The sequence below is a fragment of the Pteropus alecto genome, unplaced genomic scaffold (assembly GCF_000325575.1).
Source record: "Pteropus alecto unplaced genomic scaffold, ASM32557v1 scaffold65, whole genome shotgun sequence".
In the NCBI taxonomy this organism is placed as follows: domain Eukaryota; kingdom Metazoa; phylum Chordata; class Mammalia; order Chiroptera; family Pteropodidae; genus Pteropus; species Pteropus alecto.
The window spans coordinates 2,572,706-2,644,220 of NW_006439191.1; the positions used below are offsets into that span (position 1 = coordinate 2,572,706).

The window sequence follows — 71,515 nt, forward strand, 5'->3', positions numbered from 1 at the left end:
TGGGTGACAGGTTACTCCAGATAAGTCTAGTGAGCAGGAGAGACTTGATGGTTTCTGATTTATCTTTCTGTTATCTGAATGGATTCAGTTCAGAATATGCAGATTATTCAGTTTCGTTTATCTGAACAGTTTTCCTGCCTTTGGAAAGATGGGGAATTGCCAAGAACAGTAATCACTTTAAAAATTGGGATTTTAAAAATTGGGATATGTGTGTTATTCTCTTAACATATCAATAACTGTTACATATTGCATAGAAAGAATTTTCTAACTTATGTATCTTCAGGATGTCATTTGAATGATGATGCTAGCTTTTTTGAGATTTATCAAGAAAATCAATTATTACTCAGACACACAAAAGTCTCCTCAGTGTAAGAAGCTAATCTGCAAGCATGTGGCTGGACGTAGTTTCAATTTTGGCCATCAGTAAGCAAAATCGCATTTGATTTATGGGAAGAACATGGATTTCAGAGTCAGAAAGTTCTTTGTTTTAGTCCTGGCTTGATTTCTTTGTTCCTTGAATGAGCTTAGACACCTTTTTAATTTCTCTGAACCTGTTCTCTCAAGATTAAAATGTAGTTAATAATTTATTTGCCCATTTATTGTGAGACTTAAATGAGGTAAGACATGCAAAATGACCATTACAGCGTCTGTCACCTAGTAGCTTCCAAGATTTTTCTTTTTCTTTTCTTTCCCCCTGAAAACAGAACTTCAGAATCTTTTTTTCTCTCTTCTCAAAGAATAAGCATTAACGACACTTTTGCCAAAACCGTAAGCTAATAATAACATTCATTTGTAGGAATTCTAGAAACAAACTGCCACACCGAGACATAAAAGTTCAGCTAGCACATACACTCCAATTTTAGATTTAGTTGCTTGGGATGTAACTTGCGTATGAATCACCGAGGGGCTGGGGTGCTATCGAACAGTATTATAGCAGAAGAGCAGACTGTATTTACCTTAACCATCCTTTATTATCCTTCTCACTAGCAGAGCCCTGTGGTAAAGAAATCAGTTACAAGTGCTGCCAGAGACACACATCCAAGTGTCTAATAATATAGCTAAATGCACTATTAATTAGAAGCCACAAGATGGGCTGTCAAGAAGTCAGATTATCCAGTAGATTTTCCCACCTCTTTCTGTAAACCATTCCTTTTAAAGTATAAGTTTCAAGCTAAGTGTGTTTATAGGTCTGGCATATTCCTTGCTTGTATTGAAAACTTTCCTCGTGAAGAGTGGAATCTCTCTAATGAAGGGTGTTTTTCATTGTAAGTGTGGCTTGTTTACAACCATAACACTTTCTGCGTGGGAGCTTCTTTCTTCCCTTCTCTTTCCTTCCTTCTAGCATTTGACATCTGAGGATGCTGCTCGCTTTAGTTTGCACCATTATTTCTTCTGTTTCCCCTTACGTGTTTCATTTTGTTATTCTCTTATATCTTGAGTATTGCTTTCACTTGGTTGGATTCTCATTATTCTCTAAAGTCACATGCTCGGGCATCTGAATTCATCAACTCACTTAATTCATGCAGCACCCTGCAGGGCAGTTGCTATTACCATCCTGCCACTGCATTTTGGTCCGAGTGCTTGAATCTCTCCACTCAACCAAAGGCCCATGTAGCATGATCAGACCCAGCTCATTGGGTCTGACCACTCTCTTCCTCTATACGTCAGGGCTAAACATGCATCCTATTAGGATTGTTTTGATGCTCAAATAAAATACATAGTAATATTGTTCACGAACCGTGCAGACTTTATTCATTTCTGAAAATATATTTTTCTTTCTAAGGCATTTTGCCTACAATCGTTAAAATTCGAAAATGCTACTGGTCAAATTCTTTTTGTAAACATGCTTTTTAATACTTAGGTAAGTGGTCTAAGCACTAAGTGACCAGTTTCTCATTCTTGGTGAAACCACAGAGCAAGGTGACAGTTGGTAGGGTGTTGGGTGGTGTCCTCAGAAAGTGACAAATGCTGTTTCATATGTGGCTGACAGATAAAAATAATAATAATAAAACAAAATAAAACAAAACAAAACACCGCAGAGGAGAACGATGCTGCTTGTTAAAATAAAATAAAAGTATTCTCATGATTTCCTACTTTATCTTCTCTAAATTCGTCGGCAATACATTCTAGGTTCTTTCAGCACTTTCTTTGGCTTTTGGTGCTTCTAATGTCATTTTTCACTATTTGTCCACACCCATTCCTCCAGGATCTCAAACTGCAGGTGCAGCCGGTTAGTACTGAGCTTTCATGGCCGTGGCCCTGAGCCTGGATCTCCTGCTCATTTTTCATCCAGGACAGTGGTGACAGCCACGGGCTGCTGCATGGTGAGGACCGCGGCCTCTAGCCTCCTGACAGGCTGGTAACTTGGGACTCGCCTCCCCTCACTTCCACAGATCTCTGTGTTTAAATGCCTGGCTGAATCCACACATTTGCTAATTAAAGAGAAGGTGCTTTATCCTCTCAGTGGCACTTGGATGTCATTGCATCCGTCACCTGGCGATTCTTTTTTCTCAGAGACCTAAGCGTCAACGGCGTTTTAAACCAATTATGAGTTTATTAGCAGTGCTAATTAGAAATAGCTATAATGGTGACCTTCCAATTTACGACAGTCTGCATAGGCAATGGCATTTTAAATTCAAATACATATTGTTATATATTACATCATTTTATATTTCTTTTCCATTTGGCTTGTTTGTGGGAGGTTGTACTTATAACGGCTAAGGTATTAGGACCAGGAACATCTTGGTTTCAGGTGAGAGACACTGAAAAAGTTATTTAACTTCTCACAGCTTTGGATTCCTCACGCTTGAATTGGGTTGTCAGGTAGGGGGAGCATTTGACCTCTGTAGAGAGGACCCCTGACTACTTTCTCCAGTGCACCCCACTCTGCCCCCACCTCTCTCTATCATATGGTCTCGCTCTCCTGTCCTCATGGTACCCATCATCATCTGATGTGATGTTTATTTGATCACTACGTTGTTACACAAAGGCAATGCCAGCTCTGTGGGGGAGGCCGTGGTTTCTTCTTGAATTATTGGTGATTATCTCTGAGAACCATGTTGGCATACAGTAGGTGCTCTGTAACTGTTTGGTGAATGCATGAATAATGTATCCAGACACTAAGCACAATATCCGTCCTATAGCAAAACTAAATACACGGTGATTTAGCATTACTCTAAAAGTCCTCGGAGCTTACGGTGAGAATTTAAGAGTCAGTAATAGGTTTTTCTTTTCCCCCTAAGGTTTAATGGGGTCTTTTGGGTTTCTACTCTCTGTTCTGCAGTTCCCCTGTAATATCTCCTCTGGTCAGTGACTCGGCCGTGCTGCAGTCCCAGCACCGACACTTCTGCTCTCTGCCTCTCCCTGGGGTCTCGCTCAGGCGTGCAGGTGCCTCACACTCAGCGTGTCTCTCAACCTGCCCATCCCCCCACCCACTCTTTTCAGTTAGTGCTACCTGGCTTTACCCGACGCTCAAATTAGGAACTGTGAATCCGCCTGGATCCGCCATCATTTACCATATCTGATCAGCTCGCACTTTCTCAGAAATGTCTCTCTTTCCTCATTTGCCTGGCTCAGGCTATCACTGTCTCTCGTTTGGACTTTCATGGTAGCTCGTAACACAGTCAAGTTTTACTGAACGCAGTATCAGGACTTTGTATGCACGTAAGTATCCAAGAGGCCATGAGGTAGATGTTATTAATGATACTGTTATTCTACAGATGAAGAAAAAACAGTGTTCTGAGAGGTTAGCAGTTTCCTAAATTCTCAAAGCTGCTAACTGTTGCAGCCAGGACGGGAACTTCCTAAATTAGTTTCCTAAATTCTCAAAGCTACTAACTGTTGCAGCCAGGACGGGAACTTCAATCTGTCTGATTCCAGAGCCTCTGCCATCTTTTAGACCTTCCTCATCGCCACAGGATTTCTCTTCTTCAGCGCTTGTTCCAATCCAACTGCCTTCTCCTTTCCTCTGAATAATCTATTCATTATTCATCAGGGATAATATTAAACATCACCTCTTCTGCTCTTTCCAAATTTTGCTGGGTAGAAGTCAATGCTTCTGCTGATTCCACAGCACTCTGTACGTCTGTCACCTTAGCCCTTATTATTTTGTATTTTAATGATCAGCTCACACATCCTCGAGCACAGAAACCTTACCTCATTAATGTTTGTATGTATAATATCTGCACTTCGATTTTTATTAAAGGAATACTTCTATAAATACTGTTTGCTGAGGAATTTAACACTCTTTTATAGGAAGGCTATTCATTTTTCTACTGAACTATATTATATAATAAGCAATTTTGAATACTTGCTTTTTAAAGAAAGCACCCTCTTCCACTTTGGTTTTCTGTTAAGAGCATACAGAGATTTTAATAAGCAATTTGTTTTCATTTTCCCTCAAATGTCCACATCCTTTTTGGGATCTGGTGACCTCTAGTTACTCTAATATCTTTCTTCTTTCAGCCTCTTTTCTTATGCCATTCTACCTGTGTGAATTCTATTTTCCCAAGTCTTGCTTTCTGCTCAGCAGCAGGTGAAGTTCAGCACTAGGTTTCACTCCTCACTTAAAACATGAATTCAGATGCCATTTTTCATTTTCTTTGCCCAGTGATGGGAATTTCATGTCCTAGAGATAGGGAAGATATTTTGAGCAGTGGGATCTTATGATTTCTTTCAAATCACACCTCATTATGTCTTTGAAGAAAGCCTCATGTATCTCTTTTATTCCAAAATTGGTAAAAAGCCCTTTGTAGTTGATGAAATGATAGTGTGACTGATGAATTATAAATAGGAAAGTATTCATCTCTGCCAAGATGCTTGAATCTGAATTGTGCAAACCTCTGTCACTATCTCCTTTTGAAGATAAGACTTTATTTTTATGCAGAGACAATGAAGGCTTATCTTGTACATCATCAGAGTTAGAAAATATTTGTCTAAAAATAGAAGAAAATCATAAATACATCTGGATTATGATATCAGAAATCTAACAATATGTTTTTAATGAATTAATCTCAAAGTACTATGGATAAAACAAATATGTAAGAATGTGTTATTGTGGGCACATCTCTGTAGCCATTTGATAAATATTATCAATTTTTAAATTGTTATAATAAAATATTAATATAAAAATAGTCTAAGAACAATAAATAAGATTTAGGATATTATTAAGTTAAAATGATCTGAAAACCAATTTAATTGTCAGTAGCATGAAACATATTTCCATGTAGAATTCTTGAACAGATAGCACTTTAAGTTTAAATTCTGTTTTTCAGTTAAAAAATTCAGAACTGCCTTAACCAGTGTTAAACACAAGATATGTAGTTCATTACCTACTTCTTCACGATAACGTCAGTTTTTGGAGGAACGAGATATAACAAGACATGCACTGCGTGCGGCTCACTGAGTTAGCTGTCCCACCTTATTATTTTATAGGAGAGGAAACTGAGGCTGACTGGTACTAAGGGTACGAGGACATCAGATGAGCGAACATGCACTAACCCAATGGCTTTGTACCTCAGCCCAAAGCCTTTTGTTTCATGTCACCATGTGGCACCTTGTTTACCCAACATGAAATGAAGGTTAGAAAGCTGAGCAGAGGGACTGTATGTGGGAGGTAGAATCAGTGCATAAGCACAACTGAATGTTCCAGAGGTACCCTATGTTGAGTACAAGGGGAGCAATAAGTAGTAAGGAATGCTGGCTTTTCTAATTTCATTTATTAGTTCTATCAGTGTTTGGCCAGTTTAGTACCATTTGAATGAGAAAGGTCCAAAGAATTCTGAAGCTGCTAGACCATGTGTATTATGTCCACGTGCGTGTAAACTTTCCTACCTGCCCATAAATATGCTCATTGACTGATGGACTGAGATGAGGAGACTCTTTGAAACATGTGCAAAAAAATGGTTTTTTTCTGGTTTATTGTGGCTGGAGATCATCATCTAGTTCAGGTATATAAGACTTCAACCTGTATTCATATACTAGCATTTTTAAGAAAAAGTAAATAAAATTCAATGATTTAGGTAAAATTGGAATATTGTGGCAACACCTTTTACTTAACTGAGTGTATTAATCAACCATGTACTTTTTAACAAAAATATTCTTTTGCACAGCTAATTTTCTTTTTCAGAAATGAATGAACCCCCAAATATTTATTCTGTTATAATAATCCTTTGTTTAATGAGAAGAATTCCAGTTAATATTCATTTTCATGTGATACAGCATAGTTTCCTAGGCATTTAAAAATAGTAATGATATTTCGGTTAAATTCAAGACTTAAAAAACACTTTTCATATAAAACTAAAGATCTTGAACAAAATTTTTCTAAAGTTAATTCTTTGGAAAAATGATATTAAATATTTTAGGTATTTTGTTCTTTATCAAAAGTGTAGATATTTATCCCTTTGTATGGAGCATTTATCCTATCTTTGTGCTAAACAAGCTGAAGTAGACATGAGTTCTTTCTTCTGGAATATTCTGGCCAATTCTAAGAAGTTGCTATGATAGGACAGATAAAAACAATCTTTAACTGGAAAAATAACTTTGTTGTATCTTTGAAAAAACACATATTTGTAAGTTTTTAATTTATATCTATTCGGTTTATTGATTATCGGGATCATGTTTAATTCACAGTGTGAGGAAAATGATCTCAAAGTATAGGAACCAAATTTTCTACCCTTATAGCAATAAAAGTATAGAAATAAGTGAAGAAATTCATACATTTTTAATAGCTTAGAATCTTCGGGAATTTTTCACCTGTAGGAGATATATGAAATATAGAAGTTCAGTTATGAACATAATGAAAAAATTTCACATGAAATATCTCTCAAGAACACATCATTTTGATACAGTTCGTGATATAACATAGTTGACTACACCGTAGGTACCAAGTTTGTCTATTAACTAACATTATTTAGAGCAGGAGAGAATACAGTCACGCTAGAGACACAACTCACATAGCTACAACTTTTATAGGCGAGTCAGTACACCATGACAACAAAATTTCATTAATGAGAAAACATGCATTAGTTGATGTGTACAGTCAGAACCTTGTAATATTGGTGTCGTGGAGCAAGACCTTCCTTTTCCTTATGTGTTCGCTGAGCCACAGAGCATACTAAAACTCTGTTGTTCATGTGGTAAGAGGCGTCAAGTCCATCCCTTTTGGGATCTGTTTCTCTTTGTGAACTAGAAATCAATTTATATTTTGATTTCTCCTATGCCATTTCTACTCTGTTTCTCATTTCATGTGTGATTTTTTTTTTTTTTAAATTAAAAGAACAAAGCCAGTCTTTCAATATACCATCTTCAGTTTTAACTTCTGAGTGGCTGTCAAGAATTGCTGCTGGACTGAATAGTCTTCAGAAGTTTCTGGTACATTTCCGACTTTAGGAATCGGGGGTAGGAGTCTCTCTCCATGTGCATATACACAATTCTTTGAGCCTCTTCAAAACATGTTTGAGTGGGTTCTTGAATATTCCTGCAGATGTTTTCTCTTGTTGAGCTGTCAATGTTGATCTGAAAGGCGAAATCACATGTAGAGCATCAGTAATTAAAGATGAACATATAACAGGAAGGTTTCATTTGTCCCCACCCCCCCACCTTCCAGTGGAATAGGGTTATTTTGTTTGCAGTTTCATAGATATCTCAAAGATATAGGAGATAAACTCTTTGCTTTTTAAAAAGTAAACATCCACCTCCACATCCGGATAAAAATACCATGAGGCCCAAGACCAGGGAAATCTCTGCAACCACTGCTTACTTAGTAGATTGTAAGTGGCTTGTCAGCCAAGTCTACAAACCAGGAAGTTTATGCGGTGGCATTCTTTTGTAAGGAAAAAAAGAGAAGTAGGTGCTATTTTAAACTATATCTTTCTTAATAGTCACGAGTGTTGATTTAACTGAATATGCCCTGAAATGGGAAGAAGGTGAAGGGAAGTGGAGAAATGGAGGCGAGAAGTGGCGATTTCCATAAACCAAGTATGTTTCGAACACGAGTTTTGAGGAACCAACCACTTCGGCAGGACTGTCGTGGGTGAATAGGAATCTCGTACACCGGTCCCCACCCCTTTTCCCTGGAGGGAATTGTCATTCTTCATTCTCTCTCCACCAGGCGGAGTCTCGGTGTTCTGTTTCACTCCCGACTCCTTCCTCGAGACGGTCGTAGATGACTGGCAGTGACAGCAGTGTGAATGCTTGCTGAACTTGCTGGTTTTAACTCAGGTGGGCAGTGAGCTCTGGTGCGGTGGCAGACGTTGCCCAGTACCAGCAGGGAGGTCAACATGCCTGTCGAAGGTATCTTATTCCTTCTAAAAACGCCAGTTATTCTTGGAGGGACTTTGTTAATAACTTTCCTGAGAACTAAAATAATTTGATAAGGATAGGCTTCAGAGCCAGGTAGACTTCACTTTGAATCCTAACTTTCCGTATGAAACTGTACAAGTTAGTTAACTTCTCAAATTCTCAGGTTTCTCACTTGTAAAACCAGGTTAACGATACAGACCTTATAGCATTATGGGAGATACTGGGTGTAAAAGTCTGGTGCATATGTGTGCTCGACAGGTATTAACACCTTGGTTTCCATTTGCTGTCACTGTCAGGTGGTTACCTCTCTAGGAGACTGTGGCTGGATGTAAATCTTATAAAGCTTCTTTGCCTTAGAAATTCTGCTCCTTCGTGAAGCAATTTTCTTATAGCTTTCACATGCCATCCAGAATTTGATATTCTCATCGCTGTGCTCCATTTTTAAGTATGCTGAATAGACTACTGGACCATCTAAAAGAAAGAGAGAAATCCGTTTATTTTGATTGGTCAAAATCACTTAAAAATCTGAAAAAATATTTAATGCAATTTAAAAATAAAGTCTGAATCAAAGCTGTGAATATTATACAGTGACACACACACGCACACCACTTCACACTTAGATGTGTACACCTGAAGAGTGTTTTTTAAAATTGTATTTATTGGGGCGACATTGGTTAATAGCATTAGATAAGCTTCAAGTGTGCAGTTCGATAATACATCATCTGTATACTGCATTGTGTGCTCACCACCCGAAGTCCCGTCTCATTCTGTCACAATATGTTTCACCCCCTTGACCCTCTTCATCCTCCGGCCACCTCCATCCCCTCTGGTAACCAGCATACTGTTGTCTGTGTCTATGAATTTGTTTATTTTGTTACTTTCTGTTTCCTATCCCATATTTAAGTGAAATCATATAGTTCTTGTCCTTTTTTGTCTGACTTATTTCCCTCAGTACGATACTATCAAGATCCAGCCATGTTGTCACAAATAGCAGTATTTCATTCTTATGGCTGAATGGTATTCTGTTGTATAGATGTACCGCATTGAGGCATGTTTTGGTAATGCCCAACAGTGGTGTGGTCATCCCTTCATTGTTTTATTCTGAGTCACAGAGAAAATGCTCACTGGAGTGGCTGGTTCCAGGATGGGAAAGGTCACAGGGATCCAGAAATAGGACTTAACTTTGGGTCAGTAGATAGAGCTTTGAGCCTAAAACTGACATGAAAAATCTAAGACTGTAGGCCAACCTGGAGGGCTGACCAGGAGGGTAAGAGTTAGGTTTAGATTCTAACTAGACAGGTTAAGGTTGGAAGGAAAAAGCCAAGCCACGTAGACGTGATAAACTGATTAGGTTGTACAGCCTGGGGTGTTTCTCAATATCCAATGAGAGCAGGAGAACATGGGTAGATAAAAAATTCATGGTTTACGGTTCAAATAAGAACCGAGCAAAGAATAGAATTCAGATGAGGTGTTGGAAACTATCTCAAAATCTAGAAAATTACAGTGGGTACGTGCAGCACAACTATCAAATGCCACTTGATGCCAGAGATGCCAGCTCTGATCTTAAACTGCCTTTCTGGAGTGGGAAGATGAGGACAAACATGTGAGAGGAGCTTTTCCAACTGAGGCGCTATTTTGTAGGTGCTAGAGTTTGAAGAAGAGGGATAGGCAAGTTCTTACAAACCTAATGCATTAATATAAATCTTTGGGAGGACCAAGCATTCCCCGGATTCAAGACGAACACTCTTGAGATGAATATTAAATTTCTTTTGTTGACGAAGAAGTCTTTTGGCAGCTCTGAGAAAGTGAATTCCCAAATGATAAAACATAACTTTCAATTGATGGTAATAGAAATATGTGTGTAGGCCCATTGAATATATGACTAAGCCATGGATTATGATGATTAATATCTTGGTCAGTATTATTAACTGTTACAAGAAATAATGATAATCAGATGGAATGGCAATGGTGACTAAAATCAATCTTCTTAGACCTTCATGTAAGAGATTAGATCAAGTTTTCTAGCACTAGAAAGCCAGGTTCCTTGACTCCTTAACTTCTACTGGATCTTTCAGCAGTGTTAAAGATAATAATTAAGATGTTTTATATCCAAGAGAAAAGCTCAAATAGAGACAGATCTCTTCTAAAGAGGCAGTAGAATTGGAGATATCTGGCAGTCTGTAAGAAATGTGCCATTCTAGGAATATACACAATTAGAGTATGGCTCATTGTTATCACACGAGCAAGTGTATGTAGCCTTTATGACATTGGGCAGGAGATGGTTCATAGGAAGATCACTTGAGATGAGAGGGAAGACAAGATGTGGGTGGATCATATATAAAAACATAAGGTAGGAAACAACACAGATTAGATATCCCTACCCAATGGAGGAATATATTTTAACTTAGATTGCAATCAAGAAATTCATTTTCCTACCAAAGTAACTTTAAGATGTGCCTTGCCTCATCACAGGCACAGAAAGCTGAGGTCAGAGAATACAGATGTAGGAATTGGCGCTCCCTTTAGAGAAATAGCTGGATGAACAGGCAAATCATTTCTGGCCTAACAAGTAAAGCTGGAAGCCAATTATTTGCAGTGTGTATTGAAAGAAACAGAGTTCTATTTAAGAAAAAAAAAAAAGCAGTTTGACATACTTTGTATTCAGAGGGATTTTGACTGAGTACTTCATCAGGAACAGAAAATAAGGACCCTTAAATAAATAAATGAGCCATGTAGCAAGAACAAATGAGATATTGGATAAAACCTACAGATCCTGGAATGAGAGTTAGCCACCAGGCTACTTGGATGAATTGAGTGGATGGGTGAGTGGGGGAAGGGAGATGATCTGGAAACAAATTGATAGAGTATTCTGGATTTGTGTTTAAGTTTATGTTTAGCTTAATTGTATAGTAAAATGTTTAGAGATTCTCATTCTAGAACCAGCCTGCGTCTGTGTCTGCCTTCTCTAACTTCCCTCCTGATCGTGCCAAATTGCTCAACATTTTTCAGTGTACCTGAATCCTTTGCTAATGAAGCCATCCATGCATTGCAAGCTATGTTTTTATATAGATACTGGGTGTGGGGGGTTGTAGGGTTGTTCTCAGTCATTGCTTGCCTTTCTCATAGGAGGATTAGACTTTCATGTCCCATTTATATCAGTTTTGTCCATTATTGGACTTGTGTTTGCCAATGAAATATATACAAAGTGCCACGCATGTTGCGCGGGGGGTTTAAGGGCCCTCCAGGTGGTCTTGTCATTGCTCCCACCCCTGCCAGGAGAGGCACTAGTTCTGGAAAGAGCTGCGTCTTTAGCCTGAAGTCAGAATGAAGACCTGGAATGGAGCCAGAGCTGACCCCAGTCTTTGTGTCACAAAACTATGAAAGGAACCTCCCTGGTTGCAAATTACTGGGATGCTAATGTCACGTGTCACTACATGTAACACAGTGAATGCTGGCCTGGACCACGAACCTCTCTGACATATCAGATACGATCCTGGTGCGTAGAGTAAGTGCTCGCGTGGTTGGCATGTTGTACAGAATTTTGCCTTCTTTAGACTAACGTGTAAATTAGACAAGTTAGCAGCTGAGATCATGTATGTTTAAAAGTGTTCCAGGAATCTCAGTAATTATTAAACCCGGAACTGAATTGCTCAGTCCAGAATTTCTAGTTGACTCACACAACAAGTAAGTTATGAGGTTGGAAAAAAACTCTTTTTCCAAATCAGGCAATGCAGCCCATTCTGAATTTTTAAATGGTGCTCCTTCCCGACCCTTACACTCAGGAGACCATGATTCTGCTTAAGCTGAGTGAATAGGGGTGAACAACAGAATTTGTCATTAAATTGAGGAAATGGAAAAAGTTTATGCTGTACATAGCGTAGGCTTTTTCCTTGAAGAATGAGAGTCGTGCCTTTGGGACTCTCTAGCCTGTGCTTTATAAACTAGTCACTGAAATTAGTGTTCCTATGACACATGAGGTGATAATACGCCAGTATCTCGATGCAGAAAGGAAAGATGACATTCCTCTGGTCTGAGTCAGAATAGCGGCCCATCTCTTCCAGGGTGGTTTTCTGCAGGGCGGCAAGGCTCACCACACGCATTAGAATCCTAAAGCTGAGCTATGCCACAGTCTTCCAGCAGAAATGTGTCAAAAACAATTTTAAATTTATTGTGCTTTCCATCTGCATCACTGAGGATAATGAAATCCATAAATCTCCCAGCCTGCTTGAAAATTTAAAGTAAATCTTCTGCTTTATTGAAATTCTCTGGTTTGGCTTCTGTGATATTAATTATTTCTGGTTTTTCTCCAAACTTTTTTTTGCTTTATGATTATAAAAGTAGCTTAAAGAACTATGTTTTTTCTTTTTTAATACAGAAAACTTCTAATAAAGATAATAACCATTGTTAATGATTTTGTATATTTCCTTTAATTCTATTAATCTTTTGTTCATGTTTAGTGGCCTACCTAACTAGTATTAATTCATCTATACAAATGCAGGTTGCACATACAAATTACCTTATCGGCTTTGTACTGTGAAAGCCGTACAGTACAAATACTTAATATCGTGTAGCAAACCCTTTCTCTTTTTTTGCATTTAATAGCCCATTGCAGGGCTATGTAGCTGCCCTACTATTATTTCATATTTAGATTGTTCTCCTTGTTCTATTACAGATTATCCTACATTGAACATTTTGGCTTATAAATATTTGCATCTCTAATTATTATGTTAGAATGAATTTAAAGAAGTGGATTGCTAGATTGACAATGTAATATTTTTGGAGACTCTTGACATCTACTGTGAAATTGCTTCCAGAATATTTTCATTATTTTTCATCACTAACAGCAGTATTAAAGTATCTACTCACTCCGTCTTTTCCAGTCCGATGGGGTTAAATTAGTGACTTGTAATTATTTAAATTTGTGTTTTAAAAATCTTAATGCTTAAATATTTTTTTCTTTCTTACTGACCATTTCTTTTCTTTCTGTGAATTTTGAATCTTGATCCATTTTTCTTTTGCATTGTTAGTGTTTTCTTAAGTTTCCAAATCTCTTTGTGTATGAGAGACATGACCTGTTATATTTATTGCATTATCTTCTTTTCTCTTTTTACGTATTTTTTTTTTGTTTATGGTTTTTGAGGAGCATTTGTTAACCATCTAATCTGAAAAAAACTCAGTTCATCTATCTGTCCCTGCTTTCAATCTTTTCTGTACTTTTATTAAGAGAAAAATCTCTAAAATAAAAATTTGGCCATGATCCTTGATTTATAACCTTTGAACATTTTCTCATTGCCCTAATGATGAAAGCCAGTGTCTACAGGGCCCATTAGGATACAGTGCTCTTCAGCCTTGTCCCTTGTCACTTTCGGACACAGTCTCTGTTTGAGCCTGTTTCTGGTCCAGCACTGTGTTAGCCTCATGTTATAGATGAGTTCCTTCTGTGTGTCAGGCTTTATGCCCTGACCTAAGACTTAGCCTAGGTATCTCAGTTTCTGGAAATGTTTCTCTGAACCCTCCAGGTCCCTGTCAATTGAGAAAGAGCACTGAGTGCACATTTATCTTAATTATGTCTCACTCTGTATCACAGTCTACTATATTTATTGGTTTACTTCTGTTACTCTCCCACTGACCTGCACACGCTCTGAGAATTAGGACTGCATTTTATTCATTTTCAGGTGCCCAGTGCCTGCTCACAGCCTGACGTATGGTAGGTACTGAATGCATGAATGCTTGTCGGCCCACGCTTTTAGATCCCTCGTGCTTCTGTATTGTAAGGTGACTCGCCATAGGTTTTGAAAAGTGAAGTGGGCCCCAGTTATTCAGCATCTAGGGATCACCGAAGTCCACAGGGTTAAACCAGGCATGCTGTTACTTTTTGGTTTTCCGAGAGCAACATGTACACACACACAAGTCTTAATTGAACAGTGATGTTTCTAAAAGGCCAGGTTTTGCTATATATATATATACATACACACACATATATGTGTGCACACACACACACACACACACACACATATATATATGTATGTGTGTATATATATATGTATATAGCAAATACATATATATATATATTTTTTTCTCTGCAAGGTGAAGATGTGCACAAGAAATAATGAAGAAAAACGTGCTGAGTGGAAAAAGCTGAGGCATGGCATGTGGGTAACGTGAGGGTGGTGAAGGGAACCATGGCAACAGCAGTGGTTAGCGGAGGTTAGAACAGATGCTAGTTTAGGGAGCTGCCAGTCCATATAGAGCAGCACGGAATCTCTCCCAGATGAAGGGGGCTGAGAGAACGCTCTGCCTCTGGGATCAGGATGCACATGAGAGTACAACAGTATCTCTCAGTAACTTCTAATGTCCACTTGGTGGCATTACAATGAGGAAGAAGCCCCGGCCAGCAGAGGCAGTGCGTCTGTGTGGCCAGTCCTTGTCACCTTCAGCTCTGAAATCCTATGCTATTATTCCTCGGCAAGGCTGTCTACAGGTGATTGTGATCATTTAGCAGTGCTAGTTTAGGGAGCTGCCAGTCCATATAGAGCAGCACAGAATCTCTCCCAGATGAAGGGGGCTGAGAGAACGCTCTGCCTCTGGGATCAGGATGCACATGAGAGTACAACAGTATCTCTCAGTAACTTCTAATGTCCACTTGGTGGCATTACAATGAGAAGAAGCCCCGGGCAGCAGAGGCAGTGCGTCTGTGTGGCCATTCCTTGTCACCTTCAGCTCTGAAATCCTGTGCTATTCATCGGCAAGGCTGTCTACAGGTGATTGTGATCATTTAGCAGAGAGTACATGAAAGGATGATTTGGATCAAAATGCCAGCACATCTTCTCAGGTCTCTGCAGACGATCTTGCCTCAGACTTGGCTGAGAATGGAGATTTCATCAGGGGGAGATTCTCTCATCGCCCTCCTCCAAATCGACCATCCTACCTCCACTGGTGCCTGCCCTTCCTGACATCCCTCTGGAGAGGGACATGCCCCTGTTCCCTTTTGGGCTGACTAGGTCTTTTTTGGCTCCCATCTAACTTGGCTTTCTCCATTCCTTTTGCATTTTTCTGTTGGTCTTAAAATTGTCCCCACTCTCTTGTGTGTCATCAGCTTCTTCCTTTCTCGTGGTTGCCACCACAATCTCGTTTGCCTTTCATGATGACGTAGAGTTTTGGTCACCCTCAACTCACCTGATGACTTTTCGTGTCTCTTTTGATGGCTGTCTCTCTTCTCCAAATTTAGAAATATTTGCGTGCGCCTAAGCTCCATCTCTGTGTCTCTGCTTTCCGCTCCCTGAGCTGTCCCCCTGGGTGATCTCATAGCCTCTGCCTTTGATTGGGGTCTATTTGCTAATGACTCCAGGCTCAGTCTTCCCTACTGAGTCCAGTCTTATCTGGGTTTTTGCAACAACCTTCTCACTGGTCACTCTGCTTTTATTCTTCAGAAGAGAACCGGAGAGATCATGTAAAAGCACGTTGACTCTCATCACTCTGCAGTTTAAGGCCACTCACATGGCCTATAGGCCCTATGCTCTTGTCATGTTAACTTCTTTCAGTTATTTGAAGACATAACCCCACTCATATCTCAGGGCCTTTGCACGCAATGTTCCCCTCCTTGGGCCACTCTGTCCCCAGGCCCCAGAAAGCTTTTGTCTTTGCTCGTAGTTTCTCTTCTATTCTCTAATCAAACAACCCAATTGTCCTCTTACACCTGCTCTTCTTTGTCACATCGCCTTGCTTTACATTCTTCAAAGTGCAACTTTCTGGAATTACTTTATTAGATAATCTGCTTTGTTGTCTGTCCCCTCCCTCAGGAGCACAAGAGCACATAGTGACCTTGTCTGCCTCTTTCACCCCAATGTCCCAGCCAGCCAGACACACATGACACGACTGAATGGACCATCAAAGGGAATTGCAGCTTTTTACTGAACAATTTTTTTGTTTATATTAAATATTTTTTACTCCGATATCAGTGGGCAATCTGTATTCTTATCTTTTGAGATTTGGCCAATAAATATGTTGATGAGCCTTCTGTATTTTTTTCTGGCATTATAGATTTTGATTTTGATTATTTTTTAGTATTGACCTTTCCAGTACAAAGAACACTTGGGTTTCAGGTGATTGCCAGTCTCCTTATCATTTCAAATGCGTGTGTTTCTGTATCATTTTTTTTTTTAAGTTCTACTAGGTTTAGCCATCAGAAATACCCATGGGATTTTTTTTTCCCCATTTTTCATCTTGGTGAATGCCTAATACTTTGATGATATTTTGGGAGAGCTGTGCTGTATTTTGAGTCTCCATCATTCCAGGAAAAATCTTTAGTAATTCTCATGCATTTTTATGAAGAGATGACTAATAGCTCGGACATTTTTTTCTGATTCATTAAAAAACTTACTACTACTTTTATGTCTGTTTGAAAATAATTTAATTCTGTTGTAGAGGACTTTCTATTGTCTGTCAACTTGGAAATTTTGCAGGGTACTTTCTACTTACTTTATTTTGGAGGCTTTTAAATGAGACCAGTTTTTTACATCAAATCCTGAGGAATCCTTTGCATTCCATTTCTTCCTTGAAAGAAGACTCATTTCTCTTGGCTGTGCTTGCTTCTTCTCAAACAGATTCCTATCTTTAAAACACCACCGGTCAGATCCCCTTATCATTTTGCAACAGTCTGAGTCATTGAAGTCCCAGCTCAAAATTCGCCCTTTGAGAGGCCTGACATCCATCCCCACCTCGCTTCCCCCCTCAGCACGTACACACGAGACCCGTGCGACGGGCCCCGCTGCGCCTCGTCTCCCTTCTCTACGGCTGTTCCCACACTGTTCGGAGTGCACGGATGTCTTATCTTTCCTTGATTGTAGATGCCTTCAGGAAAACACTGTGCCATCTTTTGGACACACCCCCTACCACTCCCTGCAGGACGGGGTTCCCTACTTCGTATACAGTAAGAACTCAATGGGTGTTTCCCTGTTCTTAGGTCCCCCTGCACTACGTATCAGCTAAAACGCAAAGAATTTTTTTCGTTTTCTTCTTAGCAGTTCTTTGGGCGACCTGCACAGCCCTCTGATTCTCAGCCTGGCACACTTGGCACTTCACATACACACATTACTATGGTCACAAGCCGCACTTTAGGTGTCCTGCTAGGAGCTTGCAAAGAATTGTACGTAAAAAAAGTACGTGTGTAGATTTTTTTTCTTTCTATGTCTAGAGCATCCTTCTGCTTGTGCCATGTAACAATAGACGCTTCAGGGGAAAGGTGTGACTTCCTAAAACCATCTTTACTCTAGAAGCTAAAAAAAAAGAAAAAAAATATATATACATATCTGCTAGTCAGTTCATTATGCAGTCTTTAGTGAAAACTTTTGTCAAAGGCTGTTATTTTTAAAAAGTGTGCCTGTGCCTTGCCTTTGGTGTTACTATAGATCACTTCAATCACCATTTCTACCTTCCCTGTTCTTTTCTGGGAGAGTTTCAGTTTTCGAAAAATCTGTTTTTTTCTATTATTTTATGTATCACATGGACACATGGGATTTTTTTTTTTTTTTTTTAAAGCACATGTCCCGGTACCCAAGAAGTGTTTAATAATTATTGAATATATATCGAGCAAAGATAGAGATTGTTTTTTAAAAAATTAGCTTGTTTATCAGTGTATCATTAAATAACATCTAGAATGCCTCTAGGTTACTGGCATGCTTAATATCTAACTAACGTCTTAACTTTGTCATGGTTCTGTTCTTAAATTCATGATTTTCTTGGATCTTCCTTTCCCATGGAAAGCTGAATTTAACTGTATTGTGATGGCTGTTCCTTAATGGCTCCTAAACCAGTTCCTGCCTAATATGTGCCATCCCCGTGTGGCTTTCTGAACCATGTGTTCTTTGAAGGAGGCTTTTAATCTGTGTAGAAGGAGGCATTTGCACACCTCAGCTAGAGGGCACGTTTTGCTAATACCCTTAGTTAATGCAAAGACACTTTGTTCTCTGGCTCATTTAATGTTTGCATCCTTAGTTATCTTCCTGATTACATGGTCCACAGAACGATTCGTTTAGTCACCTTTTTATTATGTGATTGTTGAATTTTCACGTGAGTTTCACGGTAATCTAATTTCTGGTAAGATTCTTACCCTGTTTTTGCTGGTTTTCACGAAGAGTAGTATGCTTCTTCCTCTGTAGACTTTGCTTATTCTCATGACACTAAATCTCTAAATTGCTATTCTAACTAAGCTCCTTCTTGAGATCATTACCGAGTAATTACCTGTATTCACTTTGTTTATCAGACCTCTAGGACTGGCACAGAAACCCTTACATAGTATGGCTCCGTGTTTTGATCTTCCCTTATCAATATTTGTCTTGTATTTATTCCCTGAACTTTTACTGAATGTCCATTTGTTACAGTGCATGTTTTAAGTCTCTGGGAGGGAGGGATAAATGGTGAATGAAAGATGATCTAGCTCTTAAGGAATTCACAATCTAGTGAGAAAGCAGTGGCGGAAAACATCCGATACACAAAATAACTGTAATTAGAATAAATAATGATACTAACAAATAGAAGGAAGAGGAAAAATATTTCATGGAAAAGGCGGAAGTTGGGTTTTACTTTTAAGGATGGGCGGAGTAGACAGAGGAGATAGAGAGGGCTTTGCACAAAGGCCGGGAGTGGGTGGTTCGTGGATGCAGACAGTGGAGCGGGAGTCATGTGGGCAGAAGGGCCAGCGTGGTACGTGATGGGGCAGAGCTGGAAGTAAACTTTAGGAAGTATATTGGGTTAAGGGATGGAGCCCGAATACCATGATGGAGGTTTTGGATTTCTTGGTGGGCAGCAGAGAACAAGGAATGATAGAAACATGAACTTTAATACTAATAAAAATAATTACCAGTTGTTGTGTGCCTAACCTGCACCAGGCACTGAGCTAGGAGGGTTTATATTTAACCTGCACAATAATGCTGAGAAGATAAGTGATATTCTTCTCATCTTATAGATGTAGAGTATAAAACTCCAAGTGAGAGACTCATCTGGCAATGTTGCAAAGCTTAGATTACAGGGGATTGGGACCTGAATCCAAACTATTAGCAGAGGGTCAATTAATATACCTGACTAACATATACTTTTGTCTCTTTCTCCCATTCCACTGCCCTAAAATTGGCCAAAAAAAAAAAAAATTATTTCTAAACATTCATGATCATGCCAGCAAACTAGATCACAGACTGTGAAAAGTGAAAGACAGGAATGGTTGTGGCAAAGAAGTTTCCACATGCTTATCAGAAATAAGGGGTTTCAAATGCTTATCAGAAAGGCCTGCTCCAGAAGACTGGCACTCAGGTGGTGACCCACGGCAGGAGGTGTGGATGCCAGCACTCGGGAGGGGCCGTGAAGTACTTGCCAGAATGATTAAGGTGTTTCTGTAGGAGGAGCCACACCCCTGGTCATTCGTTGCTCTTGGCCAGGTGTGACAGCTGTCACCAGACCTGGAAGGGCCCTTGAGTCAGGGGGAGCAGTGGTGCCCCAGGAGCATGACAACCTCAGGTGGTGCAGGAAGAATCCTATCCAGATTAACCACCCACATATTCCACTAATTAAACCATCAGGTAGCACTAACTCCCCTTCCTCAGTCCACAGGCGTAATTGGAAGACACACTCACAGAGAGACAACAGAGAGTCTCAAATGAAAAGAAGTCTCTAGGCAACAGTTAGCAAACATCTGGGAACAAATATTAACAATGATTAATGGGAACAAATTCCACTAAAAAAGGTGCCAAATTTAGCAAAAATTCAATAACTGCACTTAATTTTCTTTGAGTCTCCACTACATTTTTTTTCCTGTACCCGAGTTTTGGTATTTATCATTTTCTACAATTTCCTGGTTGCCTACCCCAAACACAGCTGATTGCTCATGTGAATGCACATACTCCTTCATATTTCTGGCACTGCGACTGTGACGCTATTGCCCTCATATCCATTGCTGTGACCTTGCACTTGTACTTCTGAGTATTGCTACTAATATACAACTGTATAAAGCCCCACTTCAATGAGACACCGATCAAGTTAGTAGCAAATGTTGAGGAGTTTTATAGCATTGAGACTCAAATTTATTCTTACTTTTGAAGGCACTAAGAAAAGCACATTGTTAATATTTTTTAAAAATTTAACTTTAGAAGGCTACGCTAAAGCAGTGTATTTCAGTATGTGTTACTATTTAAGCATATTTTCCAAGGGATTTTACACATGTACTTGTGAAGAATAAATATTCACAGTGACTAATCTTGTTTTAATTAACACCAAGAAAGTCATGATCGTTGACACGACAAACTATTTTCAGGTTTTCCTTTTTTAAATGTGGCAGTTGCCATTTAGAATGCTGTGAGAAGTGCTTGCATTCATCATCTACTTTTTTCTTTTTTCCCTTAAAAGTGAAACAGACTAGTTATTTAAAGATGACATATACATCATACTCACATTTTGTAGCCATCAACTTTTCAAAAGACTGGGCCCACTGTAACATCTCCTCCAAAGTAAGGCTTTGAAAAGAAACGAAAGGTGCTTATTGCACTAAAATATTCTTGGTTTTGCTGAACTAAGCAAAAATAGACTATCTTGAAAATAACACCAAAATATAATCACACTCCATTTGTGTTTGGTTTTGGTTAGAAGTTTATATTCCTGTGATATATTACATTATAATTTTACTTCCTAAAAGCTTAAAATTATAAAATTATAAAAGTAGTATAAACTTGAAAATATGGTAAAATACATTTTTAAAAAGTTAAAGAATTATAGCCTTATTATCTCCTGATTCCCAAATTACTACTACCAATATTTTGATTTTCTTTTTAGTATTTTTGTTCTGTGCATGTTAGTATGTTTTAACCAAGAAGTAATCATACTCTGGATGCGTGTTTGTGTGCGTGTGTATACTTTATGTGTATGCGTGGACATGTGTATATTATTATAATGACCTTCTCAGATGTCTTCACAGTTGTCTTAATAACCATTTATAGTGTTGTAATTTAGAGTTATAATTTATAATCAATGATACTCTCTATCATTTATGGTGACTGTGGAGTATCTACAAAGGGGCATTCCGTGGTTTGCATAATTATTCTCAATGAGTATTTGATTTCTTATTTTTCACCACAAAAACCAAATCTAGCCCTAATGTGATTAAAGCTTGCCTACCCAGTTAGGGTAATTCCTTAGGAGATTAGCAGAAGCAGAATCAAAGTAGGTCAGAAGAAGTACATTTTTAAGGTTCTTGGAACAAATCTTCGAGTCACCTTTAAAAGGGTTATGCATTGTGTATTGCCACCACCAGCAAAGTGTCTGCCCATTTATCTACTGGAATTTTAGCATTTACCCACAAAACCTATTTGCATACATTCACATAATATAGTTACCACATGTCTATTATGTATAGCTATTTTCTCAGTCTATTATTGGCTATAATTTTTTATATGTTAAGGGTTTTAATTTTATTACTGTGAATAACACATCGTTACATTTGACCTAAACAGTATTTTAAAAAAGCATCTACCATTTAGAAAATATCTGTGAAAGATACTGGCTCTGAGGCTTCATTTCTGTTCATATTGGCAGGCTTTTGAGATGAATTGGCAAGTGACGATGTCTGCTTACATATAAATTATCTTATTTTCCCTCCTTTAAAATATACGATGTGTTCATCGCCATTCAGTTTATGATACATTCTTAGGTTTCCTGTATTCAATAACTGCACTTAATGAAAGACAGCTATAGATACAAGCAAGCACTTTCCATTGGCTATATCTGGTGTACTTAGCCCGATAATTAGTGTTGAAGGAACAGCCATCAGCATTAGCAGGTACCTAATATAATAAAGGAAGATTAGTAAAAGAGGTTAAAAAATAACCTAGAACATGGAAAAATATTGGGAGTCCTAAAAAAGGTCAAATATCTTTTGTTTTCTAAAAATTTAGATGGCTCTTGTCATTTTTAGAAGGACTATTTGCATCAGTACTGAGGCTTAACAGTGTACTGCTGGGAGGCTTGCTTTCAGAAAAACATTTCCATGAAATGGTGTCTGACTCATTGTTCTTTTCTCTTATTAGAACTTGAAAAACGGTAACCTAAAATAACCTTTTCAATTTGGTGAAATAAAAAGTTCCCGGCAAGGTGTATTGCATGTCTGTCCATTCCACCCATTGCTATAATTTAGGATAGAATAAAATCTACAACATGGGTGAAGATGCCATCGCTGTCTTTGGTTGGCTTAAAAGTTGGTGTTGGTAATTGTTGGCAAGAGAATTCCTTTACACCTAAGATCCATGAGATTTGTGGAGAAAGACAATAATTGGAGTAATTATAGTTGGGGACAAGTTATGAAATGAAATTTGTTTTTGGTTTAACCTCATTTTTGCTTGAAATTTTTTCTTAGTATCTCACACGTTTCTCACTGTCCCATGGCTATCCTGGGGCTTTTATCAGAATTATTCTAAACACCGTCATCCCCTCACCCACTCAGATTCCTAACAAAAGTGCTGCACTTTTATGTCCCCTCCTTTCTTCTGGACAAATAGACAGTGGGTAACGAGCAGATCTGCGAACATTCAGAGGCATCAGGATGGAAAGAGGGATGAAAAGAGAGATTGGAGCTGGACAGTCCTGGCTTCTAAATCCAGTGCTGCTCTGAATTGCTTTGGGTTTTGATTAAAGTCTCCAAGCCTCAGTTTTACTATCTATAAAATGGGGATAATAATATCTATCTCACAAAAGCTGTGTCATGAAATCAAATTAGGTTGTAAATGTCAAGCACCTATCACATGACAGTTATCTAGCAGCTTGCCACGCATGGGTAGAAAGAAACGGGGGCCCTGCCAGTGATGCGCTACAGGGGTCCTCAGCAGAAGAGAAGGAGCCGTTCCCCAGTTAGGCCACTTCACTTTCCTCCTTGCACGTGCTCGTGCGTGCAGCAGCCACGGCCTGCCATTCAACATGCTGTGCTTTGGGGCTCACTGTCTCCTCTCCCCACTTGTAAGCATTTGGGGGCATGTTGGTACTTGGTGCTGGGAGCTCTGACCACAGCAGGGCGATGTGGCCAGACCCGAGGTCTCCACACACACTAGGTTAGGCACTCATGGATCAGCTAACGGGGTCCTTGCCCTAGGAATTTTCTGAGGTGAGTGAATCCAATCTCTTGGCCTGCTACTCTTCTCAGAGACATTACACTTTCCATTTTGCTACAGTTACTGTCCCTACCCAGAGAGCTACAATGTCTAAGAGACTTAGGAGCTTGGTAAGCATTGGGTCACTCGTCCTGGTCTCACCTCTTCCAGCTGAGGTTCCAGGTTCCTGGCACATTGCAGATGGAGGATTTCAACATGAAAATATTTTGGATCAAAGAATCTCATTTTAACATAAATGATATAAAACCTTTTTTTTTTAAAATCTAAGAATATTTATTCATAACAGACTCTCTAAAAACATTTAACATGCCAAATTCTCAAGTGTAAACCATGAATAATGAAAAGGGAACCTTAGTGTGACAGATGATTGCTCTTCTGGGGAAATTACTCATGTGTAAATGCAAATTTTACTTTTTGAACAAAATATACTAAGATAGCAGTTGAATACACATATTTCTATTTATTATGTAATAAAGTGCTCTATAATGGCCATAGACTTTAAATGCTACTTACTTTGAAGGGGACCTCTTCGATTCATCTCTGCACGTCTTACAGATCCAACAATTCCGCCTGTTCATTTTTCTAAAGAAATACAGAATACACTTAGTATAATTTAGTCATTTAAAATAATTGTGTTAGCATCAATTTTTAAGGAGCACACAAACTTATAAATCATGAAAAAAGAAAGATGAATTCTTGACATTAATGGGACATAATTATTGGTGGAGGTGGAGAGGAGAGAGGAGAATAAAAGGACTCATACACATTTTATAGGAAGGTAGATGCTTAGAGTTGGTGCCCTTAGAACCCATCTGTCCCACCTGTTTGTCAAATCATGGCATTTAAAAAATACAGCTATCTGAAAAACAGTCGTTCCATTTAGGCCCACAACAGTGAATTTATTCATTGTTGGATTCTTATTTTTAGAAAGATCTCTTGGTATTGAACAAGAATTTTCCTCTTTGTAATTAGCCAGATAAAATGTAAATATCCAAATGAAAACTAAGCCTCCTTAAGGTTGAATTCTGAGAGAGTGTTGCTTACATGGTTCTCCTCTTTCTGGGAGGTATAATTTTGACTTTAAAATTCAAATACGGTCTACTCAACCCAGGCTTTATATAACAATGCATGTCATTTTTAACATAGGACTTTGTGACAACTCAAAAACATGTTAAGAATAATGAAATCCACAGTTTATAATGAGAGTTGGAAATATTTTGCTACACATGTATTCACACTTACATACAATGAATTATTGAGGATAAATAGTGAGTTTTTATCTCAGTCTTTATTGATTCATTTGAAACATCTGTTGAACACTTGTTATGTGCCAAATGCTGGCTGCCAGTGATCTACATAGATCCTGTCTCTTCCCGTTTTCACTGTTTTAACAAGCAGTTAAAATTCATGTGATGGGACTTTGATACAGGAAGTAGGAGGGCCCGTGAGAATACACGAGAAGAGAACGTAACCAGACTTGGGGTGATTAGAGAAGGCACCCCAATAAAGTAACCGCTGAGTTGGAACCTACAGGATGTGCAGGAATGTGCTGAGTGCAGGGGAGAGAGAACTTAGGGCAAAGCTCAGGAGGCAAGAGGTGGTGTCTTAGTTACACAAGTGAGAGGGATGCAGTCACCACGTGATTCTAGAGTGTGGCAGGAAGAGAGCTCAGAGAAAAGGCTCGAGTTACAATCAGACCAATAATCATGTTCAAAATGTTTGTCGCAGCAAGAAAGTGGTGAGAGGTGTCGTGAAGAGAGCCTGAAGCAGAGCGGGTTAGATCTCACGCACCGTCCGCTTCGTAGTAAGGACAGTCACTGAAGGTTCTAAAACATGGAAGAGACCCGTTAGCATTTGAGACTGGTTCTGTGAGTAGAATGGATTGCAGTGTGTTGAGGATGGAACTGGGGGACCGGTTAGGAGGTGACTGCAGGAGTCCAGGAGAGGGATGTTGCAGGCTCACATTGGGATGGTGGCAGTAGACAAGTGGACCCCTTCTGTCCTCTCTCTGTGTCTCTCTCATGAAAGCTGTGGACAGAATGGTATCATAGAGGCAGGACGATGCCATTTGACCGTGCTGGTCTGTGCTCTGTGCATCGTTCATGTCATAAGGCCTACAGTGTGAGTGACACACCTTAAGGTTGACAAAGAGTGGCCATGAACAGAGATTGAAGACGTAGAGGAAAGACTGAAAATCTGTAGAATTCCATGTTCCTGAAATACCTTTAGCGGGAGCTGGAATTAGACTGTGCGGGCTATGACCCTGGAGAAGGGGAGGCACAGGAAGTAGAGGCACAGGAAGTGGAGGCACAGGAAGTGGAGGCACAGGAAGTGGAGGCACAGGAAGTGGAAGCACAGGAAGAGGTTACTGTCTCCTTGTCACTGGAAGGGGTGGAGGAAGCATGGGTGCAGTTCTGTGCACGTTCGCAGGTTTGGGCATAAGACCTGACGGGCACTGTGGTCGACGGACTTCATTTTCTGTATGAATCTCTACCATGAAGATGACCAAGTGACAAGGTAGTTAAATATATCCACAGGAAGGAACAAAATAGGAGTCTTTTGATTACAATTGTAGATTAAATCTAAGTTTAAGTACAAGAGTTTATTATAAGGATATGTTTGTGGGTGCAGTTAGATTCTGGATGGCCTTAAATGTTGGGCTCTATTCTGTTGGAAGTAATAATTCATTGAGGTCTTTGAAGAATAGTGTGATGAAAAAAAGAGTCCTTTACTGGAAAGATACAGCTGACTGTAGATGATTAGTGCTGACATAACTGAGGCCGAGGAAATTGCCCATGGACTGGCTGTCCACAATGGATACTGTGTGGCATTGGGCCCCGAGCTTCATTAAGGTTCCTCAGCCCTGGGATTGCCTCCGAGAAGCAGGCTGCCTAACCGCTCTCTGCTTATCTCCTAAGCGGGAGAATGGTCAAGTTCCTTTTCCATATGTCTTCTCTGTCAGTGTAACGACTCGTCCTCATCTTCCACTAGGCCTTGACTTTTCTCCTACCTCTTGACGACCCGAATGGTCTGTATATCTCATTGTCTCCTCGCTGGATCTACTAGAGCTCTGTATGCATGTGGTAATTTCCGTAACTAAAATCTCTGTCTGTCTACAAATTATTGAATTTTCTTTTACGACTTTAATGAGATTGTGGGATTATGGCTGAGCCATCTTAGTATGCAACACCTGCTAGGGTCCGAAGGATAGCAGTGGCAGAGTCATCCCCAGATGCGCCCGAGTTCAGGGAGTCCCTACAGCCCCTGAGAGGCGTATTAAAATAATTCTGTTCCCTGAAGCCAGATAGACTTGGGCCTGAGTTCAAGCTCTTAGCTCTGTTATCTTGGGCATAGCAATTATACTTTCAGATTCTCAATTTCCTTTTCTCTAAAATGGAACTGTGAACATCAGAAAAAGGCATGCAGAAACTTTCTGTTCCAGTTAATCTGATCTTCCTTCAGCTTCTCGCACCATGTCACTCAGGAGGTATTTCCTAAGCTCTTTTGTATGTGCAGGAAACATGGACCACCAGGCTGCATTCCTTCCTCTTTTTAAATTTCAACTTCTTTTCATTTTTGTTTGTGTTCCTGGGTTTCTATTGTTCACACATCATATTGGTAGCTGGAGTCTCAGCTTTGGAATTAGCTGGATCTACTATAGGAGTTCAGACACTTTGGGGTACATGTATATCATATTGATGTGATGGAGCCATGGGAAGGGTTTGTTGGGTCAGAAGAGCTTGGGCATACTTGAGTGCCGGAGGAGGAAGGGATGAGGGGGACAGACTAGCCAGAGTGTCCCCTTATATACAACTATGCAGGTTGTCCCCTCTGTAGAGATGCTGGTCTGGAGGAGAGAAGAGGCCTAGATCTATCCACACTCCCTTCATCAAGCTGAGTCTCCAGGTGGGGCTTCATCTGTGGAGACAGACTACCTTGTTAAATTTCAGCAAAGGCTCTGTACAGACCAGCAGCAGCCCTGGGCTCAGCTATGTGACTTGTTCAGAGGCAGATCTCTGGCCCAAGCTGGTCATTAGTTGAGTGACATTAGAAAAGGAATGTAATATAAATGTGTGTGTGTGTGTATATGTGTGCTTTGTATTCTGTACATTCCTATAGAAATGACAACATTTGTACATTCATTATCTAGGGCTGTATTGGAAAGATATATTCATAACTACCATGTTTTATATATATATATATATATATATATAAACACACATATACATATATATATAATATGCAGAAATAATGTCATTTATATTTCTGATTTATTTATCCTACTATAGATTCCCTAAAGTGTTATGTTCAAATGCTATTTGATAACTGTATATAAGTAGTTTATATTTTGTTTAGTATTCCAAGTCTAACATCCACAGATTTATTATTGATGGACTACCAATAGAATGACATAAAACAATAATTAATAAAAATTAGTAGTGGAATTATGGACAAGATGTATTATTCATAGAATAAATAGATCGCAAAGCAGCCTTGTTTTACAAAGTTCTCTGGTTTTCTAGTCCATTACAAAATGCGCCTTGTTGAGTGCTGTCTCAGTAGCTGGGGTTCAGCTCTGTGAACCCCATCCTCTAAGATTTCTGGGACTGAATGTCCACTCACATGCTGGCACTTCCTTCTTTGATTACTACTAGATTCATTGTCACTATAGACCGCTATTTTGCTGGGGTATCACAGAACACTCCCCATGTTCTTGTAATGCATTTTACATTGAAACCAAGAGACAAATTCACAAATATTTGCCCCAGCTTCTGGCAATAGAACAGATCGAGCCCCTGAGTTTATTGCCTCTTTCTACCAAAACACTGACAAAATTATAGTAAAGGAATGTATAAGGCTTTAATATGAAGGAAAAAAGGAAATTATAAAAAGACAGAAAACAATATTTCAAGCTAGTTTTGGAAGATGGAAAGCAGATGAAGGAATAGAAATTAAAATTCTCATACTTCTAAAATGAGAAGAGAAAAACCGGCCTTTGAAATTTCATCTAGCAAAACAAAGAAAATATAATTCACAGTCTGAAAACAAAGAATTTCTAACATACCTGGTGGTTTAATAAGAAATGTCTGCTACCCTGCATTCAACAGTATTTGTCATTCCATATACATTTGCATCTATAGGTTAATAATACCAAAATATAGAGTGGTAGAGTGAAACACTTTTACATTTGCAGTTGAGAACTTTTAAGAAATACTTTTGGTAATTCCAAAAAGAGTAAATTCTAATTTTTTTTTTAAAAGTATTGTTTTTCAGGACGAGAATTTGATTGAAATATCCTATTAATAAACTCATTTATTTGGTTTATAGTTAAATCCAATTAAGACCATTTTCAGTTAAATTATACCCTTGGAATTATAGTATATGTGGTCATTTTCTAGAAAAAGTAAGTATTAGCCTCAAATATATCATAGAATTATAATTCTACTTTGGCAAAAAGAGAATTCCCTGTGAAAGAATTACCTGAACTGATATAATATAGAATTGATTTAAATGAGAGAAACTCACTTAGCTTTAAATCAGCAGTAATCATTTTTTTCTCATGTTGGTAGTATGGCATGTGGAAAAATTCCATTGACCTAAAAATAAAAAATAACGGAAACAGACAAAAACAAAGATTATTGTGTGCTTCCTGGAAAATGCATATTTGGCAAAGATTTCTATAAATACCTTGCCTTACATCTGAAATAGTTTGTTTACTTTGTAAGCACCGAATTATGATTATCCCTATTTTAGATTTATTAACTCCCCACCTAGAAGTTTATTAATTTTATGGATTTATATTATAAAAATTCTATACTTTTAACTGGTATTTTCCACTGTTTTTCAAAAAATATTTTAAATTTTTTTATGTTAACATCATACATGAATTTGTCTTTTTTATTATTTTTTTATTTTTCAAATTCCTCTTGGTAAATTTTACAATCTAAGCATAGAGTTTTTAGAACAAATTTAGGTCTTCATAATGTTTTCTCCTCCAATTTTTTTCCTGATTATTTTGAAGAAAGTGTACATTTCATCTAGCAAATCTAATTCTTACAGTGGTTATAAATATACTAGTGGTGAATTGAGTTGGATATGTTTTATGCCAGAAATAGATTCAAGTCTCTTCTAGCATTAAAATGAAACATTTCTCAAAGTAAAATGAAAAGAAATGATTTTTTCTTAAACTGACCCTTTTCACATATTTACATATTTTTACTATCCTGATAGGCAATTGATGCCTTCTTTCCATTCCTATGTAATATTTGTATTTAAGTGTGTTTCTTTATATTGTAAGGTAGCATGTCACATAAAATTTAGAAAAACCTAGAGCAATTTATATTTCCATGAGGTTTGGTTTACCATCACACACAAAGCTCTTGCCTTTTAAAACACAAGTACTGTGTGTAGTTGAGCTTAGGTATAACATTTAAGAATGAAGACATCCTGTAAAATTAAGATTAACAATGCTTCCTATAAACCTCACAATCTGGAATCAGTACAGCTAATTAAATGATAGAACTAATTATTTGGTAGTGCATGATTTTTGGGAAAAAAAAAACCAATTCTGAAATATCTGATTTTATAATATATCTTTATCTTAACATATACACACCTGTACACACAGAAATCCCATAAAATGGAAGACTGTTCTTGCTCTAAAACTGTAATATTTCCTTTACTGCCCAGTTTAGAAGCTTCGTTTATGCATATGTGACTATAAGGTTTTTTTTTTTTTTTTTTTTAGGTATAGAACATATCCAAGCCCTCAAATTCTAATTTATCTGTTTAGTGTTTGTCTTCTATCTGTTCACATTAGAATGCAAACTTCAGGAGAAAAGAACTATGTTTTTATCTCCCTACTCTACCTCTGTTACCTAGAATAGTACCCAGCACACAGGCAAACATATGTATTTACTCATTTATTTTCCTTAGAAGAAACCTGCTAACACTTCTAGCAGTCCTGCTGTTGAAATAAACACCCACGAGTCATTTACGTCAAGCTAATACTATTGTATACATCAACTATTTTAAAGACCCTCATACTTACAAATATATCCTGAAGAACAGTCAACCATGCTGGATTTTATTTCCTCTTTGCATGATGCTTTTGAAATCAGGTTCCCAACTTTCGTGAGACACCCAGCCTTTTATTTTTCCTGGCATAAAAGAACTTTACTGTCTCTGTAATTGCCTTCGATGGCACACGGGCCTCTGCCTGAATGTTCTGTTTTTATACATGTATCTATGCAAAGAGAAGTTTTGTTGAATATGGAAAGCAGAGAGAGCTGTGGGACTCCAGGGTACTGCTGATAAAGAGATTCTAACAGTATCAGCTCATCTACTGTGATCAGATGAGGGGAAGCAGAAGCTCCATGAACTCATCAGTGAATAGTCAAACTTTATTTTCCAAAATAATTTATTTTTCTAGTTTTAGAAATGTATAGCATCAAATAAAATTTCCCTTAAAAATAACAGAAAACCGAATACCAATAAGTAGGCTACCCCTGCCAACACTTCCTGTCAAATTATTGTAAATTATGAAAATCAGTCTGTCATTTTGCTAAGGAATAGTCAAGTTCCTAAGGACTTGTAACAGCTGAAAGGTCTAAAGAGGCCTCCTTGCTCGTCAGATCTTTCTAGTTCCTTCAACTGGTTCTCATGGGGCCGCTTCTGGATTCCCCATTGTTCTCCAGTTTGCTGATATACCTGTGAAAATCTGAACGCCAAGTGAGGACTAATGAATGCAGAGTATGGTAAGAGTTGTTAATGCCCGTGTCCTAGGTCTAGTCTAACCGTGTGTGTGTGTGTGTGTGTGTGTGTGTGAGAGAGAGAGAGACAGAGAGAGAGACAGAGAGAGAGACAGAGAGAGAGAGAGAGAGACAGAGACAGAGACAGAGACAGACGCACAGTGGTGGTGGATGAGGAATGCTACAATAAAACAGCAGAGAAGAAGATCAGAATGTGGTTGATGGAGTCAGTGGTGGTGGATGAGGAATGCTACAATAAAGCAGCAGAGAAGAAGATCAGAATGTGGTTGATGGAGTGTTTTTTAAAGTGTTCGAGAGCTTAATGAGGTAGAAGATTATCTTGACTTGTATGTCATGATTTTGAGGTTCATGAGTTTGGGACCGGAAAAGGCAGACAAACTCCATAAAGTCCGAAGTACATCAGACAATGTGGGAGGTGAAGAGTGGGGTTTGGGTTAGTCATGGAGGGTCCAGGCTGTCTGCTGAATGAACTCATTTTCACTGGTCCTAGTGATCCAGTTCCTTCTCTACCCCAGGACTTCTGGGAGTTTCTTTAGGCTCTGTGCCTGGGACTTAGGATTATTTCTTCTTTCTCATGGTGTGGGTGCAAGGAGCAGACAGGAAGATTCTAGAAGCAATGCTCTGCTTAACAGAGTGAATGTCGGTTTCACAGCCCGCTTAATGGAGTAAAACAGCATTTTCCTATGGAGTGAAAACTGGGTGTCACGGAGTAAAGAGTGACAGATGGGCAGGTAGAAGGTGGTCCTGCAAGAATTCCAGAACAAGGCGTAGGTGGTGTGGCAGCTACCTCAGCATTTGTAGTGCCCTTGGCAAAGGGTAGACCATGTCTGATGACTGGGGTCGGAGGAATGCAACCTGTGGACTGTGTCAGCGATGCCAGGGCAGGGCAGGCAGGCAGGAGGTGGGGCTCCCTGGTGCAGTTCGGCACTGCCCTTGCCTTGGCAAGGCTGTGGTTTTCGTTAGCTGTCGTCTGCCTGCTCCTGAGCACTTTTACTCTGTTTCTATTTCAGCCAAACTAAGTCCGAAGTCACACATTTAAATGTGCAAAAGAAAGACTACTTGATACTGTACTTTTGTATGGTTAAAAATCCAAAATGAATTTACTCAAAATGGAGTGTTAGATATTGGTTGTTTTTGGTGATGGCGGTTTAAGAAATAAACCTATTGTTTATCGTGCATCCTGTTTATATTGTATAGTTACCATTTGTTCATAGTACCCAACAAACTTATGAAAATAGTCTATATTCTTTAATATATAGTACTCAAAATATATAATTAATATATAGTACTTGAATATAATAATATAATATGTATTTAATATACTTTAATATGGTATACTCATTTAAAACATATACATTGAATATATGATGAGTATATTATACTTTTTAACATATTCTAGAAGCAAAATGAACCACTCGTGGGGTCCTCAGTGAAAGCTATCCAGTAGACAGTAGCTATGCCACTATTTTCATTCCCACGTAGGAGAGATTTTCTAATGTGTCGATATGTGTAATCACCGACTTTGGGACGCTGTGCGATGGTTAGTGCATGAGCTGCTGCTGAGGGGGAAGCACACGCTACACAGTTGCATTTTCTACCCACTTGCAGAAATATATTTCTTTTCGAACCTGACTTTAAAATGCTACTCAGCAGCTATTTCTAGCTATGCACATCTGTTATTTAAGTAAACTCAGATCATGCTGTCATTTCCTTTAACTAAATTGAAAATCAAGGGGTTAGATAGTAAATTATGAAAACATTTAACGCTAAGTATTATATAAAAATGCTAGTTCCTGCTTAGTAACCTAAGAAGACAAAACAAAAAGAAAGATATAGTGGAACAATCTGTCAGAGGTAATATTTGACGTGACTATGTCCTGAATCTTTAACAGAAGCTTACAAAATAATTATTTTAGCTTTACATTTCTTCAGTAAGGATTTAAAAAATTTTATTCAAGTCTTTATTTACAAAGATATAGAGTTTTTAACAAAAATTTAGGAAACATTTGCATTTTATTTGTGGATAGAACCCTGCTCAAGAAACTGCAAAATGGCTAGTATCTTCATCCGAATCTTCCTTATGTCACCAAGATTTGCAACCTTGCTGCTTCTTCGAGAAGATGTGCATGATATGCGTTTTGTCAGGGCCCCATCGCCTTTCCCAGATCCTGAGATAGCATCTTAGCTTCTTGGTTTCCTCATGTTCCACTGCACTTTTTGTCAGGGTGATTGATGTTTGCTTCTACTTTCCCTAAACCGGACCCGACCCTCTCAGCCTTTCCCCTGGGCCCCTTCTGCCTGCATCACCCTCTCTTGTTGCATCTCTTCAGAGTGACCTCTGTCAGTCTTAACAGACTCAGTGTCCCTGTCTTAGCACGTGGCCTTGCATCCTACAGCCCAGAGACTAGAAGCACTCGCCTCCAGGTCTTGTCCTCTCTGGCTTACTGCTGACTAGAAACCACCTAACTCTGGCTTCTGTGTGGCCTTGTGTGAAGCAAAAACATAGTGACAACATAAATTAGAACACCGGACACTGCTGCCAGCCCAGAATGCACTTAAATGGCAATTAAAATTAGCTACCAATTTGTCTGCGTTTATTCAAATGACTTACTCTAAAGGTGCCTTTATTACAATCATGGTTTGCCCGTCTATCACGTTCATTCACTGACTTCCAATCGTTTTCCACTTGGCTGCGGCTCCGAGTCCACTCTCTTGGCCTTCCTGGGCAGTCAGTGATGCTTTCAGGTTTATGAACTCCAGTTTGCAACTGGAAGGCAACAGACAGCAGCCTCACATGGTTTCCACTTTCTCCTGAGCACTTACTGGGCTCATTCTACCCTTGCCAATAGTTCAGGAGATCAGTTGGAATCTTATTGTTTCCCTCAGTATTTTTTAGGCAGCATCATTATAGCTAGGAAAGCAATGTTCTTTTGCTGTCAAAAAAGGAGACAGCCCACAGTTGTTTAATTGGGAGAGGGCCGTGTCCATTAGCTTTTTCAGAAGTTCATGTTCATCTGTGGGACCCTCTGAGAACGAGGTTGAGGGTATCTCCTTTTAAATAAGATTGCATTAGCTGGAGGCTTCCAACCTGGGACTGCTTTGCTATTTCTTTGGCATCGTGGGTTCCTAGACCACACAGGTAAGGTAAATTTAAACTATAAACCCAGGAGAGCACACACCTGGTGTTATGCCAATTCCAACATGTTTCCTTGTCATCAATCTTTATAGGTGACTGGTTTTTCCTGTTTACTCTTTTACAGAAGATGTAGCACTTTGAGGGTCCTTAGCCCATCTTCCTCCCCGGTGAGGCCTAAGGTCTCTTTTTCTGGTAATTGGGATTAGCAAATGCTGAGCTCAGCCGTATGTTAAATGCTAGTTTGCCACTCAGATTTAAGATTCTCTCTGTTTTTCCTTGGAGACTTTCCTTATTTTTTTGCAAAGTTAACTATGCATTTAAATGAGGGGTATTTGTTATATACATTTTTTTTTTAGCATTTTGAGTAAATAGTAAGATCTTTCAAGGTATCTCTTATCTACCATAATCCATATTTTCTTTTATATGGTACAATGTGATATATTCATTTTTTAAGAAATCCAAATGCCATGAAATATCAAGGAAGCTGGCATTTCAGAATTTCCTTGCTATATACAGATGGAAAGCACCGTTATTTGCTTCTGGAAGTGAGGAATGCCTCAAGCACACAGGGCCCACTGGCTCGGAGTTGTGAAGCTGAAAGCTGTGTGGTTTCTCATCCCCTAAACAATCCTTCGCTCTCATTCTTTGTATGAGAGCCCCTCATTTTCCACAGAGTACATGAATTTTCTGCCATAAAAGGGCAGAACAAACACACCTGTGCCATATTTCCTATTTCATTATATGTAAAATCACAGTGATGAAAATGGCTTTTTTGCAGATTACTATTTAAAAACTTGTGGACAATCTTGTAGCAACTCTGCCCCCAGAACAATGGCGAATGGTGACAAATAGCCCCATCTGCCCCATTCATGGAGGTCTGTGTGTGTTCCAGGGATTCAGCAAAGCAGACGGCCAGGCATCGACTCAGAGGCAAAGATAAGTTAAGAAGAAATAGGACCTCTCATCAGCTGGTAGGTTGTACAAAAGAGGGTGGAGAAGTCAGGATTAACTTGCATGGCAGCTTCCTCCTTTTCTAAGGGGACCTCTGGCTTCTGTCATACCTGTTTCCACTGCATATGTCGACATAACACCGAGACTGGCATAGTAGATGCTCAATAAATATTTGAATAATTAATAAATATATTTTCTTTCTAACAAAATTCGTCCAAAATAAAAATTACCTTTAATGTTCTTTTAACCAATTTTCACGAATATAAAAATTGGAAAGAAGGATTATATTGTATGCATTTTACCACATTGCGAACCTTACTTAGAGATAATCCTGTGTCTCTCCTGTAACCTTTTTATAACCTACAATTTGTGTAACAGCTAATGAGATGTTACGCTTTGTAAGTATAATTTACTCAAATAAGTGTTTTTATGAAGCATGCAAATTTGAACAATGGAGTTCTTGTGTTTCTACCAAACAAGGAACCAGAATAAAACAAAGCCAACTTTTGTCCTTAGGATCCGAAAATAACATAATGTAACTATATTTAAAACCTTTGGAAGGACATGACATGCAACTGAGATTAGTTAAAACACGTTTCATTTTTAGGAAAGGCAAAAAATTAAAAAAAAAAAAATGCAATCCCAGAACTTTAGAAATCTACTTTGATGTGCTTTCCTCCATAAAAAAAATTCAAGTTTTTTTCTCCTGCAAGGTTGAATAGTTGGGGTTTGCTTTAACAACTTGAAAACTAATCCATCAAATAAATGTGTTTTTTTTTTAAGTTTTTTTTTTTTTATAAAAAATGGATTCTTAAAATATCTTTACATCAGAGAAAAGTAATGTGGCCCAAAGAAAATTATATCTAAAGTAAAATGAAAAGTAATGCTGCCATAAAAGATATAATCCTGGGGTTCTGTCAGACAAACAGAGATTATCTGGGTGATATTTATAGAGGGACCCAAGGAAAGGGAGGGACAGAATGGGATGTAGACAAGGGGCCAAAAGACAAGGGGAATGAATGACTTTAGCTTGAAAAGGAAAAATTTCTGGCCAGTAATCACAAACATTCATTTTCTCCAAAAAACATTTCAAATAATGCAGAAAATAATATTTATTAAAACCTGAAAAATTTTGAACTCTATTGAAAAAATTTCAAATACAGTAATTTAGGAAAAATGTCATTTTTTTTTCAGGTTAGTGAACATTTATCTCATGTTATTGCTCTTCTCCTCTGTCGGTAGGCAGAGGGTAAATAGAAGTGTTTCATTTATATCAATTGATTATTTTCTTAATACCTTTGCTGAATGGCTTTTCAAAAGAGACTTTTATAGCGAGCGATGTTTCTGTATTTAAACCTCAGTTGTCTGTGTGGGAAGTTGAAGGGCTTGTATTAGAGGCTACTTCTCCAGCCCTATTTTAAACCATAATTTCTGTCATAGAAATTTAGAATTTAAAGGAACTTTGAAGATGATGTATTTCAAAGCTTTCATTTTATTGACCAAGACATGGCTCTCTTGTGCATGTCACCAAATCACACTGAAACCCAGGCCTCCTAACACATGAGTTCTGTATACCTTTTACTGTAAGTTCTTACATTCCTTTTATGATTGACTTCTGATTGAAAACTGAAAAGTATATCTATACCTTAGATTTTCCTTTTAATTGATGTAATAGCCAAAAGTTTTTAGGCACATGTGTTTTTGTGTCTACGCCCTTTTCTTTCTTTACCAGAAAGATATGTGATACAGATGTCGTAGGACACAATTCTGCTCCACTCTTGCTGCATTATAGTCACTGTAATTCATTAACTTCATACTGAGAACTGGTCTCTCCACTTGAGGGCTGTTAACATGGTTTCTGTTGAGTTGAATAAATGGAATGTAATGCTTCTATTCTAAATGTAACTTGTCTGTCTCAAAAGATTCAGTTCAGGTGTCATCTTTTAAAGAAACACAACATATGCTGCCTACTACCAGAATATAATAAAATATCTGACAGAAAAATATAGGTTAAGGGATAATGGTTTATGTTGAAAATAATGATTTACTTTACAGAAGAATCCCATAAGGATTTCTTTATGGAATGCCTCTAGTTTAAATGTCTGAAATTCAGTTGATGTTCAGTAGTTCAAGAACATAACTTAAAGGAAAATGTATTTGAATTTGATGACACATGAAAAACACCCCAACTTTTCTAAATAACTCTAACAACAGTTCAAAACACTAGTTACTTTGGATAATATAAGCAATCACATACCCAATGTATTTCTTATTATTTTACTGTTACTTTCTGCCAAGGCCCATGGTTATTTGGTAGGATGAATGATACTATCTGTAGATTGGGGACGGAGTTAAATTGCTAAATTACAATGCTTAGAAATACCCTAGAGGGTCAATCATGCCTGAGAAAAGAGGGTCAAACAACTATTATGAAACAGTGGTAATTAAGGAATATTCCACTGAGGTCTGTTTTAAGTCAAGCCATGCTCCAGAGGGACCATGTGGCTTTATTTTTAGGCTACAGTTTATTGATTCAGGCTGCAGCCTCTGTTCTTGGCCTACAGATGTTTTATTGGTTCTAGATAATAAGAAAGTATATGTCTGTCATCCTGGAGAGAAGAAACCAGTTACTCAGCCGAGGAGTCTTTCTTCAGGGTGAAGCCCTATTGCTAGGTGGACCACGTGCAAGGTTACTTGACAAATGGTGAGCTTCACACTGTCCATACATAATTTCCCCCAGGCCAATGAGTGATGGATTAGTCAGGATTATGGAGGCCATACTTGGAATGGGGGTGTGAGGATGACTCCCTGGGCAGCACATGATGTGATTAATCTAGTGAATCAACTTGCTAATAGCTTGATCTCTGAGGAGTTGAGACAGGAGATCAAGAAATGCCAGTGGTACACAAAATAAACCAAGGGATTGGCCAAAAAACAAAGCAACACAAGACAAAAACCCCACAGGATTGGTGAAGACAGCACAGTGTGCATCTTTAGAGGAGATGTTTAGAACTCGAGAAGACGAGACACAAAGGCAGCTCCAGCTTCATGTGCATGTGGCGTGTCCCACAGTTACATGGGGCCCAGAGCTCGGTTCAATGCTCTGTTGCCATTGTCTTAAAATCCTTAATGACTTTTAAATAAAGGGCCCTTCGATGCTCCCAGTGAACCGAGGGCAGCACTAAATCTCACCTGATGATGTGGTGAGGTGGAGGGGTCTCAGGGGAGCAGCACAGAGGTGCCCTCCAGGTGAGAGATCCAGAACAGGGAACATTGGAGTTCCCTGGGGAGTTGCAACTGACCTAGTTAAAAGACCCGACGAGTGCATAAAATTAGCCAAGTTACATTGCCTTTGACTCACTGGTGCTTAAGAAAATGTCACTTGACTTTCCGTGTTTCAGATTCTTTATCAGCAGAAAGATTTTTCATACTAGCTACCCTCTAATAACTAACAGCCTTAACATGATAGCATCTGTCAAATGCTCCGAGCTCCTAAGAGATAGACTCTTTATCAAGCAGCACAGCAGTTTGTTCCGATCGACAGAAATAAGTGAATCTGGGGTCTGCTACAGTCGCCAAGGAGGATGTGGTTTGAAGTTTAGGAGTTTAAATGTTGTAGTTAGTGTTCTCTGGGGCGATATCTTATATGTAATGGCCACTTCCCTGTCCCTAAAGCTCAAGTAAATTATCCAGTTATAGTTCCTCGTAAAGTTAAGTATGGGGTCAGACCTAAGACAGTAAGTCTCTCAGGTATCGTAGAGGGGACCTGCTTAATCTAGAGGGTCCGTAAAAATGATAGTCTGTGAGCTCTTGGGGGCATTGCAAACAATTTAGGTCGTCCTCTTAAGTTTCAGCTGACAAAGTTGCAAGAGAAAAGGATAATGAATGACTCAGCTCTCACACCTAAAGGCATGGAGCCGAGTCTAGTGACCAGATCTATTAGCTTCTGGTTCAGGGTTTTTCCCTTATATCACATGTGTCTTCTAGGCAGTCGGGTCTGCCTAGAAGTTTTGTTGCATTCCATATTTACAGATGTTCCAAGGTGATTATTATGGAGTGTTTATTAGTGAGAGTAACAATAAGAAGGACCATTCACATAGGGCCTACAATGCGCACAATTAACTTGAACTTCATCTAATTCTTTCAACAACCGCAAGATGTAGATCTTATTATCTTCATGGACATGGGGACTCAGTATCACATGGCTCTTAATTAGATGGATTTTAGGACTTCACCAGCCTTCTGGAAGGTTTTAGCAGCTGCTCACCTCTGAGCAGCCTCCATGCACTTGGCGGGAGCTCTCCCAGGCTGTCCTTCCTGGCTGAGCAAGACCTGGAGCGCTAACTACAAGGATGTTTACCTTACAGCATTTAGTCTTTAGTTATTGGCATTAACTCATGATATATTTAATTTTATTATTTTTTCCAGTCGATGCACAGAAGACTCGAGCTGCTCTTCCTGGTCAAATCACTCAGTTGGAGCACGAACTCACTTTAACAAAGAGAAGAGGTGAGAGAAATGGGAGTGAATAAGAACTATGCCGTGTCACTTTATGGAAATAGAATGGCGACGTGTGTATATTTGTCGACCTTCAGGAAGGCATAGTCAAGCAAAGTGTTTTGATTATAAGAAAGGACAATATCTGAAATCAATTTAAGCAGAGCTGGCCAGAAATTGAAGGAGACGCAGGGAAGTCAAATTTTTCTAGGCCGTGTTTGTTCAAGACGCTTAGAGTTAGGCTATAAGTCAGAACATGCATTTACCTCTCTGCTGGATGCAGAGAGGAGGGGACACAATTAAGATTGTAATAGATACCAGTCTGGGGAAGGGGTCGCAGGTGTGGTGTGCCCTCCTCCTGCAACTCTTTGTCACCCTGTCCAGAGGCAGAGGACGTGGCCCCTGGAAATGAACTCAAGGCCCTCTGTCAACGCTGTCATTCATATGAACCAGTCAGGCCACTAGACTTCATTTACCTAAACTCGTGTTGTTTTTCCCCTAACATTCTTGGTTGGCCAAGGCTGCTGTGAGTACAGCCAAGTGTAAAGAGGCCACACAGGTTTCTGTTCAACAAGATGAGTGTGAGTTTCTCATCACTCCCCCGGGGCCACTTATAATGAGACATTGGCTGTGCGAGCTTTGAAACTTTTCCATTCACTACCCTGCATATCTTTTATTATTTTGCCTTTTAAAATTAACGTGCTATTTTAGAAAAGAAGGAGGACAGGCTTTACAAGCATAACAAGGGCATCTGCTTTGCAGAAGTTTTGCATGAGTCCCTGTCTCTTCACACCGAGTTTTAAGTTATCACCTGAAGAAGGAAAATATGCAAATGTAAGATATGTGTATTGATTATGCTTTTATCTTGAGACTCTCCTGTATATCTAAAGGATGGATGTTGGTGTGCAGATTGGATTCTGGTTTCTCCATGAGACTGTGCTTGTGGATTCTAGAATATGGCATGTCCCACAGGCATGATGATTCTGTAATGTGGTTATATGGTACCTGGCTCCTGGCATTGTGCCCCTAGCACCAGACCATCAGATAAATTTCATTGTGAATAATGACTGCACTTTACAGGTACTGAGTTTTCATTGTGATTTGGAGATATCAGAAGAGTAAAAAAGTCTGTTCTGATCCTGTAGATGCCCTTTGTTTGTGCCCTAAAAGCACTTTGTACTTATTTCTGAATTGCTGGGCTTGTCACGAGGTACTGCATTTGCATGTTCAAATGCCTGTTTTCTTCACTTAGCTCTTGAACAATAGGGCCCATGTTCGTCTTGTTCATTATCGGGCCCTCAGAACAAATTTGTGCATGGCCCTCAGTGCGCCCCTGATCAGCACTTGTTTAATTGAACTGATACCTTTAATTTAGTATGTTTTAGTGCACTTAGTATGTCAGACACTGTAAAGGGCACCTTGAACCTAGTTTCCCGTGTGCTGTCCTCACAGTAACCATACGAGGTGGTTATTTTGGTGTTTATATTACAGATAAGAAATCTGAAACTCAGACGGGGTAAGTGGCATGTTTAGGTTGTCCCGCTGAGCCATGTAATTTGGAACGGGGTCCTGGTGACTGCAAAGTCCACACCTTATCTCCCACATCATACTGCTTTGTAATCAGAAGGGAGAGCGATATGAAAATCACTCCAGATGCTGACAGAAAGTAGCAAAACGTGAAAGATGGGGAGGTTTGTAGACACGTTGGCAAAGGGATGTTGGTAAAGAGGTGTATCCCCTTCAAATTTTTCACAGAGAAGTTCTTTTGATTAAGTACAAATTGCTCCTTAGACAAATAAGCTAGATAAGGCATGTTTGTTCAATGTTCCTGCCATTTTGAATGGCAGAAATTATAAATAATTATAGCTAAGGGTAGCATAACCATTACTATTGGATTTAATTGACATTATTGACCAATTTCTTATTCTGAGAATGATAGCGGATGAGGTGGTACAATTTGCCTCTTATTTTCACAAGCTTACAGTATAAGCTTGTGAGAATAAGAGGATAATCAAATTACTATATAACAAATGTATTCAATGTATATAACAAATGTACAATATAGAGAGGCTATCAAAAGAGTAAGACATCAGATCTGGTTGGTGATAAAAATATGTTATGGAAGGGGTCGCCTTGGGATGGCTCTTGAAAAGTTGGTGGGATCCAATGGTTTCATCTGAAGATGAACAAAGACATGGTCTCTGCCTTTAAGAATCGCTGAGACTTTGGCAGAAATGAGTACTGAGTGAGGAGATACAGATCAGAGAACAGTAGGCTAGAGAAAGAATGAAGAAATAAATGGTCTACAGCCACGCTACCCTGAACAAGCCCGATCCTGTCTGATCTTGGAAGCTAAGCAGGGTCAGGCCTGGTTAGTACTTGGATGGGAGACCACCTAGGAAGAGCAGGTGCTGTAGGCATAAAAAAAATTTAAAAAATAAAGGATTGTAAGCTGACAAGGTCTTTGCAATCTGTGAGGTCAACCAAGGCTCTCCTCACCTAAAAAGAAAAAAGAAAAAAGAAAAGAAATAATTGTGTGATATAATACTGAGATGACAGTGTGGGACTTTGTGTCTTTCTAGGGAAGCAGTAGAGATTTCCAGCACGGGTAGATGGCAGACCAGCAGCCGGGGGTTTTAGACAATGTTGATCTACTCCTTAAAAGTCTGTTCTAAGAAACAGATGTAAAAGGGGTTTTGGGGACACTTAGGAAGCTCAATTAACGTAAGCTCCAGTTCAGTGACTCAGTTTTCATGGCCGTCAGAGGGTTTGAGTGTGGAATCCACAAGGTGTGGGAAGGGAAAACAGCCTTCCCCGGACAGCGGGGTGCACTGCTGCCCTGCTCATCCGAGTTGGCAGAGAAGAGTCAGGCAGCATTTGGGTCAGATTATGTTGAAATCACGTCAGAGGCTGAATAATTAAAACCACTTTAAAGGGAAGTTTGTTTTTCTCTCTCGCAATGCACAGATGACTCTGGCGTAGAAACATTTTTCTAGTTAAATTTTGGTTCATTTCCCATTTAAGATTTGTCATGGTAAATGATCTTTTCTCAAACGGCAATATCTCGAACGTAAAATATAGAGGGTGCTGTCTAAACATTAGGTAATCAGACCCTCTGTGAGTTCAACCAGCTGTTTCTTAGATAAAGATTGTAAAACGATTAAATAACACACGTAATCAAATACTAGGAATGTGTCCGTGGTGACGATGGCCAGAGATGCTTTGGGTAATAGAGGAAAATGCGATGGATATTAAAGATGTTAATTAACTATACTATGGCAACAACTTAAAATTTATTTTTATTTTTTATTAGTTTCAAGTATATAATACATTGGTTAGACATTTATATAGTTTATGAAACAATTCCCCTGATCACTCTGTCTTCCCTCTAGCCATTACCTTACTGCTGACTGCATCCCCTATGCCGTGCTCCCCATCCCCATGATCCTCCGTCAAGTACTGATTTGTACTTTAACCCGTCACCACTTTCTCCCAGTCTCCCCACCTCACACCCCTCTGGCCATCACCCGATTGTCCTCTATATTTGTGGATCTAGTTTTGATTCATTTGTTCTATCTGTTCCCTAGATTTCACATATCAGTGAAATCATATATTTATCTTTCTCTGACTTATTTTGCTTAGTACAATCACCTCTAGGTCCATCCATGTCATTTTTTTTTATGACCAAGTAATATTCCATTGTATATATGAACCATAACTGTCCATTCATCTGTTGATGGGCGTTAGGTTGCTTCCATATCTCGGCTCTTGTAAATTGTGCTGCTGTGAACATAGGGGTGCATAGATCTTTGTGAATTCTTGTTTTGGTTTTCTTTGGGTAAATACCCAGAAGTGTAGTTGCTGGGTCAAAAGGTAGGTCCATTTTGAATTTTTTGAGGAACCTCCAGACCGTTTTCCATAGCGGCTGTGCCAATCTGCAATCCCACCAGCTGTGTACGAGGGTCCCTTTTTCTCCTCATCCTCGCCAGCACTTGCTGTTCTTTGATGTATTGATGAGAGCCATTCTGACAGGTGTGAGGGGATCTCTCATTGTGGTTTTGATTTGGATTTCTCTAACGATTAGTGACCTTGAGCATCTTTTCATATATCTGTTGGCCGTCCGTATTTTCTCTTTGGAAAAATCTCTGTTCAGATCTTCTGTATGGCAACAGCTTTTTAAAACAACCTTAAGCTTCTCTGTTCATCTTCTGTGTCTATAGCTCCATGTACTGGCTACAAAAATATAAATAGTATAGAGATATATTTTTATTAAACAGGTTCAAGTTGTTATTATTTTTAACAGCTTTATTGAGAAACAATTTGCATACTTTTTTTAAACAGTAAAGTATGTTTCTTGTTTTTGAAAATCTGACAAACTAGAGAAGGTGAGGTTAAATTGTCCTTTCAGAGGTGAGTGATAAAACTAAGGGTTAAATTCTGTCCGGAGACCACAGATACAGAACTAAAAAGGGGCAAAAGCTATATAAATAGAGAGATGACAAAATGAAACAGGTAAATTGAACACCAGACATGTCATATTCATTTAGATGAAAATGTTTGATTGAGATAATTCCTCCACGTCTTCATTTTTTTTTTTTTTTCAGTGAAAATGAGAAAGACCGTGTGACTGTCAGCAATTTGTAGAAACTCATGTTGGAGGTCTCTCAAAAGTCATCCAAATTTAACCTCCTTATATCGTTACCAACTATGAAATTGAGGCACAGAGAAGTTACACAATTTGCTCAAGTTCAAAATAGCCAATTAGTGGCACAGTCAAGACTATAATTCTGTCTTCTATCCCAGTAATTTTATATAAAACGACTCTGCCTCATATTCCTATACTTTTGAGGGTTAGCTGATGATAATACATGCATTTATTCTGAGCTTATGTCATTTTATTTTCTGTCTTTTTTTAACTATTTGAAATTGGTAGCTAATATCTAAAGATTTATTTAAGTAAAAATTTTAAAAGGTGGCCTTTCTTAATTCCAGATCACTCTTGTGAGCATTTTTATCTTTGTAATGGAAAAGGGAAGTCATATATTTACCTTCTTCTTTAAATGTGTCAGAATCCACAAATGGAAATATGACTATGAAATTAGAAAATTCATTGTTAATCAAATCGAGGATTTCAGAATATGCCCATTAGCCACTAGGTGTCACCATAAGCCATTTTAATTAAAAGCAAGTTAATTTTGTAGGAAAAGTCAATAGCAAAAGTTTTGCTGAAATGCAGCTCTGCGATTCTGTATCTAAGCCCTAGGTGGATAGATTAATTAGGAATAGATTTAATATAATTTTTTTTTGTAGTCCATTAACTAAGAGTAACTGCAGTACTGAGGATTTTAGTGACCAAACTGTGTTTTTATCAATGTTAAATAATGGCAACATACATCTCATCTTGGGATTCTATCGGTTTCTTGCTAATTCACAGAGAGGGAAGGCTAGGGGAGACCAAGATTTGCCCTGAGTGTTCTGTTTTTTTGGGGGGAAGTGCCAAAAAGGAGGAATGTCATCTCTGATGGTTCTGCAGGGCTGCAGCTTTGGTACCGAAGTTCACATTACTGGGTCTGGCTGGCTGGGAGCCAGCCAGGTCCCCCTGCCCTCCTGCAATGCTATACTTCACCTCTGTGTGAAAGTCTGCTTTCTTCAAGTGAAACATCCATTTCTTCCATGAATCTGGAGGTGTTAAGGCATTTTCTGAATGGGTCTGTCACATCCATCATTGACTTCTTTGCTTTTTGAGTCACTTGTTTCAGAAAAGAAAACAAAGATAGAAAAAGACATTTCGGGTTCTCTTCATCTCTACCATACTCTCGGGTTGATGTTTGTCATTTTATTTGATTTCCCCATATCGGAACCGCCTGTAGACTCCCCTGCATAATAAGATAGAGTCCATTTCCCATTTTAAAAATGGAACTTAAAAATGTTCCAGCCTCCCTTGTAATGAGGGCATGGACACAAGTCATAGCACCTGCCAGTCAGATGTGTCTGCATGACAGTGAATCAGAATTTAGTCACAGGGAAAAGGGGGAAATGCAGAGTCCTTCCAGTGAGAGTGGTGAGGGAGTGGCAGTGCTGTGGCATCTGGTGACAATTTATGACGCCTGGTGTTTGGAGCACAGGTGCTATAAACAGCAGTGCATGTGCCCTGGTATGGGGTGGTGACAGCCAATCTGAGGGACAGCTTTGCAGCAAGATTTGGGTTGGAGCTTCCAACCTCTAGGCCTCCTAGAGATTGTGAGAGCTACCCAGGAGCCTTCTGATACATGCATTCCTTTCATGCTCAGTGAGGTTTTTGTTTTGTCTTATTTTTCTATACAGCAAAGAATTCTGAATTAAGTACTTTCAGTTTCCAAAGCAGGAAAACATGGATGCCTCCACTGTGATAAATGAAGGCCTTGTGTACATCAAAAGCCTCCTAGACCATACTGGTTAAGAGCGTTGTGGTCTGGCAGACCTGAGTTCAAATCCTGTCGTTGGCAATTATTGGCTAGATGATCTCAGGCATGAGCTGCTTAAACTTCTGTAAAATGGATTTTTAATTATACAAGTAATACACAAAACTGTTCTACTTATAAAACGTGAACAGTTATAGATAACTCCTTGACACTCAGAGCCTGACCTTCCCCTGAGGCAAACGTTATCACCCTTTTCCTCACCTGTAAAATGGGTGTGACAAAAACTATCCGACAGGCTGCTGTGAGATTTCCTCACTCAAACAACAGGGTCACAACACTGCTGGCCGTGGGACACCTTCTCTGACGCTCAGACTAGGACATTCCCGTACTGTCTGCTCCTACGACACTCTACTTCTTCATAGTAGTTTCATAGCTATAGTTTATTTCTTAGAGTAGAATATTATTTACCTAGCACATCCAGGATTTGGTCTGTCCAGAGTTTAGAAAACTTAATCCCACAGAAAATAGAGCAAGAAGAAATAAGATGTCTTGACAAGCAAGGACATCTTCCATGCCAGATGTGTATTTTATATTTGTATAGAAATATATGTATTTCCGTTCTCATTGCCATCAACAGTTGAGTGATTAAGAGTTTCAGCCCCTTTACTCAAATAATCAAGAAATTGAAATTTCTTACCTCTTCTGACTCGATTTTAAAACCTGTGGTTGTTTTGGGATTTTCCACAGAACTGTGGTATTATGGTAGGGGGTATGAAAAGATGAACTGAGGCATATTAAAATTTTCAAGAATTTATTTCGGCAAAATTGATTTGAATTAGGCAGCATCCCACCTAGCAGATACAAAGGAGTTCCAAGGAGCTATGAAACATGATGAAATTTTATAGGCAGAAGCGGGCAGACAGGAAGAAGTCACACCGAGAAAAAGTGGGTGGATTACTGCAGAGTCACTTTCCTTTAGCAGATGGCAGGGGTTTGTCTACCAGATAGTTACCTCACTATAGCTGATCAGGTGATTCCTGCTTGACTGACTTAAGATTCCATTTCTGGAAGAGCCGAATCTGTAATTAAATCTCAGTTTGGTGACAAGGGGCATGGAATAAGCTACTCCACTTGAAGCCTGTTGTCTTGTTTTTAGCAGGAGAGACCACCTGGTCCTAGGTGGTTGAGCCACCTTGATGGCCTGGTCATCCCTGGACCTGTCTAGTCTCAGTTGTTGGTCCAGAGAAGTAGCTACTAAATTCTTGTCATCCCGGGTGGCAAGGCCCTTCCAGTCCAGCTCCCCCTATGTCCACGGCCAAGGAAGGAGATGGGCATCGTGAGTCTGCCTGAGCTCAGCTGCCCGTGACCTGAGTGTCATTCTGGCTGTGGGCCATCTCTGCCACAGGTGCTGCTTTTTCAGGCTGTACCCATCACATTCCCTCAACACCTGGATTCCCAAGAACCACCTGGAGATTTTGTAATGTTCTTCCCCGGCCACCAAGCCCTTGGTAGATTGGGTACTTTGTGCTCTTCGCTCTCCCAGAAATGCTCTTCCATAGATACACGAAGTTCCCCCTTGCCCTTCCGCTAGCTTCCGGTGTCCTCATAAACACCTGATCCAAACCTTTCTGCCCTTCATTTTCTATGCCTTTAATCTCATTATTTTTAATTTTAGCACTCATTGCCAATTAATTTCACTTTTTTCTTTTCTTTCTTTCTTTTTTTTTCTCTACTACCATTCTTTCCTCCCTTCCTTCGTTTCTATTATTATTCTTATTAAGTATCTCTTTCCTTTAGAATATTGGCTCAGGGAGGTTAGGACTTTTCCAGCATCATTCTTTATTATGTCCCTAACACTTAAACTTAATACTTCATGCCCAGTAGACTTTTTGAACAGATGAATGAACGGAGGATGAATCATAACCTTGTCATGATATTTTTCTTCAAATATAATTATTTTTTTCTGTTTTATGAGAATTAACAGAGGTTTTTCTATTTAATTTTCATTTCTTCTAATTAACTTTTCCTAAATTCATCAATTTACAGTTTATTAATTTCAGCTTTTAATCTGTTTTCTTCATTGAATAACTTCATTATTCACTGAATAACTGCTATCTCTGTGGTTAGCTCTTCATTCTTTTTGTGATGTAAATATTTAATACATTTATTTTCCTTTTTTAAAAATAAGCAATGAAGTTGTGATATAATATATAGTATTCTCATTTTTGTTGTCTAAATAGTCATGTATTTTATTGTACAACTAGTCCTTGATTTTATTGTTTTTACTTAAGAGATTTTTAAACATATTATAATCACCAACTATTTTTTGTTTAAATGTATATTTTAACATCAAATCTTCATTGAATTTCGGTTTATGAAATTTCTATTTTGGGAAACTTATCGAGGTTTTTCTTTTGTGATCAACTTTTCTAATGTTTTTGTTAGCCCTCAAAAGAGTGCATTTCTTGTCTTTAGAAGGACTGTATACATGGTAAGAAAGGTGATATCTTTACCCATCAAAATTCTTTTGAACTGCACTGTAGGTGTTTGGGAGAAATTTATGGTGAGACCATAGCAGTTGGGAGTGTGATTTTGAAGAAATAGAGTCAATGGCAAACATCTTCGTGCTGACAAACCAACCCCCACCTTGCCTTGTTCTATCTTTGGGGTCAAAATGGCCTTGGAAGCTGATCCCATCATGTGGGATGGGCAGCTAACCCCCACTTTCCTCTCAGTTAAGTTTACCTGTGGAGGCCACTCATTTTAGAAAGCTAACTTCTCTTCTCATAGCTTTACTATGTTCTGGGAGTTGTGCTTTCTGAACATATACATATAGAGAGAGAAGCAGATGACCCTGTGTTGTTAGGGAATTCGACGCTCATGGTAGAAAGTTTTTGGGGGTCACAGGTTATTTCTGGCATGTCAGACAGTTTTATCAAAACAACTTTTTTCCTGTATTAGTCTGTGTGAAATTTATTTGTTTGGCCTATCTGCACAGATATTTTAGCAGTAAATTTAATAGGGCTCCTAATAATGAAATTTTAGGAATAGATGCTTTTACGCATTGTAAAACTCTATCAGAAAAGGTTTTCTGAGACTTAACAACTTTGGGTCTCTGATGTATTTATTTCTAATAGGTGTCATTTTCTTATATTGTCATGTAATAGCACTAAAATAGAGACATGGTTTCTATATCAATTCTTACAAATAGAATAGAAATAAAGACAAAATTGTATTACATTATTATAATTCATAACACAACCATTTACATTACCTCTATACATACAAATGAAAATATCAGGCATCCCTCATGGTTTTGAGTCCTTGATCATTTGTAGATTTTACAGTTACACTGGGAGGGCAGGGGCTATATGATGTAAAATGACAAAACCAGTTTAAGAAAAATAGGTTAGCATTCTGATATATAGTAGAGAACCCTGGCCTTCGTCTGGGAAACTTAGTTTAGGATCTTGTCCCATTTCTGTTTCCAATCAGTATGGCACTGAGCAAGTCATTGAACTTCGATAGGAACATTTACCTCTTTAAACTCCTAATTTCTACAGATAATAGGTAGAAGGGGAAGATTACCTTTTATTAATATACTAAGCCCTACTATAAGTGATCTTAACTCAGCTTTTCATTGACTCTTCGAAATATTTTTTTATGGTAAATATTTTTATCTGCTTTTTACAAATAATACACACAATTAAGTTGCCCAAATTTACAGGGTTTAGGAGGTAGGTTGATTGGGATTTGGACCCTCAACTTGGTGCTCAGTCCAGGACAAAGCACTGTGTATGTAAGCTCTTCGTTCACTCTAAAACACAATGTGTAACGCATACGTAATACTGATGATGTTTTAACCCGTTCAACTTTGCACGTATTCACAAGTCTGACACATTTTCTCCATCAAGACCATAAGCAGCTAAAGTGGCAAAGAGCAGCATTATTCATTAGCATGAGAAACACAACCGAAGCTGAGATCCCAGGTATTTATTAAAACATTATTGCTCAGCCTTTAGTGCTTTTTTAAAATCCAGTTAGAGTGGAAAATAATGGCAACTTGTCATTTTATAAACTTTCTTTGGAAACATTTTTACTAATTGAATGTGCTGGGTCGAGAACAGATGGCTCATTTTCATATCCTAACTTTACAGACTTGAGGAACTGGTGGTCTGTGCCTGTCTCAATATTGTGAGGTAATCAGAATGTTTCAAAATTACCAAAGTAGAAACACATCCTAAAATGATAAAACAAAAAGAAAAAAACAATAATAACAACAAAAACTCCAAAAAAGAAGTATGTTGTAATCAAACACGTCATACGTCTCTATGTCTCGATAAGGGTGATGACTCTTATGTGTGGAGTTAGATGTCACTAAAAAGCATAGGCCATGATTAAAAATAGTTACTGTGGTCAGACATGTGACACCACAAAGAGGAAGAAGTCTAATCTTGTTCCACATGTATTTTTTTCAAAAGATCCTAGTGCCCATTTGTTTACAGCAACAAGCTTGGCTACCAGCAACCTATGAAGGAATCAGTCATCTGATATTAATGCAAAATTTTAGTTATTTCAAGTCAAGTGAATATAATCTTGAAAGATTTAGTTTTTAGATGGTTCATTCATAAAATAATCAAATTTTATGTAAAAGTTCATTATTTGCATAGCGATTTAATGTGTTACATGTTTTTCATAATATTATCTTGAGGAAGACAGGGTAATTATTTTTATTCCTATGTCATGAAGGAGAGAATAAGGTCCGAGTGATTAAGTGACTTGTCTAAGGTCACATAACTATTTATTAATGGAGCCTAGGCTCAATTTAGTCATGTAATCACCGAGACTACAGTCTTGGAATAAAGTTAAAAACCATCAAGAAACATTATCCAGGTTCATATGTATTTTTTTTTAACACACAGCCAACATATTATTGAAAAAAAAGTTATGTCAAGAACTTGTTATCAGCAGATGATTTAGTATTTTGTAAAATCCTGCAATTGTAAAGCTAGATATATCCCAGAAACCCAATTTGGCTATCTCAATTTTATCTTATGTTGTAATGATAGTTTTTTTTTTTCTGTTAATCTATTAAAACCAAATTTTAACTGTTCATATTTATCTAAAAAAATACTAAAACATAGTTTGTAACAAGTTTGGCCATAGGATGCTAAATCCTTGTTTTTAATGTACTAGAAAATCACAACACCATATATTGGAACAGTCACTATATTATCTTAAGAGAGAATATAACCTATAGAAGTTCATCTAAAATTTGCTGCCTTAAAGGGTTTATATTTTACTCTTCCCAGTTTGTTTTTAGTCTGCTTAATATACATTCTCTAGGAGAATAGTAATAAGAGAATAGAATTTGTTAGAAGATGTTTGAAAGCTTGAGACTAAAATTTTTCTGTATCCGTGACATGCAAATTAGATATCTTTCTATCATCCATTCATCTATCCATCAACCCACCCACCCATTTATATAAGTATTAAATTTATTGTTAAACACTTCATAATTTATTTTATAATAATTCCACATAACTTTTCTATTTTGAAATATTCTGAATATCAAAATGTAATTTTGTGTGGAAATAAAACATTTGTTATGTAAATGCAATGTTACTAGTAACAGTTGTGTTATATACTTGGGAGAATATGTAGTACAGACTACATCATTTTATATAGTACAGACTATAACTAATGTAAGGTTCAGAGATGATATACTAGTCAGAAACTGGAATATTTTTGTTAAAGGAGAACTTGAAGTGGGCTTTGAAGGCTAGATTTGGCTTTGCAGAAGATTTTAAAAATGGGATTTTAAAAATGGGGAACAGCAAAAAATAACACGAGACTCTGAGAAGCAGAGAGTAGAATGATGGTTGCCAGGGGCTAGGGGTCAGGGAAATGTAGAGATGTTGGTCAAAGAGTTCAAAGTTTCAGTTATGCAGAATGAATAATGTCCAGAGAGCTCATGGACAATACAGTGACTACCGTTAATAATACTGCATTGTTTCCTTGAAATTTGCTAAGAGAGTAGATCATAATTGTCTTCACTCCCCCCGCCCCAAAAAAAGAGATAACTGTGATATAATGGATATGTTCATTATTTTGATCGTGGTAATATTTCACGATAGTATGTGTGAAATAATTTGATATATGTATCTCAAAACATCAACATTACAGACCTTAAATGTGTGCAAATTTAATTTTCAATTCTACCTGAATGAAAGCTACGGGGTGGGGTGGGGAAAAGAAAGAATAAACACATGAGAGTGAAAGAGATGCTCTGGCAGGCCCTATGATGAAGAGGCTGAGTTTGTCTGTTTATAGGATGGGTTAGATTGAAGATCTCCAGGAGCTGGAATGGATGAGCTCAAGTCTAAGCCAGCTCTAGAATGGAAGTCAAGATCATCTTGAGAAGGGGACATGTTGGTCAGTGTGTGAACCCAGGATGTTTGACTGTTGGGAGAAAGCAAAGCGGTTAACTGTAATCAAGGGTCCAAAACAAGTTCAAGTCAAGTAGTCAAGAGGCTAATTATGAACAGAGATTGAAGTGGCAGTCAACAAACAGAAACCCAGGAAGTGGCAGTCAACAAACAGAAACCCAGGAAGGCCTGGGTGCGTAATACAAAGTAGACTAAGGCAGTGTGAGGTACTTGTCATCAGAAGAAAAGACAAAAGGTACTCATGCCAAAAAAGGAAATGAGCAGCAAGACCAGTTCCACATACCCCAGAAAATTAGCAGTGGGATTCTTCTGCTCCCTTGTTTTAAGTTTAGGGTTGCTCAGAGCCTAGAGGGAGGCAGGGTTGGACATGTGCGTGAGGATACCGAGGCTTCAAATGTGCGAGGGATCTAGGGACAAGGAGCCAAACATGCCATTCTTCGTAACTGGCCTATTGAGAGCATGCGTTAGAGAATGGGAAATGACGTTGGATAGGAACACCTTAAACGGGGGAGAAGAGTTCAGGTCTGCAGTGCTTGGCGTCCCATAGGTTCTTCAGCGTCGGGGGCAACCACATGGAGCTGGTTCTTTACGCCACTTCTTCTGGCGAGAGCGTACGAGATGACTGGAAAAGGGAGGCCGAGCCGATGAGCATATTTTAAAGTAAATATACGTGTGGGTTACAGTAACTTCAGAGAAGTTGTGAGGATGGAGGTTTCAGGCTGTGTGGGTTGACAAGTGAATAGGAAGTGAGTCAAGAGAACGCCTGGGTGAAAGGAAAAATGAAAGGGAAGTAGTGAGAGAGGGACTCAGGATAGGATTTTTTTTCCAAAGAGGAGAGAGGTGTGACCATTTCTATTTCCATAGGACATTTAAAGAAAAATACTTTTCTGCTTTTAGGATAAACAAACAAACAAAAAAGATACTTCGAGTAATTCTGTTATTATGTTAGAAACATTTTTTTTTATTGCAAAATTGATTAGGTTTTTTCATTTTGCTTTGACTATCAAAAAATTCAAAGTTAACTCTAATCCAGCCATATGAAATTTATAGAGCCTTACAAATTAGATTTTAAACCTTATTCCTTGATTCCATTTTATGGGCTTAGTCTTATTTTTCTCCCATTTGCTCCTATTTTTAATGTCATGTCTTCCTTCCTTCCTTCCTTCCTTCCTTCCTTCCTTCCTTCCTTCCTTCCTTCCTTCCTTCCTTCCTTCCTAACCTGAAAACATATTTTAAAAAGTTTTCACATATTAAAATTTAAACAGTTACTTAATTATTCACCTATTGCTAATTAGCTTCGTTCTTTTCTTTTTCTCTCTCTCTCTCTCTCTCTTTCTTTCTTTCTTTCTTCCTTTCTTTCTTTCTTTCTTTCTTTCATAACCTTACCTAATAACTCATTTATATTACTTTCTGGAATGAGATGGGGATATAAATAAATTAATTATACCTTAACACCAAATATATTGTTCAACACAGCATAAGATCTTAATTGGTATTTGTTAAGTAAGTTAAATAAATTGAACCTAGAATTTGAAAATAAAAAAAAGAAGCTTACTGGCATTTTGAAGAATGAAATGACAGGGTTTGGTAACAGAGTGGATTAAGGCAATGAAAACAGGAAATAGTAAAAGATAAATGTTGGTTCTAATTTGGAATTCTGGTGGGGAAATCCTGGAATAGAAGTGGATATTAAAAGAGTGATGCAGATTTATAGAAAAATGATTAGCTGCAATTTGACAAAAATCTCTCATGGGCTATCATATGTAAAAAGCTTCACCTTTTTGACAGATAATGTAACTTGCACTCGTTGTGTCTGAGTTTTTTTAGAAGGGAAGGGGTGTTCTGAGTAGGAGGATGGGCTCTCACAGAGGAAGCGAATGGTGCTTCATGACTGTTGGCATTGCCTGGGGACTTCCTACACAGGACTGTGTGACATCCATACTGGACATACGATGGGAACTGCTTTCTCTAAAACTGAAGGTAAATTGAAAAGTTCTGATTCTATAATGTCAGCATGATCACTTCCTTCAATTCTAGTCCTTTTCAGGGTACATATGACACTAACAATGTGGACAGGTGTGGGGAGTGTTAGGGACATCTCAGGAAAAAAAAAATAAAGGAATCAAGAGTAAACACTATCCTCAGTAACGTGAAATATGAACTGAAAGTAAGTAAATTCAAATCTTGGATTTAGGTTCCAACAATAGGGAGAGATCCCTTCACAGCAATTCATGTGAAAATGAATAGGGCCTTCATGCAGGGCAGCCCACAAATATTATGCGATTAAATGGTCAAGTATACAAATACAGACTATTGACAGAGGCGAAGTGGGCTCAAGGGAGACCATTTTCATTGTGTTCTGCTGGGATCGTCTCCTCCTAGTCTTTGTCCCATTTTTTAGGGGATTTTTAACTAACCGAGGCACATCCTGGGACAGTAACTCCTACGCCACAGGTTCTGGGACCAGTTGGGTCCTCCAGTAAGAAGTGCCTCATTACTGGATCTGCTCTAGGAGCTGCTTGGTGGCTTTCTTTGAAGGATCTCACAGAGAGAATATTTTCTTTAGGTGCAAGATCGAATGAGAGAACCTTGTAATGTATCTTCCAACTTTAAGAATTTATGGGCAATATTAAAAATTTCAATTGGAAATTTTTATATTTATTGGACTCATTTACAGCTTTTAACATGAAAGAATTGAGCAACCTCCAGTCTTGGTTACTTCCTTTTGTGCTGTGACTAAGTGGTCTTATTTATAAAAAGTGTTGGGTGGGTGGAGGTAAAATAGAATGTTTGAGGCAGAAAGTTGGTGGTTAATGCCCTTCAAAAGCCGATTCCCACCCCTGGATTTTAAATAAACTTGAGGAAAAAATGTTTCACCTAGTCTCCTTTTCCTCCCAGAAGTTTCTCAAGGGCTGATGCTTTCTTACTTCTTGAATAACCACAAGGAGAAGGAAGAGAGTCATACTGTTTGTGGTTACGTCTTTCAGTGACAAGATTAATGGCTGTCATCTTTGGGTGACGATTTGGGGGCCCATGTCCCATAGCTGTCCTGATGTCATTTTCTTTTTATCTAGCTTATCCTGCGAAGCTTTTGGAAAATGCTGTCTGGCCATTAGAGGCCACTGAATTAATCATTTAAATTTATCCTTTTAGACTATTTCCAAAGAAAATTAGGTTTTAATAATCAAATTGCAGAAGAGAGTAAAACAACATTAAAAGAACACTAGACTGAAATGCCAGAGAGCTGAGTTTTTAGTTCCTTTTGTTTTGGGTAAGCAGGAGGGTTTGCACAAACCCAGGCATTTCTCTAAGCCTTTAGTTCCCTAGGAGTCAAATCAGATGGTTTGGATGGATCATCTCTGAAAGTCCGTACTAGCCCTCCCACTTGAGGTCTGTAACCTGCTCTGGACAGGAGTGCTTCCCTGTAACACTGGTGACAATGATATCCTTGGCACTTTGTATCATTCCCAGCTGGTGCAGGACTGGTACACCTCCACCTGAGTAAACTACCTATGATGAACATTTCACAACAGTCCTTCCAAGTGATGCGAATTACTAATGGTAATATCAGATATTTGTACAGCATTTTCTATTTTTTGCATCCATGACCAAAACATCTTCATTTGATGGGCATAATCAACACATTAAGTAAATATGGCTGAGTAGTTGTGTGTGTGTGTGTGTGTGTGTGTGAAATCTCACATCTTCTTTATCCATTCATTCATCAGTGGACACTTAGGTTGTTTCTATATCTTCACTATTGCAAATAATGCTGCTCTGATATTAGGAGGGCAAGCCTGTCATTTGTGACAACATAGATGGACCTTGGGGGTATTATGCTAAGTGAAATAAGTCAGATGGAAAAAGACAAATACCACATAATTTCACTCATATGTGAAATATAAAAAAAAAGAAACAAAAAAAATCAAACAAAAAAACAAACTCAAAGAGTCGGACAACAGATTGGTGGATGCCAGAAGGGGAGGGATGAGGGGGGCGGGGCAAATGGTAAATGGGCTCAATTAACTGGTGATGGGCGGAAACTAGACTTCTGGTAGTGACCATGTAGTATATACAGATGGTGAATTGTAATGTTGTATACCTGCAATTTATATAATGTTGTAAACCAATGTTACCTCTATTTAAAAAAAAAGGATAAATGAAATCAATTCCATTACGTAAAACAGGGGTCCCCAACCCCCGTGGCCGCTGGGCTGCACAGCAGGAGGTGAGTGGTGGGTGAATGAGCGAAGCTTCACCTGTGTTTGCAGCCGCTCCCAGCTCTAGCATCACCGCCTCAGCTCCATCTCAGATCATCAGGCATTAGATTCTCATAGGAGCACTGGTCCCTGGTGCCAAGAAGGTTGGGAACCACTGAAAAGATACATCAATGTACTTTTCTGTAATTTAGATGAAGAAAAAGACCCCTTCATTACACTCTTCACCCATTTTCTGTTTGCATGTAGCATACCGGGTTAACAAAGAGAATTGCTAAAGGTAGTGGCCATTTACAGACAGTTGAGGATGCTATTTCCTTAGTGATTTAAAAGCCGTCTGGGAAATTTTTGATTCTGTTTGGGTCCACAGTACACTGGGCTTCCCTGCTGGGCTGCACGCCTGTGCCACCAGCTGCGGGAGGAAAGTCCCAGGGCATTTTACGCCACCCTTAGCTACATCAGCACAAATCCCTGGTTTCTTCTGATTTAGGGGACTGATCTCCAGGCAACTATCTAGAGAATCAAGTAAAAAACTCTTCATAGATTATCATAGATTGTACAGGGAAGTCTGAACACTGGAAAAGAAGATAAAAGAGAAACATTGAGCAATTTGTAGTACCACAAAACTCCCATATCTGTGCCTCTGGAGTCAGGCTGAATAGCTTCAAATCTTGCCTTTCCACTTGGTAGTGGTGTGACCTTGTACAGAAGACCAAACCCTGCTGAGCCCAAGTTAACCCATCTGGATAATGTTAAACATCAAAGAATGCATTTTAAAGGCTTGTGGGCGAGGACTGAATGAGAAAGCACAGACAAAGCCCTTAGCATAGTGCCTGGCACATGGGATTGGCAGACAGACTGGCCACCCCATTTATAATTCCTGTGTGCCTCCCCTGCAGTGACTAGAGACTTTTATGAAAAAATAAGTGATATTTTTAATTTTTACAGAAATAGTCTAAGTATGAGAACTTGTTTTGGGATAGCATCAAACACTTTGAATGACGATTATCTTTAAAGTTATCGAGATAATTATAGGCAAAAGATCCCATCTCTGAACTTGAACTGATGGGTTGTCATCACTCTGCCACTAATCAGTACCCTTAGAGAAGTTACTTTGCTTTTCTAAATTTTTACGAAGTGAGATCTACATGGTCTCTGGCACTTCTTTCTCATCTAATAGCCTGTGATTCTCATGAGCCTCTATATACCTACTGTTTATAAGTTAATATATACACACAATGATACATAAACCTATCTCTATATATCTATATTTATTCTTTTCCTGGAAATTTCTCTTTATCATGTTAACATCACATGTTGGGGATTTTCCCTCAGAGAAGCTAATGGTTTGAGCAAATCCTGAAAGAAGAAATAATCCTCTGCGCCTGATGAAGGTGAGCTTTGATGAGTTTGAGGAAGTATTATTGAGCATAGTGGTTACTCTGCTTAGGGAACTTGTCATCCCAAAGATTGGGTGGCTTGAAAATGCTTTAAAGTATATCGAATCCAGCTACCATTTTCCACTAACTTTCCACATGCTAGGCCCTGAGCTGCAAACTTTACTAACAATACTTTTTTTAGACACCTTTTCTAATCGTTTTTCAATGTGGAAAAGAATTTGGGTTCAATATCTAAAGGGAAGAAAAGTTCCAAGTCTAGTTTAGTAAAATTTCTATGCATCAATCTACACATGTCTCTGAAACCATCTTTTAGCATTTTAATTTCAGTTCACATGCGAGTTCATGCTCGGAAACCATGTGCAAATCACACTTCTCTTGGGGCTTTCTTTCCCACTTGAATTCTAGGTAAAAAAATGTCACTGAAACTTGAATTTCATAACGAGTATAATCTAAAAACCATTCGAATTTTTCTGGGAGTTTTGGGAGGTCAAGGAGAGCTGAGGACCTTAAATTTCGTGATTCCTGTTGCTTCCTATATCTTTTCTCTCTTACATTTGTAGGCTTTCTCCTTTATCACCTCCACACAGACAACCTCAGACTCCTCCTCACCTCATTTGTGACAACAACAAACTTTTTTTTGGCCATTTACACAAAGCAGTTATTAGATAAATAAGTAGATGTTACTGGGGAGGAAGACAAACGAACGACTGTGTGTATGTATGTCAGGGAAACTAGATGTAATGGAGGGGTTTACGTCATAAGTCAAACCCCAAATGGAACAATAGATTTTAAATGTGCCCTGTTACCTCGCTGCCTTCGCCCTGCCCCATCTGTGTTTTGCTGCTTTCTTTCTTCTTTGCCCAGTTTCTCTCTCCTGCATTTACAGCTGCCACTTCCTTTGATGAGCTATCATAGCAACTTCCTCCCCTTTAGTCCACGAAACATTCTCTTTTCTCTCTTGTATTCCATCTGACACCTAATTCTGTAGACTTTAATCTCCTCTAAGGAAAATACTGACTTTTTATCAGATATACTATAATTATCATAAAAGAACAATGAGATATTAGGTGCAAAGACTGCCTAATGAAAAGGGCACATATTTATTATAAATAATGAAAACAATGCAACCTTAAATACGATTTTCACCCAGAAAAACATATAAAACATATAATATTCCCATAAAGAATCACTGCTTTCCTCTTCTATGGGACAAAGGCGAGATTTCTTGAACCAGAGGAGGCAAGACAATTGTTTCTCTTTCTCCTCTTTTTCAGATGCCCATGAGGACTCGTTAGTGTTTGTCTTCCTATCCCGTGTTCACGACACAATATATAACAGTGAACACTCTTGTTCAAGCTTATTGATTGAATGATGTTTTCATTTATTCAGCAAACATGCATATTTATCAGGGCTAATAGGGAATGGAGATGCAAAAATCAGTAATACAGTAATACATTTGCCTTCAGAGACATTGCAGTCCAATGACTATCATTCAAACAAGTTATACAGATACATGTTGTCAGTGCTATGATAAGCCTGTGTTTAGAGTAGAGAGGGGCCCCAAAAGGTCTATACAATTTTTCATTGACATTGTTTGGGTACGGGCCACACAGGCCATTTTGAAAAATAAATAACTATTAAATGCTCTGAAGGTAGGCGGTTCAATGTTGGGGAAATGGGAAATGCTTTCTAATGAATCAAGGTGGGTATTAAAGTTAGGGACAGGTATAGATAAAGGTGCGACATAACAGAAAGGTAGACTAAAGATGAAGGAAACGTGAAAGGGAAGAGAAAATTTTCTCAATTTATTCAGTCTACTATAACACATTCAAGCCATTGGCGGCACTTCTCTGAGTTTCCAGTGGAATTTTTCTGTCTTCCAGCTTTGAGGATAAAGCTCAGCAAATCTGCGCTGACCGTGTATGAGGTAATGGGGGAACGAAAGTGGAGATTAGCACACTTGCTGTTGGTGGCTGTAGAGTCAAGATAGGGCAATTTATGGGGTGCTGGTATGCAGATGAGTCATTGGATGGACACACAATAGAGACTCCATAAATTATTACTCAACAGAATATTCGTATAGTGTTATTGACGCTTTCTGTTCCACCTTGAAAAGCTTTGTAGGTCACAGATTTGCTACTGACATGTAATTCTGTACATGGCAAACTGTCATCTCTAACTCATTTAATGGAAACAGAGGACGGGCTGGCAGCACTGTATTACTGAAGTATTTCTGGGGTACTATATTGCTGACATATGACTGTGATATTGTTTTACTAATGTATTACTGAAATATTCCTAAGTTACAGTCATATGTGCCAATTTTCATCAGGTAGATAGCATGGGGCAGTTTATAAAACTCTCAGATCACCCGCCAGCTCCTATGCTCTATTTACTTGTGGATTTTCGATTTTGTGTCTTTATTCCTTGGGTCTCCATGGATAAACCACTTCATTTTTTTTGTGCTCGGACTTCATAATCTACAAAGAGGAAGGGTAAATTTGGCAACACTGGATATGACAGTCTGTGATTCCTGATGGCCTGGCACAATGCTGTGGGGTTCTGTTTCCCTCCTACAGAGTAGATGAGAGAGTACTTGGCAAGACAGAAAGCTAGTTATATTTTTTCTCATCTCATGATTTCCTATATGAGTGGAATAGACATTTAATAGGTCCTTGTTCACCAAGTGATGTTCTTTCTAGATGGTCAGAAGTTCTCATAGAGTTTTGCAAATATTCTCCAGATTTGGAGTCTAGGGTATTATTTCATCAATGATATTCCTTTTATGTTACAACTAAAAGCATGGATTTAGCTTTCGAGGCATATGAGTAAAATTGTTTTTGCCACAAGTTTTCCTGGAATACATTTGAACTGCTGTAATTAGATTTTTTTTCTGTTATAATTATGTTATAGAGGCTGGAATATGGTTTTATTTTGGTAACTGGGAAAGTAAAGTAATCCAGGCCAAGGAGATTCATGTTTGAAAGAGAACTTAGTGAAAATGCAACGCCATTCTATCTAGAAACTTGATGAACAAATACCCAGGGAGAGAAACAGAAACCACAGGTGATAGAACAAGGCTCTGAACCACCAGAAGCAGGAAGACTGTGAAAGAAAGAACTTGAATTGTGACCACAGGAGGAGTCATGAAATCTCCCTTTGTATAGTTTCCAAGGAGCTTGTTTGAGAGGAAATGAATTATGTGGGGTCTTTTAGTTTCCATTTATAGTCAAAAGAGAAATCTTCCCTGTTGCTCATGACTCATGCAGAAAAGAGAGAAAATCAAGGAAAAGACGAGAAAGACCTTTGGAAGGGAGAATGGCTTTCACCTAGTATTTTTGTTTGTTTTAATATGCAGCGTCTGCCATGAGGTTGCATGGATGTCACAGAGGATGATGGGTGAGGTAGGGATGTAAAGGATAAAAATGAAGTCATCATTTTAAAGAAGAGCCTTAAGAATTTTGGGGACATGTTTAGAGACTCTAAGTTAACACCTTCCTAATCTTTTCACATCATAGTGCAAAACTTAACGTTAAAATTTGTCCACATCACTGTGGTGAATGCTTGGCGACATCCCTTGTCAACCGTGATAAGCCAGCTCTGGAGCCTGACCATACTTGAAGGCCAAGATGTTATTCACTTGAAAGTTTGCAACAATAATAAACAAATTACAGTGCTGTCTAGAGTAAAGTTTATAACAAAGAGACTCCAGAGGCAATGGTGGAACATTTTCAATTAATAGGTCAGCTGGACATCCCCTACCTCCCAAAGTCATCCAGGGACCTACGCTAGAAGAGTAACTGTGTCCTCCTCTGGGCCATTGTCATCATGTGCATACTTAAAACTGGATGGATACCTGTCTAGGTTCCAGCTGGCAGGAAGTGGAACAAAGCGTGGAGGAAGCCCACCCAGTACCTTATACCCTGGGCATCAGTGGAACCAGCACTTCTCACAGTTCATTTTAGAGAACTGAGCATGGCCACACCTGACTGGCCAGGACGAGGAGAGAACAGATTCTGCTGAATACCTAGCACTCTCCACCACGATGATCATTTTTCCTTTCTATTTTAATAAGAAGCAGCTACAGTTTATAAGCACTTTTATACATGTTTCTTTATTTTTACCCTACAAAGGCCAGGTTATTAATTAAACAACTAGACTTTCTCGGATATTGTCAAAGTAAAATTTATAAGCAGTTGTTATTGAAAACTCTATGCTAAATGCTTAGAAGATTAAAATAAATTAACAGATTTTTTTCCTTTAGAAACTCCCATAGAAGATAGAAACTCAGGAAAAAAAAAAAATACCCGCTTAAGTTGACACTAGAAGGGACACAAAGCAAGTTCCTACAGAGTTAACTCTCTGGGGGAAAGATAGAGACAGAAAGTAACACAGTAATTCAGAAAAGGGTACATGAACTTTGATCATCTAAGAAGGCTTTACTGGGAAGGATGATATGAGCTGGGTTTTGAAGGAATGGTAAGATTTGAATGGCAAATAGAAGTTATTCTATGTAAGAGAAAAAGGCTGCTTCAAAACTCTCTAACAATATTCTGGGACTAACTTGGAATTTGGCTCATTAATAATGTTTATTGTAGAAATACAAGCACATGGGTAAGGAATTACGAGGTTTATTGATGAGATATTTAGTTATCTTTTGGACTGGACTGGAATGTTTAAGTATTTAGATGACCAGCAGATGGGCCATTTGGGGTGTGTTATAAATTCGAATGGTTTTTTATAAGGAAAAGATTGTATAAACTGAGTCAAACAGACAGTCACTGCTTTTAGCAATATTTACTTCAAATAGTGGCATGAACATAAGTTCATCTTATTTATATATATATATATATTGAAAGGCCTCTTGGACATTTTGTCCACAGGAAAGAGCTTGTAATGACATTATCTGTAATGGATTGTTTGTGTCTCCCATACTTTTAACATCTTGAAGCAGAAATAGCTGGTTGTTGTACAAATATATATGTATATATAAATATATATATTACATTTGAGAAGTTGACAGACTTTACCACAAAGCCCTGACCAGCAAGTTAAAAGGATGCTCCAAGTGTCTGAGACTCCGTGTCACAAAACTCATCACACGTCCTCTATCTGGGGTTTCCCATGATCCTGCTCAGAAGTAGTTTGAACGCTCTTTCTATATACACATTGCTTCTTCTCATTGATTTCCAAGTCCTGATCTCTTGCCTGTTTTCCAAATGAATGCCCTGAATTATTATCCATGGAGGTGGCCCCATCTCCCTGTCCACAATGACCCTCTAGTCAGCTACTGTCTCTGCTAACTCTCCCTTACCTTAGAACAGCATCTGTTCTATTTCTTTTTAGCCTAACTCTAGAATAAGGAGTTTTCCTGCAGTTCCTTTTCTTTCTTACTTTTTTCACTCTTTTTCCTTTTCTTGGGAAGTCAAATAAGCCTTCTCCATTTGATGATTCACTTGCCACTGCAAGATTCTTTGTCAAAAGAGTAACCTTAGAATCTAGTCTTTTTAAAACAGAATTCTTGTCTTTATTTTTACAGTTGATTATCATTAAGTGAACATCCTCTGTGAAGGAGCAATTTCATAATAGTGAACATATCTAGGGTCTGAGTCAGCAAATAACCAAGTTGTCATTCTAAGCTAGGAAGTTTGAAAAATTCATTTAACAGATAATATCCATTGTAACCCGGAGAATATTTTATATTTTAAAAATATTTAAAACAATATTGCAGGATTCCAAGCAAGATAAAGTAGTTTCTCTGAATGATTAAATGATGGAAAATAGATGTCCCTTAGAGGTTTTTTGATGATGACAGAGAAAACCTATCATTTCTTTGAGTGATACCATCATCTAAACTAACAGTATTTATCATAACGTGGCGAAAGAACAATTGAATTTAAAGTAGAAAGTAATTCTGCCATTAGCCGAGCTGATTGTCTTTCCGTGCTGAAGCTTGGCTTATTGTCTATAAAATGGGAATAGTTACAGCTCTTCTGTCTTATAGCTCTAGCTGGAATCGATGAAATGATATAAGTTAGTCATGAATACTGTGAATGGTCCTCGTCTTCTCACCTTATACTGACTTATGCACACGCCACCTTCTAGATCAAACTGTAGTCATATTGATGGCAGAATACGTGCTTGGCTGATCACAGCACCTTGTCGAACCCAGGACCCTATTTGCAGGATAGCCCTAAAATATATTTGTTGTAAGTAATGAATGAATATTCTCTATAAATTGTTTTGCCTTATTTTATTGTAATTGATTCTATTATATAATGTGCTAATATTATAGCCTGATGCAGCTCTGTTTTTGGAAGTAGATGGGTTATAAACCTTAAACGGTTAAAGGATGTAGTTGCATCAGAGGTCTCAGATGACTTTAGCAGTAATTTTTGAGGTGCAATAGCACTTTGTATTGGACTCCCTTGGAGCAAAGAGGCCAGAATTTTGGACCCTGCACTGACCAGTCATTGACTGCAGTCTTCTCCCAAAGAAGGACAGAAACCTGGCAAGATAGCTTCTGAGGCTTGGCTGCTACACTTGTCCACGTTCAAGTTCCCGGATTGTCTGAATGTCAAAAATATCCTCCCTTAATCCTCATCTGTAAGAGCAGCCCTATTTTCTCTTCATGATCAAGGCCAATTATATCTGTCAGAATGATGACTCCTTTCTTTGTCTGCTGGTCTCTTGGTGGAGCCTAAAGTAAGCAATAGATGCCTGCAATTTAAAGTTTCCTGTCACTCTGGTTTTGTGCCTTGATGGAAGTATTTGCCTTCTGGGAACAAGGTCACTGGGAGTGATAGCAAATAGGTCCACCCCTATTCTGACTCTTTGGTTTTCAGATCCACATATTCTATATACTGGGGACACTGTACCATATAATGGTCATTGATTAAAAATACATTCTTTATTCTGGAGGATGATGTACCATCCTTGAAGGGTATTATCTCAAAATGGTGCCTTAGCAGTGCCATAAAAAGAGCGTTCCATCACTCCATCAGGCTGGCAGCATCTGAGTAGAAGGGCATGAGATACAGCCCATGGATGCTATGGCCATGTGTCCACCGTTGTGAAGTAGGTCCCTTAGTCTGATGTGATGTCATATGGGATCCTGTATCAGCAGATCAAAAACTGGCTGGCTAAGGCCCTACAAGCAGGAAAGGCAAACCAAACCTCAAATATATGTTGATTTAAGTCAAGTTGAATCACTGCCTCTTTCGGAGTGGAAGAAATCCAGTGTAATGAACTTGCCATCAAATGGTTGGTTGGCCCATTTGAGACAGGGCGCCATATCATCTGCTCAGCATTGCCCTCTTTTTCTTGATGGTTGGGCTTTGGCAAGGGTAGGTGAGAGATCAGCCTTCATGAGTGGACGTCCATTCTGTTGGGCCAATGCATATCCATCTCTGCCACCATGGCCGTCCTGCTCATCAACCCATCACAGGCTGGCTGATGAGAGAGGCTAACGAGTCAGCCGGCACAGTCATTCTCTCTGCTTGGTTGTTTATGTCTTTTGTGTCTTTTGTGTTGGTGAATGGTCTCTGCTGGGCATTACCATGTGATACAAAGACCTTCAAACCTTTGAGTCCTCTTAGAGGTCTACCCACATGCATCTTCTGTAGACCTTCTTATTCCCATCTAGGTCCTAATCTGCCAGCTAAGCTAGTTTCCACTGTCCATGAGTTAATATCTATTCTAGTCTCAAGTCACTTTTCTTTCCATAGGAAGTAGATGATCAGGTGCATTGTTGCCCCAAACTCTGCCCATGGGGAGGACTTTTCCGCCCTGCTGTCTTTTAGGTTCATCTCTTAGCAGGACTGTAATGCAGTATCAGTATGTTTTCAGCTTTCACCTACCTACCATGTGCATAGAAACAGTGTTTTTCCCGCCTCCATCATTAGTCATAAGGGAGCCCTGAGCTGCCACAGGGCACAAGTAAGCTCATGTTGGGTCCTGGATTTTTCATTTCCATCTCTCAGTGCACTGAGATCTATGGCTTGCTGGTCTGATGGAACCCAGCTCATAATGAGCAGACCCCCCGCCTCTATTAAACTCCGTCACATGCCAGGAGCTCTGAGCTGGGCTGACTTCACATTTGTTCTGATCGAGACAAGACAGTTGGACATTTGTTCCCCACACCGTGCAGAGATTGTGCCTCTGCTTGATACTACCTGCAGCTGGGTAGCAATTTGATCTTTCTCTGGGGTTGTATTAGAGACCATTTCACTCCCTCCCAATACTCTGTTCTCAAGCTGAGCCGAATCAGTAGTATCTTGACCTCCGCCTTATTCCATTTTACTTCTCAAATCATCAGAACCTGGGGTAGGAGGGAGAAGGACATTATTCTTCTTCAAGAGCCCCATTCAAGACCACCACACCTACAGAAATGTTTGCCAGCAGTGATGGGGGCATCTACTGAAGCACCATGCCCTCTCCCACTCCTTCCCTCCAGATGAGCGCAGACTGACGCCAGTTCAGTGTGCTGTGTCCTGTCAGAACTCTCATGCGAACGCCAAGTGGGGAGAGTGCTTCACCATCACCAAAACAATCCACTGTTCCCGTGTGTCCTCCTCACAGATTTACAGAACGTTCAGGGAATTTGTGCTTTTAGTGTTTGTTCCTTTTTCATTGCTCTCTCACTCAGATTTCGGAGCTGCATCAAGGGCAGGAAGAGTGTCAGGGGCCTGCTGTCCTTAGAGTGGCCTGCTTCTACCACTCCATCCCACTGGGTTTAGGGCCATTTATACATCACACGAACTCTCTTCTTTTAGGATAAATTATTTCAAAGTAGTTCTTTGGTCTCAAGAAAATTGGCCCTGGTGAGTTCACTTCTTTGGTATGCATGGAATTCACACTTCCTGTCTGAATTCCACCTTAACCACACACATGCTTTCCAGGGCCCACACTGCGTTTGCTTGGCATCTTGACATTTACTTGGCAATTGGCCAATTTCAGCCTCACAGTATTTGTATCCATACGAGATGTAGCCTTAAATTGAGTCAAAGTGAGTGAATGGAAAATACATGTTGTATGGTCCACTTGTTTTCACTTAATGTTTTCATCCGTTGCAAAATTTTCCACCACTTACTCTTTTCCTGCTTCTGAACCCCTGCCCCCACTTTTTTGTGTTGTTTTTGGCATTTCCTATTCTAAATCTCATCTGAAATAAGCTTTTCACATATTGTTCTCATCGATAGCTCACATCCTCCTTTCCAGGCAGCTCTATCTCGAAGAACATCACAAGGTCAGAGAGATAACCTCGGCCAAATGTGGGAATTAAATAACACCGAGTTGTGACGAAGAAGTTGCCCTGTTTTTTTTCCAGGATGGCTCCATAGATAAATATATATATATATATATATATGCACTATATATAACCTTTAGAGATGAAATAAGGAATTGTTTTTTTTTTTTTGAAGAAAACTTAAATGTATATATCTATCTATATATATATCAGTGTCTTCATTTTTGTCAAGATAATATTCCCTAGATACTCTAACAAATAATCCCCAAATCTCAGAGGCTTTCATTTTTTGACACATACAAATGCCTGTGTAGGTTGAATGACTGTTGCAAATACGGTGATTTCTTCCTGTGGCTTTACAATGTCAGGGTCCTCTGCTTCTAGCGATGTACATGCCGAAGAGAGAGGGTTTCTTGCTGCCAGCCTGAAGCTGCTGTGTGCCTATCCCTTCTGCTCACTGAATGCAACTCAGTTTTGTGGTTCTAATAATTCAAGGCAAAATATCAAATTGCAGTTCAAGGTAAAATACCAAATTGAAGTAAAAGAGCTACTGAGAAGTAAATCCTCAGTAAATATTGACGGCACAGAAACGTTCACAGAAGGTTCTATATCTGCCATTCACATTTAGGGGGGCTGGGAAATGTAGCCTTCCTGTTCCCCAAGCAGAGGACCTAAGATTGGTGAACGTCTGGGCAGTCTCTATCAGAACCTCCTAAAATGAAAGAGGAGAATAAATCATTATTTTAGCACAATAACACCAGCTAAAGGAAGACAGTATCAATGGGCGCAGAGTAGTATTAGCAGTTAGGAGGAGAGACTCGTTCACTCCAGGTTTTCTGGAGCCCAGTCACGTCAGCATTTGCAGCCACTTGTGAGTTCCAGAGCTTGTAATTAACCCAGTGATGCAGTAGTTCCAAAGGTCACTTGGATCACTTTGAATTTAATCCACATTTTGTTGTGCGACTGTCATTTCTTCAAAGCCATATCTTTCCTCCAGGATACAATTATTAGCCCCTCCTCTGAGCTCTCATGGCAAATTGTTCCTGATCTGTTGAGCAGAGGCTGGGATAAACCCCCAAATTCCACAGGAGCAGGAGGAGGAGCAGCAGGTGTCACTGGTTCCTTAGCCTTACAGCACCTCATACAGAAGCAGTTGTACTTTTTCCTCACTGCTTCATTTGTGTCAGGCACTTCGGAAGGGAATGGAGAGCACTCACCTGATGTTGTGACCACAGAGAGAGAGAACTTGCTAAGGGAGGATAAGCTTGCTGTGACCTGATTCCCCAGGGAAGATGCTGACAGCATCTGGAGACTTTTGGAAAGTGGGCACTGTACAACGTCTCCCATTTAGGGGAAGGGAGGGCCATCGGTCCCATTTAACTTTTTACCTGGGACCTGGGGAGGTCATCTATCAGACAAGCTTACTTGTCTGTCCTCTATACCTCTCTTATAATGTTTAGTCGGTTTTAGTTTTCACTCCTTACTTTGTGCTTCTTTCTGTCCAAGATCAATGTGAACCTCTGAGTGACTGAGGGCTACATCTGATTCATCTCTGTTCTGTAGCACCTAGCCTGGCTTATGGCACATGGCGGGTGTCATTATTGGTGAACATATTCAGGAAGCGATAATCTAGACACTTTCTAGGTGTATATAATTGAGTCTAGATTTCTGAAGATGAATTAAAAAGCCTCTGACTGAGCAAGAAATATCTTTTGCTTCCCTTGACTTTGGCACTTCTAACCACCCCCCACAGTTAGTATGAATTATAATCATTCTAGTTGAAATTATTCTAGGATGCATACCACTTAATTCTTAATATGGGAACATGTTCTACTTATGACTTGTTCACAGTGGGTCATTTGTAAACACCAAATTAACTGACTGATTTATGAAAAAAACCACTAGGCCAGGAATACGATGTTTTTCTAGCTAGTCCAAGCTGCGAGTTTCAAAGGCAGAATATAAAAGATTAGTGAAGAACGTGTCAATTTTACTGTTTTAAACCAAACCCATCAAATTCTTCACGAGATTTGACTAGAATTTATTCTAGGTTTGACTGAAATAGTAACAGAGAATTTGGGGAAGACAGGAGACTATCTGAAACCTGCAATATTCTAGTTTTTTTTTTTTTTTCTTTTAAGAAATAAAAGATGAAAATAACTTCACCTATTCTGAGGCATTAGGTAAGAAGAATTGAAACAAAGAAACGTGCCAAGGGAGTGACTGGCTAACTTTGGGATGACAATCCTCTTTTTTTAATCTGTCGACAAGAACTGAACATGGGAGCATCCCACCAGACACATAGGCCAACTATCAAGTTCATGGCCTTCCAAAGAAAGAGGCACATTTCCTGCCCCGCAGTCGATCCCCATAGTGGCTTCTGTTTCTGTTTCACAGCTACTTTGCCTGTCTTTTGGCCTGAATCCTAGACTTTGGTTTTGTCTCCTGTGCTTTAAAGGTTCTTTCTACCTTAGATCAGTGACTTGCTTCAAATATGTTGAGTCTCCTGGCCCTTGGTTTTTGTTCTCAGCCTGGAGATGGCTTGCAAGCCTCTGGTCTCATCTGAGATGAAAGCGAGCTTCGAGGGAAAACATGTCGAATACTCCATATATAGGTTGATTAGGAACAAGCTTTATCTATCGAAAGCACCACAGAATTTATTTTGCATAAATTGGAACCTCTTAAAAGCATGCGACTTGATCTTCTCCCTCCAGTGTCTGCCCCATCTTCTATTTCCAAGTTGTTTAATGCACATTTGTAATCGCTGGGCCTCAAAGGGGATATGTTTAAAATCAGCCAGAAAGGACTTTGCTGTAATTTTGAGGGCCCAGGCTAGACACCCCGAAGGTATCCTGTATTGCTCTTTGCTACAGCAAATTCCTCATCAAGTATTGTCTGTTCATCCTTCCTATTGCCTTGATTGCTGTCCTACGTCAGGCTCTAACCCCCCCTCCCTCTCTCTTTAATGCCTACAGCACCTGGTCTTCCTAGGTGATCTCCCATCCAAATACTATCCAGGCCCAATCCTGCTTAGCTTCCGAGATCAGATGAGATCGGGCACGTTCAGGGTGGTGTGGACATAGACCTAATCTCTCTTGCTAGACCACGAAAGTAGCTTTATATTTAGTAGCTTCATCCTTCCTCAGTGATGGCTTCCTTTGAAACTATCTTCCTTGATACTTACATATACCAATTTTACCTCAATTAAAAAAAAAAGTGTCTTCCACACTCAATCCAGAATTTTAAGACATAAAGTACTCATGTCACTTTCAGAAGGAAGCAAGAGATGATGGGAAGTCTTTGGAAACATGCATACCTGGATTCAAATCTTGGGTCTGCTAGTCACTAATTTTGTGTCCTTAGATCATTTTTTGTCCACCTTTTTGTTTATTGTTTTGTTGATCAGTCAAGGTAGGTTAAGAGCGCTTATCTCTGCAAGTTTGGTGTGGACTTAACAAGCAACATGAGGAGTTAGCTTAGTGCCTGACCCGTAGTGGACACTCCGACACAGGTCTGTCTTTTGTTCTTCAGTTTAAAACTTTGGTGGTTACCTAGCATATAAAAGATAGATTGGAATGGACCATATCTGTTCTCAGAATCTTTCCTTTTTTGTTTTCCCTCTTGTACTTTCTCTTCCCCCATATATTCCAGCCACACTAAATGAATCACCAATGCTCAACACAGCGTATTTTTTTTGCCCCGATTTCCTGACTTTTAGATTATTCTCTGCACTAAAGTATTCTCGCCTCCTTTCTCCCTAGTTGAGTTTTATTTATTCTTCAAGATTTACCTTATTGATCTTTTCTCTGTGAAAAAAGGACAAAATTAGCCAGTAATATTCTAACAAGTAAAAATGCACATTAAATATAGGATAAAAGTAAATACTTTTCATGGATGAACAAATCTAATGTCTATTATAACGTATTATTATTTGAATAACTATTTATTATTTTTTGCTAAAAATTTGGAGTTAAAGAACTTTTTAGAAATCTTACATTTTTCAC

At 38.8% G+C, this 71,515-nt stretch overlaps 1 protein-coding gene and 2 pseudogenes across 1 annotated transcript; 1 reads left to right on the top strand and 2 right to left on the bottom strand.

The window, feature by feature from the left end:
• Positions 1-7,329: 7,329 nt before the first annotated feature.
• RGS13 (regulator of G protein signaling 13) lies at positions 7,330-30,671 on the bottom strand. The gene is made up of 7 exons (XM_006916217.1): positions 30,493-30,671; positions 28,968-29,038; positions 28,409-28,449; positions 23,955-24,023; positions 20,740-20,801; positions 8,606-8,772; positions 7,330-7,515 (listed from the first exon to the last, which is right to left on the bottom strand). The coding sequence occupies exons 4-7, from the start codon at positions 24,017-24,019 to the stop codon at positions 7,330-7,332; spliced, it is 480 nt and encodes a 159-aa protein (XP_006916279.1). The 5' UTR covers positions 24,020-24,023; positions 28,409-28,449; positions 28,968-29,038; positions 30,493-30,671.
• Positions 30,672-42,098: 11,427 nt separating this feature from the next.
• Positions 42,099-42,217, top strand: LOC112483282 (annotated as a pseudogene).
• A 28,260-nt stretch (positions 42,218-70,477) lies between these two features.
• LOC112483277 lies at positions 70,478-70,596 on the bottom strand (annotated as a pseudogene).
• Between the last annotated feature and the right edge of the window lie 919 nt (positions 70,597-71,515).

Coding starts and splice junctions, on each gene's coding strand:
- RGS13 (XM_006916217.1), bottom strand. CDS start 24,019: ATGAACAGGCGGAATTGTTGGATCTGTAAGACGTGCAGAGATGAATCG. Junction 20,802..23,954: donor TCGAAGAGGTCCCCTTCAAA/GTAAGTAGCATT, acceptor TTCTTTTCAAAG/CCTTACTTTGGAGGAGATGT. Junction 8,773..20,739: donor AAAGTTGATGGCTACAAAAT/GTGAGTATGATG, acceptor TCTTTCTTTTAG/ATGGTCCAGTAGTCTATTCA.